A 72,089-nucleotide genomic window follows, 5' to 3' on the forward strand; every position below is an offset into this window, starting at 1 on the left:
TTCTATATTTGTCACGGATCGTATCTTTGCGAGGCGTGGTGCTATTGAAGGACCAGAGGCGCGGCAGAATAAGAAGCAAGATAGATGCGACAACTTGACCCGATGACGATGGCTAAAGATGGCATCAGCTAGGGTTGGAGCATACTGAAGACAGTAAAGGAAAAGACCATAATAGTTGGAAAATTAATTTCTAAATTTATTATTTTTATTTACTGTGATATTTATGTGCATGTGATGTATGCTAGCATTGGTTAAAATCCTCATTTTAAATAACTAAGTGGGAGAGGGATTTTAAATAAATCTCATGGTCTCCATTACTGGTTTGTAAGTGATGCAACAAGCTTGCGTGTTGGCTCTGAGTGTCTCCCTCCACAACGGATGGGTTTGTTGTGGATCACTAGATCAAATTTCCTTTTATGGATGGTTATAGGAAATTATTTAGGAGCGTGTGATCTTCTCCAACTGAAGGGGCACAATCCTATTTAATGGACTTAGTATCAAGTAATGGTATACACTTAGACGCATTCAATAGTATCCTCCCCAATGGAGTCACTGCTATTGTTTTGTGTGACCAAAGTGAAACCAACTATTAATTTTATTTGTCATAAAGTTAGGATGACAAGATAATAAAATTAATGGGTCACACCCTCCACTTACAAATGTTGAATTTGTATACGTCCACACTAACGTGGCATGCAATATTCACGGTGATTTAAGGTGTTGGTTAATTTAAAATAGTATTGTTTGAGGAATCAATATTATTCTAAATTTAGAGTCTTGACCAAAGTCTATTTTTATGATTCTTAGGATGACTTTCAACCCACTGGCCATTATACTGAAAGAGATCAAACTTACTGGTCCCAACTATATTGATTGGAAAAGAAACCTGGACATTGTTCTTACTGCTGAGAGCTATAAGTTTGTACTGACTGAGCCTTGCCCTGATGCACCTGACGGTGACTCTACCCTAGAGGAGATTGAGTATCATAATAAATGGGTAAAAGCTGATGAGATGGCGCGGTGTTACATTTTGGCATCAATGTCAAATGTATTGCAACATCAGCATCAAGATTTACCAACAGCTTATGATATAATAAGCAATCTCAAAGAACTCTTTGGGCACCAGAGTCGGACTGCTAGGCAAGAGGCAATGAGAAAGCTAATGACAGCCACCATGTCTGAGGGGACACCTGTAAGGGATCATATCCTCAAAATGATGACCTATCTAAACGAAATACAAGTTCTTGGAGGAGAAATTGATGGGGAAACCCAGGTCGATATAATTCTCCAAATGCTACCCAGAGTTTTGAGCAGTTCCGCCTGAACTATAACATGAACAAAAGAGAGTATACGTTGGCGGAACTTCTGACAGAACTACAGGCAGCAGAAGGTATATTTCGTCAAAGTTCTCAGATTCACTATGCTAAAAATGGTTCTACTTCTAAGCCGAAAGGAAAGAAGAAGAAGAAACAGGTCTTTTCAGCAAAAAGAGTGAATAAACCTCAGGGAAAAAAAGCTGGAATGAAGAAGCCGAAGGGCAAGTGCTTCATCTGCAAGCAGTCAGGACATTGGAAGACGGACTGTCCTCGTAGGAATCAAAACAATAAAGGTATATCTCATGCTCTAGTAGTTGAAACATGTTTAGCGGTGTTATCTACCAGCACCTGGTGTGTAGATATGGGAGCCACTGATCATGTCTGTAATTCTTTGCAGGGGTTTCAGGAAACCCAGCGACTATTTGATGGAGAGATAACTGTCTACATGGGCAATGCTACTAAGGTGGCGGTTGTTACAGTGGGAGACGTCTACTTATCTTTTGATAGGAATAGAAATTTGATTTTAAGAAATTGTCTTTATGTACCCAGTTTTAGAAAGAATTTAATTTCAGTTTCTAAACTGTATTTGGATGGATATTCAGTTTCCTTTAGTAACAATGTGGTTATAAAGAGAAATAAAGTGATTATCTGTTCGGGTGCATTGGTTGACAATTTATATACTTTAAATCTAATTTCTCCCCCAAAGCAAAATATGAAAATTAATAACACATCTTCTAACTCTAATAAGAGAAAAGAACCTTCGGAAATGAACCAAACGTATCTTTGGCATCTAAGGCTTGGTCATATTAACTTAAGTAGGATTCAAAGGCTTGTAGCCGATGGACTCTTGGGTTCATTAGAGTTGGAAAACTTTCCAACATGTGAATCCTGCTTGGAAGGTAAAATGACCAAGAGACCTTTTAAGGCCCAGGGGTATAGAGCCAAAGATGCGTTAGAACTGGTTTATTCTGATTTGTGTGGTCCTATGTCTATCCAGGCAAGAGGTGGTTATGAATACTTCGTCTCTTTTATAGACGATTATTCAAGATACGGATACATTCACCTAATGCGTCACAAGTCTGAATGCTTTGACAAGTTCAAAGAATATAGGGCTGATGTGGAGAAACGTCTTGGTAAAAGTATCAAGACACTACGGTCTGACCGTGGTGGTGAATACCTCTTTGGAGAGTTTAGGAATTACTTATCAGAAGTCGGGATTCAATCCCAATTGTCTGCACCTGGTATACCCCAGCAGAATGGTGTGGCAAAACGAAGGAATAGGACTCTTATGGAAATGGTTAGATCGATGATGAGTTATTCAGAATTACCAAATTCGTTTTGGGGATATGCTTTGGAAATAGCAGTGTATATTCTGAATATGGTACCTTCTAAAACAGTTCCTTCTACTCCCATAGAATTATGGAATGGGCGTAAGCCTAGTCTGAGTCATATCCGTATATGGGGTAGTCCAGCACATGTGCTGAAGGGAGATACTGACAAGTTGGAATCACGTACAGAAGTCTGTCTGTTTGTGGGATATCCTAAGGGAACGAAAGGTGGTTTGTTTTATAATCCTAAAAATTAGAAGATCATTGTTAGCACCAATGCTTGATTTTTAGAAGAAGATTATGTAATGAACCATAAGCCCATAAGTGAAATAGTTCTAGAAGAAATAAGAGAGGACACGTCTACTTTAATACCAACAGTAGAAGATGAAGTACCACAAGAGACTGCAACACTTGTCACACATGATACACAACCACAGACAGTGCCTCGTCGTAGTGGGAGGGTTGTAAGGCAGCCTGAGAGATTCATGTTTTTAAGAGAGACTTCGGACTTAATCCCGGGTAAACATGAACCTGATCCCCGGACATATGATGAAGCACTCCAAGATATAGATGCAGTATCTTGGCAAAAGGCAATGAATTATGAAATAGAGTCTATGTACTCTAATAAGGTCTGAGAGCTTGTAGAACCACCTGTTGGTGTAAAAGCCGTTGGATGCAAGTGGATCTACAAAAGGAAAAGAGGGATAGATGGGAAGGTAGAAACCTTTAAAGCAAGACTTGTTGCGAAAGGGTACACTCAGAAAGAGGGAATCGATTATGAGGAGATTTTTTCACCGGTAGCTATGCTTAAGTCTATCTGGATACTCTTATCCATTGCCACTCATATGAATTATGAGATTTGGCAAATGGATGTCAAGACAACTTTCCTTAACAGAAGTCTTGAAGAAAACATCCATATGAAGCAATCAGAGGGATTTATTGAAAAAGGCAAAGAGTATCTAGTATGCAAGCTGAATCGGTCCATTTATGGACTAAAGCAAGCTTCAAGATCTTGGAATATCCGGTTTAACGAAGTAATCTAGTCATATGGATTTATTTAGTGTCCGGATGAGTCTTGTGTATACAAGAAGTGTAACGGAAACGTGGTGGTATTTCTTGTACTATATGTAGATGATATTTTGTTAATTGGCAACAATGTCAAGGTATTATCGGACGTAAGGGTATGGTTGTCCAAACAATTTGATATGAAGGACTTAGGAGAATGTGCACACATTCTTGGGATCAAAGTTATAAGGGATCGTAAGAAAAGAATGTTGTGTCTATCTCAAGCTTCATATATAGATACGGTCCTTGCTCGTTTTAGCATGCAGAACTCCAAGAAAGGTTTCTTACCTTTTAGGCATGGAGTAGCCTTATCTAAAGAGATGTCTCCAAAGACATCAAAGGAGATGGAGGATATGAAGGCAGTCCCTTATGCTTCGGCTGTAGGAAGCCTTATGTATGCAATGCTGTGTACGAGGCCTGATATCTGTTTTATCGTGGGCATGATCAGCAGATATCAGAGTAACCCTGGACAAGGACATTGGACTGCTGTAAAGCATATATTGAAGTACCTGAGAAGCACAAGAGATTATATGCTAGTTTACCAAGCAGACGATTTGCTCCCTGTGGGTTACACGGATTCAGACTTCCAATCAGATAGATCATAGTATGTGTTGCTCACATCTAAGTCCATTAGAAAGTTCCTGAGCCATACAACTTCTTTGGATGCCTCAGAGGCTGTCACATACTCAGCTTCCATGGTTGAGTCCGAGACGTATTTCTGCTTAACACTTCTCCATGCAATAGCTCCACCTCCTAGAGTAAACACATAGCCTGACGTAGACTTACTATATGCCCGATAAGATGGGAAATAATATTACTTATAGTATGTGTTGTTCATTATAGAAGGAATCTGTGTCCTAGTTATCTATATTGAGAATGCCCCCAAGAGGAGCTCATAGAGATTGTCATGTTAAACCCTGTAGGTGGACTTAGTCCGACATGACAATGAAGTTGAGTGGTACTACTCTTGGAGCTAGATATTAATTAAGTGAGTTGTTAGTAACTTACTTAATTAATGGACGTTTGTTAACTTAAACACAGGGAGACTAACACACTCATGATAAGAAGGAGCCCATAATGTAATTTGGGATTGCTGTGATAGTGCGATAGTAACTCTCTAGTGGAATGAGTTATTATCGATGAACTTGAGTTGTGTGTTCGGGGCGAGCACGGGATACTCAAGCTCATCGGAAGGCCAAAACTAATTTCTCCTCTAGGTCCCTGTCGTAGCCTCATTATAGCCTCAAGTCCATTCAAATGTAAGGCTCTTCTTGGTGTCCAAGAAGTGGGCCGGTCCAATGCTTGGTGACCAAGCAAGGGCCGACCACATCCTCTTCTATAGGGGCCGGCCCTTTGCTTGGTGACCAAGCATGAAGGGGCCGGCCACAATATTTCAAAAAGGGAGGGTTGTTTTGAATTTTTTAAAATCTTCTCTTTGTAGAAAGCTATAAGTTTTAAAAGGGAGATTTTAATTTTCAAAACTTTCCTTATTTGAATTAGGCCACATGTTTTAATAGAGAGTTTTAAAAGTTTTAAAACTTTCCTTTTTTAACCATCCTCATGGTTTAAGAAAAAAAAGGAAGATAAGTTTTAAAATTAAAATTTTCTATCATCATGTTAAAAAAGGAAATTTTATAAGAGAAGTTTTAAATTTTAAAACATGGTTTTAATTTTAGAACTTTCTTTTTTAACTTCTACCTTAGGAAAGAGAGCTTGTAAATTTTATAAGAGGATTTCTTCTTGTAAAATTTGTAAAAATATATATATTTCCTTATTCTTGATGTGGTGGCCGTCCACCTTGCTTGGAGCCCAAGCAAGGGGCTAGCCAATTATAAAAATAAATCATCATCTAATTAATTTGGTGATTGATTCAATCAAGAGGAAAGAAAAGGAAAATTAAAAGGGAAAAGGAAAAGCTAGAGGAAGATTTTAATTTTTGTAAAAATTCTTTCCTTATTTGCCTTGGGAAACTAATATAAAAGAAGGGGTGAGGAGGCTTCATGAGACATAATTCTTATTCTCTTGCTTGGAGAACCTCAAGTGGCCAACCCTCTCCCTCTCCCTTCTCTTTTCCCTTTTGCTCTCTTCTCCTTGGTGGTGTTGGTGGCCGGATTTTAAAAGAAGAGGAAGAAGCTTTTGGGTGGTGTTCATCTTGGAGGATCGTCACCCACATGATGTCCAAGGCGAGGCGAGGAATACGGCAGAAGATCTTGAGGTCATTAGCTTACAAAAAGAAGGTATAACTAGTAGTTTTCTTCCGCATCATACTAGTTATTTTCTTTGTAAGAATTCTAAATACAAGAGGCAATTAGATCTAGTTTATCAAATTTATTTTTCGAGTTTGTGTTTTATTATTTTTCGAATTTGTGATTCGATTGTTCTTTTTAGTTAACCTAGAGTTATTTAAGAAAATTAAATATTAGCTTTCCTTAAAAGGCTTTGACTAGGCGGTGGTGGTTGCTCCCATATCCAAGAAGGCCATGTGCCTCGCCATGCAGTCCTGGAAGTCAATTTTGGAAATTAATATTTAATGAAATTAATAACATAGGTGGATTTGAATCAATAGTGTTAAGTTCTGCTTGCGATTCAAATCTAAACCATTAAGAACTGATAAGTTAAATTTGGAATCAATGATGTTAAGTTTCGTCTGCGATTCCTAATTTAACTTCTAAATAACAAAATAGGTTATTTAAGGAAAGGTTCGATACTTGTACAAAAAATTTTGTACAGTGGAACCGGTACGTTTTCCTAGGACTAACCAATAAGCAATTCATCGCCGCCGGCGTCTGAGTGTCACCCGAGCCTTTGCCCCTTCCTCGCAACCTCACCACGCCGCACGCTCTTGTGCGTCGGCCCCCTAGCTTGAAGCCGACCGCCACGACCTGACACCGGTCGCCAGCCACCTGACCTCCTATCGCCAGAAGTCGAGCCCCCAGGTCCATTATTTTGTGCCCTAGCCTTCCCGATCTCTCTCTCGGGCATGAAGTCGTTTCCCTTCTCCTCCTGCTTCGACGTGAGGACTTCCGGCTAGCCAACATCCCCTATCTTTGTTCACACTCATGAAGTTTCTGCCTCACGCTCCTTACGGCCAAATTTGAGGTAATCCCCAACCCTAGCTACTGATTTAGGTGAGTGAATGTGGGATGGTTGGTTTGGTATATTTGGTTTGGAAGGGAAATTGTTGATTTAGGGTCTCTGGTTTGGTGAACAACAGCTTCATCTAACTCCAACCCTAACTTGCGGTAGCAAACTTCTCCGGTCGTGAATCAATAGTTGCACCTCTGAGGATTTGGTAAGTGGTTAGGCAATTGATGTTAACAAGAGGGGTTAGCTAATCGAATTAGATTTATTTACACTACGATTAGCTATGAAGGAAATGTGGATAATCAAATGGAATTAAACTGTAGTTTCCTAATCAGAATAGGATTTTTTTTAGCTATTTTTTTTATAATGAAGCTTAGCTATACTGTGCATACTATATGCAGGACGTTAATTCAAGACGGGCATCTCGACGTAGGATTTCTGGATATGATCTTCTTTTTGAGGTGGGTACCTTGACTTATCTCTTTTGATAATGTCATTTCGATATGCATAGTAGGTTATAGCCACTAGTAATAATTATGTTTATCTTTGTTTTGGTATGTCACTACTTGATACCTATAACATGCATTTGTTTGTTATTATCTGTATGCATTTAGACTTATATTCTTTTGTTCTTGCATGTGTACTTATGAGCATATAAGTAGTGACATACATTGTCTTACTGTATATAGGACTAGTTACTAGACATATCTGACATGTGTACCTAGTTTCATGATACTTAGATCCTTGTTGAATTTCTTTACCTTTTGGTATATATTATGGAGGTGTCAGGATTTACATGCTTAGTGACATGCATCATTTTGCATGATTGCATGCTGAGTAATTGTCAGCTGCATTATTGTTGAGTACATCGCTTCAGTTACATGGATCTGCATACACAACTACTCATGGGTTAGTGGTATATCAGGCAGGGTGTGTTGCAGCAAGTTGCTCTGTCAAGGGCTCTGCTAGCCCGCTCAGGGTAGTGGTAACGCAGCGTAGTAGCAGGACATGGATCCCTTCTCTGGATTGTCTCAGGGAGATGAGAGTATTGAGCCCCCCTCCCACTTATGATTTGGGGTAGGAGGATAGGTGTACTCCGACAGCATCCTGTCCACTCGGTCACTCAGGAGTAGTGATGGAAGAGTGCACAGTTGTCATAGCCCTACCCACTCGGTCTCACCATCGCGTGTGAGATGGCTGACTGCGTCAGGGGTCACCAGGACATTTTGCATCATATGCATGGATTGCATTTATTGCTTGTGATTGCTGCATATTGGATGCTGCATTTTTGTGGTTGCATATGATTGACATGCATACAGGAGACATGATGAGTTGAGTCTGACGACCTTTATGTCAGGATAGGAGGCCCAGGTGAGTACAGTTTCTTCAGTCTTTTCAGTTTTGCATTTCAAGCTATTGTCTAGGAGACTATACGACATAATTATTATTATTGGATATATTATACTATGCATGTCAACTTGATACCCGCTGAGTATTGGACTCACACCGTTGATATATTTTTTATTTCAAGTTGAAGCTATTAGGAGGTTTCAATCGCTAGTCCCCCACTAGGTGTCGAGATGGCTTTCTGGTTTCGGACTTTTGTTGTTTTCTTGTTTTGTTATGCCTACATAATTATGATGTATAGTTCTTGTACTTATGGATTCTATGTCGTGCTTCGGGTATGATGCCCATGTTTTCCGCTGCGAAGGTTTTCCGTTGTGTTGTGTTTTTCCTTGTTGTAGTAGAGTATGTATTATTATAAACTGCGTAGTTGTGTAGTCAGTCAGAGGATGATTTATTATTAACTGCGTGAATTGTTTATTATTGTATTGTATATGTTCCAGCCGTATTGACTGATGATTGTGAGCCCTGAGGGCTTTGTAGATAAGATTCAGATTGTCACCCGTACAGGAGAGATGCTGTAGAAATTTTCTCTGGTAGGGACTCCCTCGGGACATGACAGAGGCTGAAATCCATCTGCCACTTTCCATCCGATTATCAACTTGCCATTCAATCCACTTTCTACCAAGAACATGAACCACCAACAGGTTTTCTATGTTTCCTTAAGGATTAGTTTTCCATCGGCCTTCGGTTCTCCATTCATCCCATCTTTTCCACCGTGTGTAAATATTTTCACATTTCCCTTAATCAATTAGTGCCGAGCTCTTTTAGATTGTCATGCGGGGTCGTAATTTTGTTCCACTTGCACAATATTCCCTTGACTCCTCGGGTCTTCCATTATTTCTATTACCCTAAACTGTCCGAGCCAGGGACCTTCTTGTTTCAAGCCCGAGTAGGTTTAGTCTTTTTTGATAAAATGTCATCCTACAATAAGCAATGGAGAGAACACTATTTCTTTATCCATTTACCTGAGCGGCCCAACTTCCTGACCTGTTGGCAGATGGAAGTGATGAATCCTTCATCACTCAGGAAGTATCGAAGTTGATCGGACTATCTCCAAGCAGCGTCCATCTTGGCCAATTAGAAGTATCACATCCACAGGCTGCTGTTGGAGGGCATCCTGTATGTGTTTGGTCTAAGCCTGATCCGAACACGCCTACCGCTCAGCCTAGGTATGCTCTTTCTTATCCTCATCCTTGAATCTAACTGATTTTTCTTCCTTTTTTGTAGCCTGAATAATGTTAAGGGCATGTCTGACCTGCAAGAGCAAGCTCACGGATGCAGAGATCAACGAAGTTGTCGTGGCCAAGTTGGAGAGCCATGGCCTACAGCCGGTCACCCATTCTGAAGACCCGATCAGTGAGGCAGGCGAGACTCTTGCACTGGCCAGCGAGGCAGGAGGTAGTCAGACATCAGCTAGTAGAGCCGCGGCTGCTTCAGGTGACCTCCTTCCTGAATGGCCATCGATGTTGTCGATCACGGTGACTTCAGAGTCGACCACTTCTAGCGAACCCCTGCAACGGTGCAAGAGGCACCATGCGAAAACTTCCTCCCGCTCTACCACCTCCGCCCTATAGACCCTGACCCGAGTCGGTTCGCGCCCTTCCTTCGAGCGGGGTGAAACATCCACACCTACTCCGCCCGAGCAAGTAGCCGGAGCCCTCCACCATTCACTATCATCTGATCGGATGCCTTCTCTATCCAGTCTACCATCTGGGACCATATGTGTGCCGCCGGTCACCTTCATTCCACCATCATCTTCACCGGTCGCTCAGGTGTCCATCATCCGACCTTCCCCTACATCCAAGTCTGCAGGGAGAGCAACCTCTGACCCCTCCGGTCCAAGCGGCCAGTGCCAAATAATAACAATCATCCATTTGCCAACTGATGAATGGCGCAGCTCAGACGACATCGTGTCATGAACCCCTGAGCACCAGATTCGGATCCAGGGGCCATTTGCATAAATATGGGCCAATGTCAGGGCCCGTGCGGCGGTCATCTCTTCAGGGGAGCTCACACACAACCACACCCATATGGCCACTGGCGTAAGTATATTGCATTCATATTTACATGTTTTTTTCCCCATTCGGCCCTTACGATCTCCTTGTCGTTGCAGTACTGGGTTAAGAGTTTGACCATGTGCCAGAGGTTAGCCTTCCTCGAGCATGAAGTCGAACAGATGTGCACCTCGAGTGGCCAGTCGGAGACTTCTCAGGCGGGCTTAGAGCAGTTGACTGCCAAGGGGACCCAACTGAGGGCAGATTTGCAAAGGATCTCCGAGCTATTGGAGGCAGAAAGGAGCAAGAGCGTTGAGCAGGCTTCGCAACTAGAGAGGCTCCATAAGCATGCCGGCTCCTTTGAGGCCAAGGTCAATACAGCTAACGCCAGGAAGCTCTGAGCCATCGAAGGCTTGGAGATCAAGAATAAAGAGGCTCGAATCCTGGCTTAAAGCCTGAAGGAGGCGGAGGCAACACTAAATGCCGAGCGAGAGAGACAGGCGGCTGAGTAAGCAGCAGTGCAAGAATAGCTGGCCGCTAAAGATGTTGAGCTGGCTTCCATTAAGGTCGAACTGGGGGCCTCCCGAACGGCTTTGGAAGTTTATCAAGGAGCCGAGTCAAGTCGGTTCAAGATTCTAAAGCGGGATTACCTCCGATAGGACCCCTTTAATGACCCGCTCACCGATAGGGCACTCCGCCTCTTTAACCTCTCCATTGATGGGACGCTTGACCAGCTGAAGGGCGGTGGCTATATCCCAACCTCATTGACCAATAAAGTCATCAGTTGGGACAAGCGGACCGAGTCGTTGCCCGATGATGTACTGGACTATCTTGAGTGACCTTGCATGTATGCTCCTCGGGCCTCCCTTTGTATTCTCGGATGTTTTGTTAAAATTTTCTAAGTATCAATACATGATCGCCCATTCGGCGCATATTTTTGGTTGAATTTGTACTCTTTTATTCATCGTTATTTGGTGTGTCTTTCCTTTGTTGTCTCTTGCACTTGTTAAGGTATGCATCACCTCTTGGCTTGAGTGGGACTATGAACCCCTTATCATTTTTCAAAAAATTTCTAAGTATGGTTCTTTGTCCTCTCGATCATCGATGTGACTGATTGCTTCGTTATCAAACCTATCAATTTGAATTAGATGAACGACCGTGTTTAGCAGGAAAAATGGTTGCTTCTAGGAGCAGCATGTTTCCAAGTCGGCCTTATTCTTGGCTTATATATTCGTCAATCGGCGTCATTTGTCGTATACTCAATTTTAGAGCTACTGCTCAGCCAGCATTCGTCATAGAATCGGGTTTATAGTGTTGTTCGGTTGTTGATGTAGATAAGGATTTAAAGTCACTGCTCGACTGTTGATGTAGAAAAAGGTTTATGGTTGTCACTCGACTATTGCTGTAGATAGGGGTTTAAAGTCGCTGCTCGACTGTTACCATAGATAGGGGTTTAAAGTCGTCGCTCGACTGTTTATGTAGATAAGGGTTTATAGTCACCGCTCGACTATTGCCGTAGACAAGGATTTAAAGTCACCACTTGACTGTTACTATAGACAAGGGTTTAAAGTCGTTGCTCGACTGTTACCGTAGACAGGGGTTTAAAGTCGCCACTCGATTGTTGTCGTAGACAGGGGTTTATAGTCTCCGCTCAACTTTTGATGAAGACATGGGTTTATAGTCACCGCTCGACTTTTGCTGAAGACATGGGTTTATAGTTGCGCTCGACTTTTACCGAAGACATGGGTTTATGGTCGCCACTCGACTTTTGCAGAAGACATGGATTTATAGTTACCGCTCGACTTTCGCCGCTTGACTTTTAACTTGGCCGAATGGTACAAGAGTCTGGAACACTTAGGATTTTTTATTCATTGTCTTCTTGCATCCATAAGGCATACATTTACACAAGTACATTTGAATTTAACCACACACCTCTCACCCGACCTGATATGGCTGAAGATGGTTTGCGCTCCAAGGTCACTCGAGCTTTCTCCCATCCTCATCCTGTAGGTAATAAGCTCCTGAGCGGAGCTTTTGAATGACTTTAAAAGGCCCTCCCCATGGAGCCTCTAATTTGGAGATGTCGTCGACTGGCTTCACTCTTTTCCACATTAGGTCGCCGACTTTGAATGACCTTGGAATCACCCTCCGATTGTAATTTTACTTCATGCGTTATCTGTATGCCATCAGCTGGACGAAGACCTTATCCCGTGCTCCATCCACCAAGTCGAGCTCCATGAGCCTCAACTCGGTATTTCCATTATCGTAGAGCTGCACCCAATTGGACTCTATTCCAACTTCCACAGGAACCATTGCCTTGCCACCGTACACCAGGTGGAAAGGTGTGACATCGGTCGCCTCTCTTGGTGTGGTGCGATGAGCCCACAATACGCTCGGGAGCTCATCGACCCAGCTTCCTCCAGTATGGTCGAGTCAAGCCAGTAAACCCCTAAGAATCTCCCGGTTGATGGCCTCCGCCTAGTCATTGCTCTAAGGATAAGCTATTGAGGTGAAGGCCTGCGTAATGTTGTAGCCCTCGCACCACTCTTTGAGTCTCCATCTGGCGAACTGCCTTCTATTATTCGAGATGAGCCGACGAGGGATGCCAAATCGATATAAGATATTTTATCATATGAACTTGATGACCATGTGTTCGATTATCTTGGCTAGAGGCTCGACCTCCACCCACTTTGAGAAATAATCTACTACAACAAGTAGAAATATGCGCTGACCAGTCACCATTGGAAATGCTCCAACGATATTCATGCCCCATTGGTCGAACGAACAAGATACCGTGGATGCCTTCATTTTCTTGGTCAGTCAATGTTGGATGTTGTGATATTTTTGACATGACAGGCAGGTGGTCATTGTCCGAGTGGTATCATCTTGTAGTGTAGGCCAAAAATATCCCGCCAACAGGATCTTTTTGGCCAACGATCTGTCATCCGGCTGACTTCCGCAAGAGCCCTGATACACTTCTTAAAGAATGTATTCGACATCCTCCGGTCTGACATACTTGAGCAGTAGTCTTGAGAATGCTCTTTTATATAGCTAGTCTTCGATCAGAGTGAACTGTCCGACCCTCTTTTTCAACAGGCGAGCTTCTTCCTGATCGACTGGAGTGCTACCCGATCAGATGAACTCTATCAATGGGGTCCTCTAGTCACTCAAGAAGTTTATTCCATCCATCCTATTGATGTGCGCCACCAGTGAGACTTGCTTGATCAGCTGCTCTATCACGATCGGTGATAGTGAACTGGCTAACTTAGCCAACTCATCCGCGATATGGCTGACCGATCAGGCGATCTTCCGGATAACAACTTCTTGGAAATTTGCCTTCAAGTTCTCGAAAGCTTCTACATATAGTCTGAGTTAGGAGCTGCTTATTTCGAACATCCCCAATAACTACTGAGCGGCCAGCTGCGAATCTAAGTGGATGATAACTTTTGCAGCCCCGGCGTATCGAGCCACCTGCAAGCCAGCTATTAAGGCCTCGTACTCGGCTTCATTGTTTGTAGCCCGATAGTCTAGCCGCACGGACAGTTGCATCCTATCCTCCCGCGGCGAAATCAAGAGAATGTTGATCCCGCTACTTTGTCGAGTGGACGATCTATCTACGTATATTTTCCAAGTAGCATCCGGGTCGATATTTTGGACCTCAGTGACAAAATCAGCTAAGGCTTGGGTCATGATTGCCGTTCAAGGTTGATATTTGATGTTGAATTCTCTCAGCTCGATTGTCTATTTGATCAGCAGTGCGGATGCCTCTGGGTTAAGAAGGACTCTTCCTAGGGCACTATTGGTTATCACTACGATCGGATGTGATAGGAAATACGGACGAAGTCTCCGAGTGGTGAGTACTAACACGTATGCCTATTTTTCAAGACAGGTGTAGCGGGGCTCTGCATCTTTCAATACATGACTCAGAAAATATACAGGATGTTGCTCTGAGCCATTCTGGCGCACCAACGCCAAGCCAACCGCATACTCAATGGATGACAAGTAAATCAAAAGCGGCTCACTAGCGATGGGTTTGGCCAACACAGGCAAGGAGTTAAGGTACTCTTTAAACTCTTCCAGCGCTTTGTCGCATTTCGCGTCCCACTGGTACTTAGTCACTCAATGCAGTATCTTGAAGAACGAATGACTCCGATCGGATGACTTGGAGATGAATCTTGATAGCACGGTGATTTGTCTGATCAGCCGTTGGGCCTCCTTCAAGTTGTGAGGGGGGGGGGGGGGGGGACATGTCTCATAGCTCCTTCACCTTGCTCGGATTCACCTTGATCCCTTGTTCAGTGACAATGTATCTGAGGAAGAGGCCGATCCTTGCTCTGAACAGATACTTGTTCAGGTTCAGCTTGATTCCATACGTCCTTAAAGTTTGACATGTTTCTTCGATATCTGCATAAAGATTAGAAGCTCAGAGGGACTTTATCAGTATGTCATCAACATATACCTCCATGTTGCGGCTGATCTGCTAACGGAACACCTTGTTTATCAACCTTTGATAGGTGGCGCCGACATTCTTCAGTCTGAATGACATGACATTGTAGCAATAAGTTTCATCAACAGTGATGAAGCTGACCTTTTCTTGATCCTCCCTGGCGAGTGGCACTTGGTGGTAACTTTGATATTCATCGAGCATGCAGATCAGCTCACAACTCACCGTGGAGTCCACCTAGGGGTGTAAATGAACCAAGCCGCTCGCGAACTATTCGAAGCTCAATTCGATAAAAGCTCGTTTGAGCTCGTTTAATGAGGCTCGTTAAGATAAACAAACCAAGCTCAAGCTTCGCATTATTCGGCTCATTAGCTTGTGAACACGTTCGTTAAGCTTATTAAGCAACTTTTAAATAAAAAATAATAATAATTTTGATATTAAATTTATTTATTAGAATAAAATTATAAATTTTAATAATAATATTATAATTTTCTCTAAATATATAATTTAGTTTTTAATGAATATTTAAATTTATGATTTATATTTATTAAGCTCGTTTAGGCTTGATAAAAGCTCGAATAAACTCGTGAGCCATGAATATATTCGTTAAATAAAGCTTGAGCTCGGCTCGATTATAAACGAGCCAAGCTCAAACATTCAAGAGTTTGACTCGGCTCGACTCGATTACACCCCTAAGTCCACTATCTGGTCTATCCTAGGCAGGGGATAGAAGTCCTTCCGCTGCTTCACTGGCCGAGCATCCGGTCGGACATGAAGCTCGTGCTGAGCCACACTTGGTGAGATGCCCAGGAGTTCGTGGGTCGACCAGGCAAACACATCGTGATTTCGCCTAAGGCAGGTGACCAGCTTTGCCTTCTTCTCCCCTGTCAGGTCGGCAGCGATGAAACTTGTGACTCCCGCTCGGCTGGAATGAATATGGACTTCCTCCTTTTTCTTGTAGACCAGTGGGGGAGGTTCCTCCCTGATGGTGTTCACTTCTAGGCACAAGGTCTTACACGCAGCTCTTGCTTCGAACTTGACCATCTCGACGTAGCATCGCCGAGTGACCAACTAGTCACCTTTGACTTCATCCACCTCGTTGTCCACCGAAAATTTGATTTCCTGGTAGAAAGTGGAGACCACTGCTCAGAACTCGTTAAGGGTCGGTGGGCCCAATATAACATTATAGGCGAACGACGCGTCCACCACAATGAAGTTGGTGGTCCTCATCCTATTGAGCGACTCCTCTCCGAGCGATATCACTAGTCGAGCCTAGTCGATTGGCAATACTTCATTTCCTATGAACCTATAGAGTGGGGTCATCATGGGCTGCAGTTCACTTCGGTCGATTTGCAGTTGATTGAATGCCTTCTTGAATATTATATTCACCAAGCTGCATGTGTCAACAAAAGTTTGGTGAATAGTGTAATTAGAAATTGTCGCTCGGATTATCAGGGCGTCATCATGAGCGCTCTCCACTCCCTCTAAGTCTCAGGGCCAAACCTAATCTCAGGTCCTCCAACCTTCTCCTTGCTACACCCAACAACATGTATCTCTAGTCGCCGAGCATGTGACTTCCTCGCTCGGTTGGAATCACCGTTGGTCGGCCCACTAGCGATCATTCCGATCTCTCCTCGAGTGGCATTGTTTCTTTTCTCTTCTTCTCAAGCTGAGGGCTGGTTCCGTCAGTAGAAGCTCGGGCAAGACTCGTGTTGTTTCTTCTTTAGGACTGACGATGGCGTGGTTCGGCCATTGTTCTTTCTTCATCACTTCTCCTAGCTGATCAGTGCCTATGGTGTCGATTGAGTGATAGTGATCGATGGTGATATCCTCGTGGAGCTGGCCTACTCATGATTGGCTTTAGGTCATAGTAGTCGCACTTGTTGCGTGTCACCGACTGGTGGAAAGAGCAGAACATTGGCATCCATGACTTTCCTTTCACAGCGTTTGGGCGACCGGCTACCGCATGTTGCATGGCATGTGTACTAGGTTCTTGGTGTTGCTGTGCTCCTCCTGCTCAGGGCCCCTTGGGTGGTTGATGGTTGCTCGGTGGTCGCCACTCAAACGCTACTGCGGACTCGGCAGGAGCCTCCTTTCTTCTCATCGCTTGGGCTCCTTCCACGTTTATGTAGTCTGTGTCCCTCTTGAGAAGGTGGTCAAAGTCCTTTGGCGGCTTCCAGATGAGTTATCGGAAGAACTCCCCTTCGGTGAGCCCCTGAGCGAACGTGTTCACCAACATTTCAGAGGAGATCGATGGAATATCCATGGCCACCTGGTGGAAGTGCATGATGTGGGCCCTCAAAGCTTCCTTGGGCCCCTGCTTTAGAGTGAATAAATTGATGCTCGTCTTCTGGTAGCGGCGACTATTAACAAAGAGATGTAAGAATGCCGCTAGGAAGTCTTTGTAGGTATGAATTGACTTGCTCAGCAGTCTCTTGAATAAGCATTGTGCCGATCTGGAGAGGGTCATGAGGAAGACCCGACATTTCACCTAGTCAGTATACTGATGAAGTGTGGCCGTGTTATTAAACTTGGCCAAATGGTCGTCCGGATTGGTCGTTCCATTGTACTCATCAATCGTCAGTGGGGTGTAGTGCTTTGGCAAAGGGTCGTCCAAGATCCCTCAAGAGAACTGTTGATTGATTCGCTCCAGCAAATCACCATTCCTTAGCACTTTCCCTTTCCATGCATCCCGAATGGGAGTGTCGCTCTATTGGAGTAATCCCAATGATTCGTGCGACCATGTGTTTTGATGTTTGGGTAAAGGGTTTAAGTTAGATTAACTCTTGTATTTAATATATGTATTTGAGTTATGCAGGTTTATAGGATACACATATGACTCAGCTTGATGGCTTCAGGTCTGGTGAAGGATGTGTTGGAGTGTATACTAAAAGCCTAGCTTTTGTAAACATTTATTTTGAAATAAAAGAATCATATTTGGTCAATATCTACATTTATTTGTTAAATATAATTGTTCAATTAATTTATATAGTAGATAACATGGAGTGTTGTGTCACACTCGGAAGATCATGTTATCGGTTCTTTATAAATTATAAACAGTTGCTCACGACTAAGATGGAAAGGAACAAACCATCGGAATAGTCGTAGTGTAATTAAGTATTAGTTTATCTTGATTAATAAATTACACTAGTAAACTCTAAGTGTATTGAGTAGGACCATTTAGGTAAGTTCTTTTTGTACTGACTTAATAAAAGAACTAGACCTTAGTTATTATGGAAGTGTGTGTTCTTAATCCTAATATAATAACAAGCACATATATTTAATATTTATTTCTTTGACTTATCAAAGGGTGAGGTTTAGCTCGATAAATCAATATGCCCGATAAGTTCGGAAATGATGTTACTTATAGTGTGTGTTGTTGATTATAGAAGGAATCTGTGTCCTAGTTTTCTAGGTTGAGAATGTCCCCAAGAGGAGCTCATAAGGATTGTCATGTTAAACCTTGCAGGTGGACTTAGTCCGACATGACAATGAAGTTGAGTGGTACTACTCTTGGAGCTAGATATTAATTAAGTAAGTTGTCAGTAACTTACTTAATTAGTGGGCATTCGTAATCTTAAACACAGGGAGACTAACACGCTCATAATAAGAAAGAGCCCATAATGTAATTTGGGATTGGTGCGGTAGTGCGGTAATAACTCTCTAGTGGAATGAGTTATTATCGATGAACTTGAGTTGTATGTTCGGGGCGAGCACGGGATACTCAAGCTCATCGGAAGGCCAAAACCAATTTCTCCTCTAGGTCCCTGTCGTAGCCTCATTATAGCCTCAAGTCCATCCAAATGTAAGGCTCTTCTTGGTGTCCAAGAAGGGGGCCGGACCATTGCTTGGTGACCAAGCAATGGCCGGCCACATCCTCTTATAGGGGTCGTCCCTATTGCTTGGTGACCAAGCTTGTAGGGGCCGGCCAAGATTAATTCAAATAGGAGGGTTGTTTTGAATTTTTAAAATCTTCTCTTTGTAGAAAACTATATGTTTAAAAGAGAAATTTTAATTTTCAAAACTTTCCTTATTTGAATTAGGCCACATGTTTTAATAGAGAATTTTAAAAGTTTTAAAACTTTCCTTTTTTAACCATCCTCATGGTTTAGAGAAAAAAGGAAGATAAGTTTTAAAATTAAAATTTTCTATCATCATGTTAAAAAAAGAAATTTTATAAGAGAAATTTTAAATTTTAAAACATGGTTTAGAACTTTCCTTTTTTAACTCTTACTTTAGGAAAAAAAGCTTGTAAAATTTTATAAGAGTTTTCTTGTAAAATTTTATAAAAAAATATATTTCCTTTTTCCCCTTGATGAGGTGGCCGACCATCATAAATTATTTAAAATCATCACAAAATTAAAATTGGTGATTGATTCAATCAAGAGGAAAGAAAAGGAAAAATAAAAAGGAAAAAGGAAAAACTCTTGGATGATTTTATTTTTTGTAAAAAGTTTTTCCTTATTTGCCTTGGGCAAGTAATATAAAAGAAGGGGTGAGGGGGCTTCATGAGACACAACTCTTATTCTTTGGCTTGGAGACTCTCTTGGTGGTCGGCCCCTCTCTCCCTCTCTTCTCCCTTTTCTCTCTTTTCTATTGTGGTGGTGGTGGCCGAATATTACAAGGAGGAGAAGCTCTTTTGGGTGGTGTTCATCTTGGAGGATCGTCACCCACACGACGTCCAAGGCGAGGCGAGGAATACGGCAGAAGATCTCGAGGTCATTATCTTACAAAGAAAAGGTATAATTAGTCATTTTCTTCCGCATCATACTAGTTATTTTCTTTGTAAGAATTCTAAATACAAGAGGCAATTAGATCTAGTTTATCGAATTTAGTTTTCGAGTTTCTGTTTTCTTCTTTTTCGAATTTGTGATTTGATTGTTCCTTTTGGTTAACCTAGAGTTATTTAAGGAAATTAAATATTAGCTTTCCTTAAAAGGCTTTGACTAGGCGGTGGTGGTTGCTCCCATATCCAAGAAGGTCATGTGCCTCACCATGCAGTCCTGGAAGCCAATTTTAGAATTTAATATTTAATGAAATTAATAACATAGGTAGATTTGAATCAATAGTGTTAAGTTCCGCTTGCGATTCAAATCTAAACCATTAAGAATAGATAAGTTAAATTTGAAATCAATGATGTTAAGTTTCGTATGCGATTCCTAATTTAACTTCTAAAGAACACAATAGGTTATTTAAGGAAAGGTTCGACACTTGTACAAAAAAAATTTGTACAATGAAACCGGTACATTTTCCTAGGACTAACCAACAGGATGGAGCATCTGAGGGATCATAGATAAGGCAGCAAGGACAAGGGCTGAAGGAAGCGACTTCGAGGAATACGCGAAGGATGACATTGGGACGAGCTGCAGGCTTAGATGCATCTGAGGGACGAGAGACAAAGGAAGTATGCTTGAAGGCAATAAATCAAGGTTGCAAGAAAGTGTCAAGTAAGTCATAAGGGTGAGGGTCCGAGTGCTGAGAGAATGTACTCGGGGTACTAGTCGACTAGCACTTTCATCAGTCGACTGGGAGCGAATAAAATGCTTATATTCGCTCGACCAGTGTAGAACAATTGACTGATATTTTTACCAGTCGACTGGTATCGAACCGTTGGGCTGTAACGATCGAATTTTCACAGAGGACAGACGACTGATGGAAGTGGCAGTCGACTGGTAGGCGGGGTTTTCCAACCTGTGGCCTATATAACCAAAATTTTGGAGCTTGGTTAAGGTTGACGAAATTAGTGGTGGGTAGCCCTAATTAGTAGTCAACAAGTTCTCTAGTGCTCATTGTAATCCAAGAGTGAGATGAAGTGGTCCAAAGAGGAGGAGAAGGACCAATCGGATGTGGAGACCAATTCAACATCAAAAGAGGAAGAGGAAGTGAATTCGGTCACATTCGAGGAGAAGAAAGATGAGGAAGTATCATCAACATCCTCAAGGATTGAAAAAGAATCCAAGACAAGTGAAGAAGAAGAAGAAGTCTTGGAAGTCAACCTAGTGAGCATCTCCATCGAAGTGAAGTCAAAGGATCACATCACTTACTTCGGGTGCAATGAGAAGGGACACTACAAGAGTAGGTGCCCGTTGGGTAAGAAGAAGTTAACTCCTAAACCCATTCAAATTAATTTAAATACTAACAAGGGTTGTAGGAATGAAGAAACCCTAAGAAGGAGATTGCGCATCATATGCTTCACGTGTGGGGAGAAGGGTCACTACCACTCCAAATGCCCCAAGAAACGAGAGATCAAGAAGCTTGCGCAATTGAAGAAATGGGAGAAGAAGAAGAAAAATTCAAGTAAAGGGGGAGCTTCAAGGGTAAGGGAGGTATACCCTAACTTGAATTATCATTCAAATTCTTATGTTCCCATGCATGCTAGGAAAAATAATGATTATCATTATGTAGCATGAAAAAATTTGGCTTTAAATATCATGATAGAAATAGGGTCAATGTAAATCATAACCCTAGGAGATCTATGCATGATAAACCTAGAAACGATATACCTAAGGAAAACAAAGGCATTAATCCCAAGAAAGAGAGACACATGCCTAGAATGGGTAGGTCTAGGAATGTCCAAGGTGGACATGTTGATTCTAGGTTTAAGAACCTAGAAAGGGAAAATCAAGCTTTGAAGGAAAAGCTTGATCATTTGGAGAAAACCCTAGAGATATTCAATGTTAGATCTAAGGGGTTAGATATAGTGTTGAGTAGTCAAAGACCCAACAATAATAGATCGGGTTTTGGATACTGATCTAAGGTCTCCAAGACTAAGGGAAAGTCTCATGCTAGGGTAGCATATGACTATAACAAGGAGAAGTCAAGAAATGGTAAGGGGAAGCCATTTAAAGGTAAGGATAATTTAACCAAGGACAAAGTGTCTAAGGTTAAAAAGGTTAAGTCTGTAGGCCAAGTGTCATCGGAGGTGCACCGATGTGGCCTAGTAATTATGATTGAGTCACCTACAGAGGTGGCTAAGGTTAAGAGCTCTAGGGGAGCTTAAAGAGTCAATTTGAGACCCATGGCAAATGGATCTCAAGTAGGTATTACTTGGGGTTCTAGATGGGTCATAGAATGTGCCAAGAGATTTTGGAGACGGACTTGAGTCTCAAACTTATGGATTTGGCACAATTGGGTTGTGTTTCATGCTTAAAAATATGACATTAGGGTCATATTGCATGATAATTAGTTTTAGATGTATAGATGTCATATAAACCAAAGCTAGGGATGCATTGTAGTTTAGTATGGGCAAATATATCAAGAGGAAGACAAAACTAGGACTTTAGTCAAGGTTCAATTGAATCATTTAGATAGTTTTGGGTTTTGTGTCAATCTTGGGATCTGTGATAGATATATTTTTTAATATATTTTTTCCAAGTAGAAATGGGTAAAACATACCTCTCCATAAAATTTGGAAATTTTTGGATGTCCGTAAAATATTTGACGTATTTCTAAAGTTGGATCAAAAATGTTATTTGAGCTAAAAATAGTGTACTAGTCGACTGATGCAGTTACCAGTCGATTGGTAACAGTGTTTATCTAACACAAAATGGTTCTATGTGGTTATTTCAATAAGGGCAGTCAATTGGTGTTTTCGGCAGTCGACTGATATAAGTCTGTCCTCCGTGTGCCACTAACCCTAGCCACCGCCAACGGGACATGTCATCGTGTCTATCTTGCTTTCTTTTCCACTGCACCTCTGGTCCTCAAACAGCACCACGCCTTGCAAGGATACGATCCATGACAAAATAAAATTTTACATTTATTGAACCTATATTCTACAAGGGAATGTACATGTAATCTAGATCGAACAGAATGTAAAATCCAAAAAACTAATACAACTCCTGCTGTATTTAATAATTACAATCATGCACACACATAAAATGCCCTCGACATGACCGAGGGTCCAATCACACACAAACACAATAGTGCCATAATAGTTGGAACTAGGATGCCTACAACCACTGAGTTAATCTATTTGCACATCCTACTATTATCCTGCCTAAATTTATGTATGAAAAGTCCATAATTTAACTGAAAACCAAACACACAGAGGCAGAAAACTAGCTCTAATACTAATTGTTGGGTGCTACTCGGAATTCCATTCTGTTTCCCCTGTACAAAAAATTGTACAAGCACAGAACTTTTCCTAGCAGCCCATGTGCTCTACAGAAGTTAAACTTGAATTGCAAACGAAACTTAACATTTTTAATCCAAGTTGTTCTTCAGAAGTTAAACTTGGATTGGAAACGGAACTTAAGATTTTTACTCCAAGTTCAACCCATGTGTTCTTCAGAAGTCAAACCATATTACAGAAGTTGATTAAATATTTATTTCAAAGATTGGCTTCCACGTTAAACATGGCGAGGCACTCGGCCTTCTTAGGTATGGGATCATCCACCACTTCCTAGACAAAGCCTTTCAAAGAAATTGAATATTTAAACTTCTTACAGTAACCTTAGGTTTAACTATAGAGACCACAATAGAAACACACAATCGAAACATAAAATCGATAGCCTCTTGTGTTGGTATTTTAGGATCCATACAAAGAACACAAACTAATTATGCAGCGGAAACAAATAATTAGTTATACCTTTCTTTGTAGCTAAAGACTTCTTGATCTTTTGTTGTATTCGTCTCCTCCTCTTGGATGTCATGTGGGCGACGATCTATCAAGATAAAATCCACCCGAACCTTCTTCTTTGCCTACAAGTTTCGGCCACCCAAGGAATGCCAAAATAGGAAACTTCCTTCTCTTCTTCTTCCCCTCCAAGCAAACTGGCCATAAGAAGATGGAGCTTGATGTGCCGCCGGCCTTAAGAGAAGAAAACAAAGAGAGAAGAGAAAGAGAGAAGGGACGACCACCAAGGAAAAGAGAAGAGGGAATGCTTAGGTTTCGGCCCTAAGGGAACAAGAGAAATATGGAGATGTGTTATGTGTTATTCGTTATTTCCATACGACACCCTCTACCTCTCTTTTATAATCCTTGGTCATCGCAAAAAAAGAAATTCTAATAATAATTAAAATATCTCTCTTTTAAATTTCCTATTGTGATGCCTACAAAAGGAAAGTTTAAAATTAAACTTATCTTCTAAATCATGGTTACAAAAAAAGGAAGTTTTATCAAAATTAAAATCTCTCTTTTTAAACCAATATAGATGGCAACAAAAATGAAAGATTTTAAAATTTAAAACTCTCTTTTAAAAACATGTGGATGACTTCAAAAAAAAGAAAGATTTTAAAATTAAAATCACTCTTTTAATCCTTTGTAGATTGCTATAAAAGGAAAGATTTTAACAAAAATTAAAATCTCTCTTTTTATTTCTTTAGTGATCGGCCCCTTGCTTGGTCACCAAGCAAGGCTTGGTCGGCCACATCTTGGACACCAAGATGGGCTTAGCCGGCCCCTTGCTTGGGCACCTAGCAAGGATGTGGCCGGCCCCTAGCTTGGGTAAGAAGCTGGGCTTTGGGTGGATAAAAAGGCTTTTAATAAGAGGCTACAACAGGGACCTAGAGGAGGAATTGGTTTTGACCTTCTAATGAACTTGAGCTTCCTGTGTTTGACCCGAACACCCAACTCAAGTTCATCAATAATAACTCATACCATTAAAGAGTCATTATTGAACTACCACACCAATCTCATATTAGATTATGGGCTCCTTCTTATCATGAGTGCATTAATCTCCCTGTGTTTAAGATATCGAATGTCCATTAATTAAATGAGTTACTGACAACTCACTTAATTAATATCTAGCTCCATGAGAAGTACCACTAAACTTCATTGTCATGTCAGACTAAGTTCACCTGCAGAGTTTAAATGACAATCCTTATGAGCTCCTCAAGGGGACATCATCAACCTAGATAACTAGGACACAGTTTCCTTCTATAATCAACAACACACCATATAAATAATATTATTTCCCAACTTATCGGGCCTATTGATTTAATGAATAAATCTCACCCATTGATAAATTAAAGAAATAAATACTAAATATATGTGCTTGTTATTATATCGGGATTAAGAGTAGGCACATCCATAATAACAGAGGTTATGTTCTTTTATGCAGTCAGTATAAAAAGAACAACCTCAAATGGTCCTGCTCAATACAAACATAGTATACTAGTGTAATTTTATAGTCAAGATAAACTAGTACCAAATTACACTACAACCATTCCAATGGTTTGTCCCAATCCATCTTGGTTGTGAGCTACTATTTATAATTTATAAGGAATTGATAACATGATCTTCTATATGACACCACACACCATGTTATCTACAATATAAATTAAATGGACAACTGCATTTTACTAAATGTAGACATTTGACCAATGTGATTCTCATTTTAAAATAAATATTCATTCAAAAAACTTAGGCTTTTAGTATACATCCTAACAATCTCCCACTTATACTAAAAGACTATGCTATCATATATACTGTCATACATCTGATTCCCATCCCCTTAATATGGCCATCAAAAGCTCTCTCTTGAAGGGCCTTAGTGAAAGGATCTGCTAGGTTATCTTCTGATGCAATCTTGGTGACAATAAATCTCTTCGCTTTACGATGTCTCATATCAGGTGGTACTTACGCTCAATGTGTTTACTTGCCTTATGGGCTCATGGTTCCTTTGAGTTTGCTACTGCACCACTATTATCACAATAAATTGTGATAATTTTGGGTAAACCAGGAATCACATCTAAGTCCATCAAGAAGTTTTTGAGTCATACAACTTCTTTAGCTGCCTCAGAGGTTGCCACATACTCATCTTCCATGGTGGAGTCCGAAACGTATTTCTGCTACTGGACCACTATTATTAAAAGACTATGTTGTCATATATACTGCCATACATCTTATTCTCATCCCCTCAACATGCCCATCAAAAGCTCTCGCCGGAAGGGCCTTAGTGAAAGGATCTACCAGGTTATCTTCTGATGCAATCTTGGTGACAACAACTTCTCTTTGCTTTACGATGTCTCATATCAGGTGGTACTTATGCTCAATGTGTTTACTTGCCTTATGGGCTCATGGTTCCTTTGAGTTTGCTACTGCACCACTATTATCACAATAAATTGTGATAATTTTGTGCAAACCAGGAATCACATCTAAGTCCATCAAGAAGTTTCTGTGCCATACAGCTTCTTTGGTTGCCTCAGAGGTTGCCACATACTCAGCTTCCATGGTGGAGTCTGAAACACATTTCTGCTTAACACTCCTCCATGTTATGGCTCCACCTCCCAAAGTAAACACATACCTTGAGGTTGACGTACTATTATCCCTATCTGATTGGAAGTCCGAATCTGTGTAACCCACAGGGAGCAAATCATCTGCCTGATAAACCAACATATAATCTCTAGTCCTTCTCAGGTACTTTAATATATGCTTTACGGTAGTCCAATATCCCTGTCCTGGATTACTTTGATATCTGCTAACCATGTCCATGGTAAAACAGATATCCGGTCTCGTACATAGCATTGCATACATTAGGCTTCCTATAGCCGAAGCATAAGGAACTGCCTTCATGTCCTCTATCTCCTTTGATGTTTTAGGACACATCTCTTTAGATAAAGGTACTCCATGCCGAAAAGGTAGAAAACCTTTCTTGGAGTTTTGCATGCTAAAATAAGCTAGGATAGTATCGATGTACGAAGCTTGGGATAAGCACAACATCATTTTCTTGCGATCCCTTATTACTTTGATCCCAAGAATATGTCCACATTCTCCCAAGTCCTTCATATCAAACTGCTTGGAAAACTATACACTTACATCTGACAACACTTTGGCATTATTGCCAATGAGCAAAATATCATTTATGTATAGTACAAGAAATACCACCACATTTTCGTCACTCTTATTGTATACACAAGACTCATCTGGACATTGAATGAATCCATAAGACTAGATCACTTCATTAAATCGGATGTTCCAATATCTCGAAGCTTGCTTCAGTCCATAAATAGACCGATTGAGCTTATATACAAGATGCTCTTTGCCCTTTGCAATGAATCTCTTTGTTTGCTTCATATGGATGTTTTCTTCAAGACTTCCATTAAGGAAAGCTATCTTGAAATCCATTTGTCAAATCTCATAATCTATATAAGCGGTAATGGATAAAAGAATCCGGATAGACTTAAGCATGGCTATCGACGAAAAGTTTTCCTCATAATCGATTCCCTCTTTCTGAGTATGCCCTTTTGCAACAAGCCTTATTTTGAAGGTTTCCACCTTCCCATCTGCCCCTCTTTCTCTTTTATAGACCCATTTACACCCAATGGCTTTTACACCATTTGGCGGTTCTACAAGCTCCCAGACATGATTAGAATACATAGATTCTATTTCAGAGTTCAGTGCACTTTGCTAAGATGCTGCATCTTTATCTTAGAGTGCTTTATCATATGTGCAGGGATCAGGTTCATGTTCACCAGGGATCAAGTTCAAAGAATCTCCCAAAAACATGAATCTATCAGGTTGCCAAACAACCCTCCCAATACGACGTAGCACAGCTTGTAATTGTGCATCATTTGTGACACGTGTTACAGTTTCTTATGGTATCTCATCTTGTACCGTTGGTACGAAAGTAGACGTGTCTTCTCTTATTTCTTCAAGAATAATTTTACTCATGGGCTTGTGGTTCATTATATAGTCCTCTTCTAAAAATCGGACATTGGTGCTAACAATGACCTTATGATCTTTAGGACTATAAAATAAATCATCTTTCATTCCTTAAGGATAACCCCCTTATCAGTGTCTCCCTTCAGTACATGTGTTGGACTACCCCAAATCTGAATATGCTTCAGACTAGGCTTATGCCCATTCCACAATTCTGTGGGAGTAGAGGGTACTGACTTAGAAGGTACTAAGTTCAGAATGTACACTGTCGTTTCCAAAGCATATCCCCAACATGAATTTGGTAATTTTGAATAACTCATCATTGATCTAACCATTTCCATAAAAGTCATATTCCTTCGTTCTGCCACACCATTCTGTTGGGGTATACCAAGTGTAGACGGTTGGGATTGAATCCCGACCTCTGACAAGTAACTCCTAAACTCTCCTAAGAGGTACTCACCACCACGATCAGACCGTAGTGTCTTGATACTTTTACCATGACGTTTCTCCACATCAGCCTTGTATTCTTTGAACTTATCAAAGCACTCAGACTTGCGGTGTATCAAGTAAATGTACCCATATCTTGAATAGTCATCTATAAAAGAGACAAAATATTTGAAACCACCTCTTGCCTGGATAGTCATAGCCCCACACAAATCAGAATGAACCAATTCCAATACATCTTTGGCTCTATACCCCTTAGCCTTAAAAGGTCTTTTGATCATTTTTCCTTCCAAGCAAGACTCGCAGGTCGGAAAGTTTTCCACCACCAATGAACCCAAAAGTCTATTGGCTATTAACTTTTGAATCCTACTCAAGTTAATATGACCTAGCCTTAGATGCCAAAGATATGTTTTGTTCATTTCCGAAGGCTGCTTTCTCTTATTTGAATTAGAAGATGTATTATTAATTTCCATTTGTTGCATCGTGGGAGTTAGTGGATTTAGAGTATACAAATTGCTAAGCAATGTACCAGAATAGATAGCTATCCTATTTTTCTTGACAACTACTTTGTCATCAAAAGAAACAGAATATCCATCCATAAATAGTTTGGAAATAGAAATCAAGTTCTTTCTAAAACTTGGTACATAAAGATAATTTCTCAAAATCAATGTTTTATTCTATCAAAGGATAAATAAACATCTCCCACTGCAACTATTGGTTAGTCCTAGGAAAACGTACCGGTTCCACTGTACAAAAATTTTTGCATAAGTGTCGAACCTTTCCTTAAATAACCTATTGTGTTCTTTAGAAGTTAAATTAGGAATTGCAGATGAAACTTAACATCATTGATTCCAAATTTAACTTATCTGTTCTTAATGGTTTAGATTTGAATCGCAAGCATAACTTAACACTATTGATTCAAATCCACCTATGTTATTAATTCTATTAAATATTAATTTCCAAAATTAGTTTCCAGGACTCCATGGCGAGGCACATGACCTTCTTGGATATGGGAGCAACCACCACCGCCTAAACAAAGTCTTTTAAGGAAAGCTAATATTTAATTTCCTTAAATAACTCTAGGTTAACCAAAAAGAACAATCGAATCACAAATTCGAAAAAGAAGAAAACACAAACTCGAAAAACTAATTCAAAAAACTAGATCTAATGCCTCTTGTGTTTGGAATTCATAAAAAGAAAAATAAACTAGCATGATACGGAAAATAAATACTAGTAATATCTTTCTTTGTGAACTTTAATGACCTCTTGATCTTCTACCATATTCCTCTTCTAACCTTGGACGTTGTGTGGGCAACGATCTTCCGAGATGAGAACCACCAAGCACCTTCTTCTTCCTTCTAGGTTTCAGCCACCAAGAGTCCTTCTTGATGGATAGGTTCGGCCACCACCAATGCTCCAAGGGATGCTAGAGACTAGGCTTCCTTTCTCTCCTTCTTCTCCTTGCTTGATCCGACCACCAAAACAACTCCACCAATGAAGAGGTTTCGGCCACAAGAAAGGGAAGAGAGAAAGAGGAGGGGCCGGCCACACCCAAGGAGGAAAAGAGAGGAGAAAAATAGAATAGAGGTTATCACCCATGAAGGCACTTCTACCCCCTCTTTTATATTCCTTGGTCTTGGCAAATAAGGAAATTTTAATAAAAACTTCCTTAATTCCTTTGTCATGAAAAAGAAAATTTAATTGATTTAAAATCAATTTCCTTTTTTCAAACCATATGGTCGGCCACTATTCTAATCCCAATCAAGGAAAATTTAATTCACACAAGAATTAAAACTTCCTAATTTGTTTCCAGAAATTTATAAAAATTTCTCCAATAATTTTTTCCTTCATAGTGATTTGTAAAAAGGAAATTTTATAAATTAAAATCTTTCTTTTAAACATGTGGATGATTTCTAAAAAGGAAAGTTATCTCTAAAAATTAAAATCCCCTTTTAATCTACAAATAATGAAAGATATCAAATCTTTTCTTAATCTTTTGTAGAAACTAATAAAGAGAATATTTAATTTTTAAACTCTCTTTTAAATCATGAACATGGTTAAAAAAGAAATTTTTTCTCAAAATTAAAATCTACCTTTCAATCTACAAATAAGGAAAGATTTCAAATCTTTTGTAGAAAGCTATAAAAGGAAATATTTAAATTTTAAACTCTCTTTTAAAACCATGGAATCCACATAAAAAAAATTTTAAAAATAAAATTATCTTTTATTTTAATAGGGCCGGCCACCTAAGCTTGGGTTCAAGCTAGGGCCGGCCACCTCATGAACCCATGAACCATGCCTTTGGCCGGCCCTAGCTTGGATTCCAAGCTAGCTTGGCCGGCCCCTATAGGATGGGTAAGAAGGTGGGTATAAGTAGGTATAGTACTCTATAATTAAGAGGCTACGATAGGGACCGAGAGGAGGAATTGATTTTGGTCTCCCGATGAAATTAAGCATCCTGTGTTCACCCCGAACACATTACTTAATTTCATCAATAATAATTCATTCCACTAAAGAACTATTATTGAACTACCGCACCAATCCCAAATTACATTTTGGGTTCGTTCTTATTATGAGTGTGTTAGTCTCCCTGTGTTTAAGATATCGAATGTCCATTAATTTAAATGAGTTACTGATAATTCACTTAATTAATATCTAGTTCCAAGAGTAGTACCACTCAACTTTATCGTCATGTTAGACTAAGTCCACCTGCAAGGTTTAACATGACAATCCTTATGAGCTCCTCTTGGGGACATTATCAACCTAACTCTCTAGGACACAATTTCCTTCTATAATCAACAACACACACTATAAGTAATATTATTTCCCAACTTATCAGGCATATTGATTTATCGAACTAAATCTCACCCATTGATAAATTAAAGAAATAAATATTAAATATATGTGCTTGTTATTATATTATGATTAAGAGCACACACTTCCATAATAACAGAGGTCTTGTTCTTTTATAAAGTTAGTACAAAAAGAAACAACCTCAAATGGTCCTACTCAATACACTCAGAGTGTACTAGTATAATTTATTAGTCAAGATAAACTAATACCTAATTACACTACGACTATTCCAATGATTTGTTCCTTTCCATCTTAGTCGTGAGCAACTGTTTATAATTTATAAAGAACTGATAGCATGATCTTCTGTGTGTAACACCACACACCATGTTATCTACAATATAAATTAATTGAACAACTACACTTAACAAATAAATGTAGGTATTTGACCATTGTGATTCTTTATTTCTAAATAAATGTTTATACGAAAAACTAGGATTTTAGTATACACTCTAACAGCAATAGCCGCCACTTTTGTAGCATTTCCCATGTAGACGGTGATTTCCCCTTCATATAGTTGTCAGGTTTCCTGGAACCACTCACTACAACAAAAACTGCAAACGACAACACCCCTACGACAACGGTTTTAAGAGAAAGCGTTGCGTATTTGCTCAAAGACAACGGTTTTTGCCAAAACCGTTATCTTTGAACTCCCCATTAAATATAAAAGACAACAATTTTAGCAAAACTGTTGTCATTGAGTGACTTTTTTTTTTAAAACGACAACACTTTTTACAACGGTTTTATAAACAGTTGTCTTTATCCGCGTTTTTAGCGGCTACGACAACAGTTTTGAAAAAACCGTTGTAATTGAATTTGGTCATTTCCCCCCTTCGCTGTTTTCCTTTCCCTCGCTGTTTTCTTTTCGGCGCCGCGTTTTCGCGTTCCCAAACCTAAGCCGCCATTTATCTTTCCCTCTCCTCATATGACGTTGTGCTCCTTCTCGTTTCCTGGTGAGCGGCGACGTTCTCCAATGGGCTGCCGAAGATCCAAACGCACGGGAGGGAGAAATCGGAGAACGGGATCTGCCACGACGACAGCGCGCCGGTGGTGAAGGTGAAGACTATCGACGAACTGCACTCCCTGCAGAAGAAGAGGTCGGCGCCGACCACCCCCATCAAGGATGGCGCACAGCAAGGCAACGCTGCCTTGCCACCATCTCAAAGGAGGAGCGCCAGAAGCTCCAGCTCCAATCCATCAGGTCAATATTTAATCTCCATCTTCTTGACAACAAGAAGGTGGAATCCAATCTTTCTCCCGCGTTTCTTGTAATGAAATCGTGCTGTGCACAGTGATTCATTGGCGTCGCTAACGAGGGAGACAGGGCCGAAGGTGCTGAGGGGCGATCCGGCCAGGAAGGCGGAGGCGACCAAGGTTGCCACCGAGCACCACCACTACTTGACGCCGACCATCAGCGTCAGCGACAGCGCCCTCAAGTTTACCCATGTCCTCTACAACCTCTCCCCACCCGGTATCTGCTCTCATCTCCTCTTCATCACTCAAATCATCACATTTCATTCTTATTGAAAGAATCACGAATTCCTTGTAGAACTCTACGAGCAAGCCATAAAACATGAACATGGATCATTCATAACATCGACTGGAGCCTTGGCTACCTTGTCCGGCACGAAGACTGGCCGTTCGCCGAGGGACAAGCACGTCGTCAAGGATGAAACCACTGCCAATGAGCTTTGGTGGGGAAAGTAAGTCCACACAACTAATTCATGATCCTTCCATTGATGGTTCCTTCTCAAAATGTATGTGCACTATTCACGCAAAGGCTCACCGAACATAGAGATGGATGAGCACACCTTCCTGGTGAACAGGGAGAGGGTTGTCAATTACCTCAACTCTTTGGATAAGGTACACATGCACATCAAGTGTTTGATGTAATTCCTCATAGATCCTAATATGCCATCTGAATGATACAAGGTATTTGTGAATGACCAATTCCTCAACTGGGATCCCGAGCATCGAATCAAAGTTCAAATTGTCTTTGCAAGGGCCTATCATTCCCTGTTCATGCACTCCGGACTTCACAATTTACGCCTGAAGAACTGGAGGATTTCAGTACTCCGGACTTCACAATTTACAATGCTGGTCAGTTTCCATGTAATCGATACACGCACTACATGACTACCTCCACCAGCATTGATCTTAATCTTGATAGGAAAGAAATGGTCATCCTTGGCACACAGTATGCCGGGGAGATGAATAAGGGTTTGTTCGGTGTGATGCACTATCTAATGCCTAAAAGAAACATTCTCTCCCTGCACTCTAGCAACAATATGGGCAAAGATGGTGATGTTGCCCTCTTCTTTGGACTATCAGGTAAGTGTTGGTTGGACGAGATTCTGGCGCATCACCTGCCCATTGATGGATTGCTGAAGTCACAGATTTAGGTGAATCTTTCATTTGACTGAATACGTCATGGGCAATTGCATTTTCTGCCGATTTGTGACAACTCTCCTAGAATTGTTCTGACTGTAGGAACATATAAAAAAGTTTCGTAGATGCTTCATGGTTTCTCATGCAGCTGTGAGGGCCCTTCATTTTGGTTAGAAGTTGAGCCATTCAGATTTGACTCTTGCATTACGGCACATTTGTTTTTTTTTTCTCATATGATATCTTGCAAGGAAAAGAAAAGGAAAATATGAGTGAGGTTAGATAGGAGGATATTGAAAGGCATGGTACACTCCTAGTCCTACAATTGGGCAACCTACTTATCCAAGCAAACAAAGAAACAAGTTTGGGATGAGAGGAAAAAAAGGTAGATAGGAAAGGTAAGATGCTCCCGACTCGTTCAGTGAGTTCAAGCTGCGGTTTTCGGGTTGTTGAATTGGTTGGTTGGTCCGGTTCACAACAACTTTGGTATGCACAATCTTGGGAACAAAAGAATCCGCCTTTAAGCTTGTGACTTGCTAAACATGTTTTTGCGTTCTCTTTATTTATTTATTTTCCTTGAGTTATTGTGATGCTGCTTTGAAACAGTTCAAATTTGCCTTCCTGGAGAATGTCTTTAATGACTTGCTCTTTGGATCTCCAAGATGATTAACTTGTTTGCATCCACTGATCAACCTCGATTTTTTTTAACTTTCAAAATGATCTCAATTGTAAAAACAGGATTTTTCTTTAATTTGTCTTTTCCTCAGATGGAGTTAAATGAGTACAATGGCATGAGAAAGGTTCCGCCTCTTCAGAGCATCTAAACTGACACAAAGTGTGCGCGGTGGAGTCCAAGTTGTATTGGGAGGCATGCCCGCCCTTTGAGCCAAGTGTTCTCTCACCACCTCCATGAGCTCTAACTCAAGCCACTTGGCTCCATCTGACAGCAGCACTCTTTAACCATGGTTAAGAGTTGAACAAATCCATCCATTTATGAGTTGTCACTGTAAATCCATGGTCAAGCTGAAACCACCCCCCTTCCTCTCCTATATATGCACTCACAAACATCCTCCTTCAATTATTTCACTTATGCTTTTGTGATGGGTCTATTTATTGTAGATCAATTTGCAGCTCCTGGAAACTTATTACTTGCAAAATGGAAAAGCATATTGTGCCTACCAGGTCTCAAAGGTAATGCAGTCTGGAAAATGGCACAGAAAATTGCATGAATATTTTGTTTCAAGATGTTAATGGATGTAATGCGCTTTGCATGGATTCTATTGATCTTGGATGATAGTTCACTTAAATAATGTTAGCTGCATGCAGTGCTAATTATTTAATAAACTATGCTAAGCTAGGTATCACTACTCCTAGTAGATTCCATGTACTGTTATTCTCTAAAAAAACACCTCTTTTTGTTTCCTTCATTTGGTTTGTTTTTGCCTTCTATGCACTACAGATTGGTTAATTACATTCTCCTTTTGGAATTCTGGAATTTGATAAGTTTTGTTAAATTTTCTCTTGCAGGTCGGGCAATTCGTGAGGCTTGAGTTTTTTTGATGCAAGAAGTGAGCTTTGTTAGGATATAGCTTGCCTTGCTAATTTGTAAATTAAAAGTCATATGGAGAACAGCAAATGGAAAACATGTGATTTAATGTATATGGAGAGTAATGGAAAGCATGTGTATTTTGATGAGTAACAACTCATTTTGTATATTTTTGTATATGTGGCTACAAGATGAATTATATATGGATGTTTATTTTAGATTTAATGTAGTAAATATTTAGTTTTGTATTGGTGGTTTGATTAGTAAAATAAGATTGGTTGTTTGGTATTAATGAACATTAAAGACAACAGTTAAAAATGTTGTAAAAAGTAGGTAAACCACAACGAAATTTTTTTTTGTAAAAAGTGATAAAAGACAACGGTTTTATCTGTTGTAAAATATATTAAAACTGCGATAAAAAAAATAAAATGTGTCAAATATTATCTACCACAACAGTTTATATCTGTTGTAAAAAATGTCTACAACAACGGTTTATTTCTGTTGTTGAAATTATCTACCACAACGATTTTAAACGTTGTCGTATCCTTCGTAGCCAAATTTTGGGCATATAAACAAAAACGGATAAAAACCGTTGTCAAATGTCTACAAAGACAATGGATTCAAAACAGTTGTCGTAGGGCAATACATTCTACAACACCCTCAGTTACAACGGTTTTTTAACCTGACAACAAAGGATAATATCCGTTGTCGTTTGCAGTTTTTGTTGTAGTGCCTGCAATGAATTGCAGACATGATCAGTGGCTCCCGTATCTACACACCAGGTACCGGTAGATAACACCGCTAAACATGTTTCAACAACTAATGAATAAGATACACCTTTATTGTTCTCACTTTTACGAGGGCAGTCCAAGTTTTGTTTCCAATCAATGTAATTGGGACTAGTAAGTTTCTTCTCTTTCAATATATCAGTAAGAGGATTGAAAGTCATTTGAAATCCTAAGAATCACAAAATATTTGGTCAAAACTTTAGAATTTAAAATAATATTGATTCCTCAAACAATATCATTTAAATTTACCAACACCTCAAAACACCGTGAATTTTGTATGCCACAATAGTGTGGACGTATACAAATTCAAATATTCGTAAGAGAGGGTTTTACCCATTAATTTTATTATCTTGTCAACCTAACTTTATGACAAATAAAATTAATAGTTGATTTTTCTTCGGTCACACAAATAATAGCAGTGACTCCGATGGGGAGGATACTATTAAATGTGCCTAAGTGTATACCATTACTTGATACTTAGACCATTAAATTAGATTGTGCCCCTTCAGATGGAGAAAATCACACAAACCTAAATAATTTCCTATAATCATCCATAAAGAAAGTTTGATCTAGTGATCCGCAAACAAACTCATCCGATGTGGAGGAAGGCACTCAAAGCCAACGCGCAAGTTTGAATGCATCACTTACAAACCAGTAATGGAGACCATGGAATTTAAATAATTTCTCTCCCACTTAGTAATTTAAAGCGAGGAATTTTAACATGCACACACACACAGCACAACATAAAAGGAAATAAATATGAAAAATAATTTTTCAACTATTATGGCCTCATCCATAGTTGTCCTCCGTGTGCCACTAACCCTCGCCGCTGCCAACGGGTCATGTCATCGCTTCTATCTTGCTTCCTTTTCTGTTGTGCCTCTGGACCTCAAATAGCAACACACCTCGTAAGGATACGATCCACGATAAAATAAAATTTTACATTTATCGATCCTATATTTCACAAGGGAATGTACATGTAATCTAGATCGAACAGAATATAAAATCCTAAAAACTAATACAGCTCCTGCTGTATTTAATAATTATAATCATGCACACACATAAAATGCCCTCGACATGCCCGAGGGTCCAATCACACACAAACATAATAGGGTCATAATAGTTGGAACTAGGATGCCTGCAATCACAGAGTTAATCTATTTGCACATCCTACTATTATCCTGCCTAAATTTATGTATAAAAAGTCCATAATTTAACTGAAAACCAAACACAGAGGTAGAAAACTAGCTCTGATACCAATTATTGGGTGCTACTCGGAATTCCGTTCTGTTTCCCCTGTACAAAAATTTGTACAAGCACAGAACTTTTCCTAGCAGCCCATGTGCTCTACAGAAGTTAAACATCGATTGCAATTGAAATTTAACATTTTTAATCCAAGTTGTTCTTCAGAAGTTAAACTTGGATTGGAAATGGAACTTAAGATTTTTACTCCAAGTTCAACCCATGTGTTCTTCAGAAGTTAAACTATATTACAGAAGTTGATTAAATATCTATTTCAAAGATTAGCTTCCAGGTTAAACATGGCGAGGCACTCGGCCTTCTTGGGTATGAGATCATCCACCACTTCCTACACAAAGCCTTTCAAAGAAATTGAATTTAAACTTCCTACAGTAACCTTAGGTTTAACTATAGATGTAATGACCCAATTTTCCCTATTTCAAGTTCTAAAAGTCCATAAAAATATTTGGAAATACTTTTAAAATATTCTAGAGATTTTTAGGAATTTTTAGAGTATTTTTACGTAATTTTTGGAGGTCGTTTAGTAGGGTTACAAAAAGAAAGAAGTTTTAAAAAAAATGTTGAAGGTGAGATTCGAACCCACGATCTCGGGTCGGACTGACCCAAGCAAAATTGGCCCAACCAGCTGAGCTACACGGTTTTTGATAATTATATATGGAGCGATATATATTTAACTAGTAGTTACGAACAGTAAATAAATTGGAAATAAAAGGGCGCGGCTGAGAATCGAAGCCCAGACCTGTGGCTTCGAGCAAAACTCAACGGACCAACTGCGCCAGCGGTCTTTGCTGATCAGATATGCAGCGACAAGTATATAAGGTAAAGTTAGAAATGAAAATAACCTAAGGTATAAGATTTAAATCTTATTTCGAAAACCTAAAATTTTCTCTCAAAAATCCCCTTCTCTTCTCACGCGGCGACACCGTTCTTCTCTCGGGCGGAAACACGAAGAAGCTAGGGTTTCGTCTCGGTGGCCGGTCAAGGGTTTGATCCAAGAGGTTCTTCCCGTCTTCACGAACCCTCGTCGAAGGGAGCACGGAGGATGCAAGGAGCCGTTGGAATTTGAGTTACCCGAACCCTAGATCCCTCCTTCTCCGGTTGTAAGTCCAAGAACAGCGATGTGAGTTTCTTCTCACCTGCAGTAGGAGTTGTTCCGCGATTTTGCTTTTCTTCTTTGTTTTCTCGCTGAGCAGGAACAGCCTTAGATTCAGTGGTTCCGAGCTTCGATTTGTTTTCATGGTTTTCGGATTTTTGGTTGTAGAGAAACATGATGTTAGGGATCTTGGAATAGATTTAAGATTTTGCTTGCTCTGTTGCTAATCTGTTGAAGCATGTTTAGAGTTTAGAACAACTTTTTCTTTAACATCATATTTGCAAGCAAGAGCAATTTTGTATAGGGCTGATAACAGTCATAGCCAATTACCTCAAGCCAAAGTGTGCAGTTCCAGTACCTTTTAGTTACTGCCGTGCATGAATAGCCCTCATCCTAAGCCTACTGTTTAGATCTTGGACAGCAACTTAGTTTTGATTTCTTCTTGTTGTTTTAATGAACATGAACAGCCCTTATATTTAGCATTTCAGTTTGCTTGGATTTCCTTACTAGCTTGTCAAGCAGAGAACAGAATTGTTTCCAGGTTTTAATCATAACCATGGGCTTAGTTGAAAATTAGTATTCCAGGAAATACCCTAGATTATTCAGATGATATGCTCATAGTATGCAAATTTTAGTGCTTTATTATTAGATATACATGAGCAGATTTTCTAGATTCCATTGCATGCTTGGTAGATGAATTTGTTTTACTTTCACAGCATGTTTAAGTCCTCATTACTACTTGCTTAGTTGGGATATTTCACAGTTTGATCTTCTATAGCATTTCTAACCATTTCTTAAATTGCATGCTTAGCTTTACTTTCACAGCAGGTTTAAGATGATTTATTTCCCTTTGCCATTAGATGTGCACGTTGATACTTTTTAGTCTCTTTTGCTATTAGAATATCTTGAGCATGCAATTATTAGTTTCTTTGCTATTACATGAGCATGAGCTTCTGTCTTTAAGAACTATAAGCAAGAAAGACTAAGGTCTAGACTTGATTTCAATTCCAGAAGATTGAATATCAAAAGCGCACACAAGGTGTTTGCTTAAATGCCAAGTAAGGGCAAGTATAAAGAAGTTATAGTTAAAAAGAAAGTATTTTACTTTTAAAGGGCATGTACCGGACACAAGGTCCAAGGGATGGGCTCCAAGATGCCCCTAGGCACAAGGCCTAGAAGTATCTTAGTAGTTTCAGGATTAGCTACCTCGATTCTTATTAAGAATGCGCGCAAAGTGGTACAATGCCGGGCCCAAAAGAAGTTTATTATTATTTTGAAGTATTAAAGTATAAGTTTTGAAACAAATGAAACAAGCTTCAAATATGTTTTGAATTAGAAAGTTTAGTTTCTTGTTGTTTGAAGCATTCAGTAGTAGTTTTATTTGTTTCTTGCTATTAGATTATTCAGCATGTTTAGCTTTATTTGCTCTCAGCATGCAGTTATAGTTTTATTGGTTTATGAGCATGATCAGCTATACATGTTTAGTATTTCAGTTAGTATGATTCCTTTATTGGATTTTGAGCATGAATAGCTATACATGCTTAGTATTTCGGTTAGTATGATTCCTTTATTGGATTATGAGCATGATTAGCTATACATGTTAGTATTTCAGTTAGTATGATTCCTTCATTGGATTATGAGCATGATTAGCTATACATGTTTAGTATTTCAGATAGTATGATTCCTTTGCTATTTATGAGCATGAGTAGCTTTACATGTTAGCATTCAGTTTTAGCATGTTTTTATTTATATACATGCATATCGAGTTTTGAGTAGATAGCGCTCACTAAGCTTTATGCTTATAGACTGCACTTCCTCCTACTGCAGATAAAGAAAAGGAAAAGATTTAGCAAGGAAGGCGACAAGGTGGTGGTGATGAAGGTGTGTGATGGCTGGACTATGGGGAGATCAAGAGTTTGCTAAGGAATTGTTAAGACTTTTCTATTTAGAGTTCTTTAGTTTTCTTTAAATGCTATTAAGAGTCAAGATTGTAATTAAGTTTATTCCGCATTTGTAGTTGGGTTCTATTGATGGAGTGATATTGTTGTTTGCTATTATTAGGGTAGTTTCCTGCTTTTATTTGTGATATTATACTGCGTGGTTGTGAAGATATATGTTCCAGCCGCCTGTGGCTGAGTATAGTTTGTTTGTATTGATGATTTAGTCATCGGTACAGGGGAGACTCTGCCGAAATTTTTCGGTAGAGATTCCTCGTGGTTTTTAATTATACCGGTTAAGTAGAGTTAGTAGTTAAGTAACGGTCACTCTTAGAGAGTAGTAGTAGTAGTAAGAAGGGTGGTCGTTACAATAGAGACCACAATAGAAACACAAAATCGATAGCTTCTTGTGTTGGTATTTCAGGATCCATACAAAGAACACAAACTAATTATGCAGCGGAAATAAATAATTAGTTATATCTTTCTTTGCAGCTAAAGACTTCTTGATCTTTTGTTGTATTCCTCTCCTCCTCTTGGACGTCGTGTGGGCGACGATCTACCAAGATAAAATTCACCCGAACCTTCTTCTTTGTCTACAAGTTTCGGCCACCCAAGGAATGCCAAAATAGGAAACTTCCTTCTCTTCTTCTTCCCCTCCAAGCAAACCGTCTACAAGAAGATGGAGCTTGATGTGCCACCGACCATAATAGAAGAAAACAAAGGGAGAAGAGAAAGAGAGAAGGGCCGGCCACCAAGGAAAAGAGAAGAGGGAAAGCTTAGGTTTTGACCCTAAGGGAACAAGAGAAATATGGAGATGTGTTATGTGTTATTCGTTATTCCCATACAACACCCTCTACCTCTCTTTTATAATCCTTGGTCATCGCAAAAAAGGAAATTTTAATAATAATTAAATTCTCTCTCTCTTTTAAATTACCTATTGTGATGGCTACAAAAGGAAAGTTTAAAATTAAATTTCTCTTCTAAATCATGGTTACACAAAAGGGAAGTTTTATCAAAATTAAAATCTCTCTTTTTAAACCAATATAGATGGCAACAAAAAAGGGAAAGATTTTAAAATTTAAAACTCTCTTTTAAAACCATGTAGATGGCTTCAAAAAAAAGAAAGATTTTAAAATTAAAATCACTCTTTTAATCCTTTGTAGATTGCTATAAAAGGAAAGATTTTAACAAAAATTAAAATACCTCTATTTATTTCTTTATTGGTTGACCCCTTGCTTGGTCACCAAGCAAGGCTTGGCCGACCACATCTTGGACAACAAGATGGGCTTAGCCGGCCCCTTGCTTGGGAACCAAGAAAGGATGTGGCCGGCCCCTAGCTTGGGTAAAAAGCTGGGCTTTGGGTAGATAAAAAGGCTTTTAATAAGAGGCTACAACAGGGACTTAGATGAGGAATTGGTTTTGGCTTCCTAATGGACTTGAGCTTCCTATGTTCGACCCAAACACCCAACTCAAGTTCATCAATAATAACTCATACCATTAAAGAGTTATTATTGAACTACCGCACCAATCACATATTACATTATGGGCTCCTTTTTATCAAGAGTGCATTAATCTCCCTATGTTTAAGATATCGAATGTCCATTAATTAAATAAGTTACTGATAACTCACTTAATTAATATCTAGCTCCATGAGTAGTACCACTCAACTTCATTGTCATGTCAGACTACGTCCACCTACAGAGTTTAAATGACAATCCTTATGAGCTCCTCAAGGGGACATCATCAACCTAGATAACTAGGACACAGTTTCCTTCTATAATCAACAACACACCATATAAATAATATTATTTCCCAACTTATCGGGCCTATTGATTTAACAAATAAATATCACCCATTGATAAATTAAAGAAATAAATACTAACTATATGTGCTTGTTATTATATTGGGATTAAGAGTAAGCACATCCATAATAACAGAGGTTATGTTCTTTTATGCAATCAGTATAAAAAGAACAACCTCAAATGGTCCTACTCAATACACACATAGTGTACTAGTGTAATTTTATAGTCAAGATAAACTAGTACCAAATTACACTACAACCATTCCAATGGTTTGTCCCAATGCATCTTGGTTGTGAGCTACTATTTATAATTTATAAGGAATTGATAACATGATCTTCTATGTGATACCGCACACCATGTTATCTACAATATAAATTAAATGGACAACGGCATTTTACTAAATGCAGACATTTGACCAATGTGATTCTCATTTCAAAATAAATATTCAAACAAAAAGCTTAGGCTTTTAGTATATATCCTAACAATCTCCCACTTATACTAAAAGACTATGCTGTCATATATACTACCATACATCTGATTCTCATCCCCTCAACATGCCCATCAAAAGCTCTCACCGGAAGGGCCTTAGTGAAAGGATCTGCCAGTTTATCTTTTGATGTAATCTTGATGACAACAACTTCTCTTCACTTTACGATATCTCATATCAGGTGGTACTTACGCTCAATGTGTTTACTTGTCTTATGGGCTCATGGTTCCTTTGAGTTTGCTACTGCACCACTATTATCACAATAAATTATGATAATTTTGGGCAAAGCAGGAATCACATCTAAGTCCTTCAAGAAGTTTCTAAGCCATACAACTTCTTTGGCTGCCTCAGAGGTTACCACATACTCAGCTTCCATGGTGGAGTCCGAAATGCATTTCTGCTTAACACTCCTCCATGTTATGGCTCCACCTCCAAAAGTAAACACATACTTTAATATATTGCCCCTATCTGATTGGAAATCTGAATCCGTGTAACCCACAGGAAGCAAATTATCTGCCTGATAAACCAGCATATAATCTCTAGTCCTTCTCAGGTACTTTAATATATGCTTTACGGCAGTCCAATGCCCCTGTCCTGGATTACTTTGATATCTACTAACCATGTCCATGGTAAAACAGATATCCGGTCTCGTATATAGCATTGCATACATTAGGCTTCCTACAGCCGAAGCATAAGGAACTGCCTTCATGTCCTCTATCTCCTTTGATGTTTTAGGACACATCTCTTTTGATAAAGGTACTCCATGCCGAAAAGGTAGAAAACCTTTCTTGGAGTTTTGCATGCTAAAACAAGTTAGGATAGTATCGATGTACGAAGCTTGGAATAAGCACAACATCCTTTTCTTGCAATCCCTTTATTTGCTTCATATGGATGTTTTCTTCAAGACTTCCATTAAGGAAAGCTATCTTGACATCCATTTGCCAAATCTCATAATCCATATAAGCAGCAATAAAAAAAAAGAATCCGGATAGACTTAAGTATGGCTACCGGCGAAAAGGTTTCCTCATAATCGATTCCCTCTTTCTGAGTATGCCCTTTTGCAACAAGCCTTGCTTTGAAGGTTTCCACCTTCCCATCTGCCCCTCTTTTTCTATTGTAGACTCATTTACACCCAATGGTTTTTACACCATTTGGTGGTTCTACATGCTCCCAGACCTGATTAGAATACATAGATTCTATTTCAGAGTTCAGTGCACTTTGCCAAGATGCTGCATCTTTATCTTAGAGTGCTTTATCATATGTGCAGGGATCAAGTTCATGTTCACCAGGGATCAAGTCTGAAGACTCTCCCAAAAATATGAATCTATCAGGTTGCCGAATAACCCTCCCACTACGACGTGGCACTGCTTATAATTATGCATCATTAGTGACATGTGTTGCAGTTTCTTATGGTATCTCATCTTGTACCGTTGGTACTAAAGTAGACGTGTGTTCTCTTTTTTCTTCAAGAATAATTTTACTCATGGGCTTGTGGTTCATTATATAGTCTTCTTCTAAAAATCGGGCATTGGTGCTAACAATGACCTTATAATCTTTAGGACTATAAAATAAACCACCTTTCGTTCCTTTAGGATAACCCACTTATCAGTGTCTCCCTTCAGCACATGTGTTGGACAACCCCAAATCTGAATATGCTTCAGACTAGGCTTACGCCCATTTCACAATTCTGTGGGAGTAGAGGGTACTGACTTAGAAGGTACCAAGTTTAGAATGTACACTGTCGTTTCCAGAGCATATCCCTAAAATAAATTTGGTAATTCTGAATAACTTATCATTGATCTAACCATTTCCATAAAAGTCCTATTCCTTCATTCTGCCACACCATTCTGTTAGGGTGTACCAAGTGCAGACAGTGGGGATTGAATCCCGGCCTCTGACAAGTTACTCCTAAACTCTCCTAAGAGGTACTCGCCACCACGATCAGACCGTAGTGTCTTGATACTTTTACCATGATGTTTCTCCACATCAGCCTTATATTCTTTGAACATATCAAAGCACTCAGACTTGCGGCGCATCAAGTAAATGTACCCGTATCTCGAATAGTCATCTATAAAAGAGACAAAATATTTAAAACCACCTCTTGCCTGGATAGTCATAGGTCCACACAAATCAGAATGAACTAATTCCAACACTTCTTTGGCTCTATACCCCTTAGCCTTAAAAGGTCTTTTGATCATTTTTTCTTCTAAGCAAGACTCGCAGGTTGGAAAGTTTTCCACCACCAATGAACCCAAAAGTCCATCGGCTATTAACCTTTGAATCCTACTTAAGTTAATATGACCTAGCCTTAGATGTCAAAGATTTGTTTGGTTCATTTTCGAAGGCTGCTTTCTCTTATTTGAATTAGAAGATGTGTTATTAATTTCCATTTGTTGCATCATGGGAGTTAGTGGATTTAGAGTATACAAATTGCTAACCAGCGTACCAGAATAGATAGCTATCCTATTTTTCTTGACAACTACTTTGTCATCAAAAGAAATAGAATATCCATCCATAAATAGTTTGGAAATAGAAATCAAGTTCTTTCTAAAACTTGGTACATAAAGACAATTTCTCAAAATCAATGTTTTATTCCTATCAAAGGATAAATAAACATCTCCCACTGCAACAGTCGCCACTTTTGTAGCATTGCCCATGTAGACGGTGATTTCCCCTTCATATAGTTGTCAGGTTCTTGGAACCCCTGCAATGAATTGCAGACATGATCAGTGGCTCCCGTATCTGCACACCAGGTACCGGTAGATAACACCGCTAAACATGTTTCAACAACTAAAGAATAAGATACACCTTTATTGTTCTCACTTTTGTGAGGACAATCCAAGTTTTGTTTCCAATTAATGTAATTGGGACTAGTAAGTTTGTTCTCTTTCAATATATCAGCAAGAGGATTGAAAGTCATTTGAAATCCTAAGAATCACAAAATATTTGGTCAAAACTTTAGAATTTAAAATTATATTGATTCCTCAAACAATATCATTTAAATTCACCAACACCTCAAAACACTGTGAATTTTGTATGCCACGATAGTGTGGACGTTTACAAATTTAAACATTTGTAAGAGGGGGTTTTACCCATTAATTTTATTATCTTGTCAACCTAACTTTATGACAAATAAAATTAATAGTTGATTTTTCTTCGGTCATACAAATAATAGCAGTGACTCTGATGGGGAGGATATTATTAAATGTGCCTAAGTGTATACCATTACTTGATACTTAGTCCATTAAATAGGATTGTACCCCTTCAGATGGAGAAAATCACACAAACCTAAATAGTTATAATCATCCATAAAGGAAGTTTGATCTAGTGATCCGCAAACAAACTCATCCGATGTGGAGGAAAGTACTCAAAGCCAACGCGCAAGTTTGAATACATCACTTACAAACCAATAATGGAGGCCATGGAATTAAATAATTTCTCTCCCACTTAGTTATTTAAAGAGAGGAATTTTAACATGCACACACACACAGCACAGCATAAAAGGCAATAAATATGAAAAATAATTTTCCAACTATTATGACCTCATCCATAGTTGTCCTCCGTGTGCCACTAACCCTCGCCGCTGCCAACGGGTCATGTCATCGCTTCTATCTTGCTTCCTTTTCCGTTGTGCCTCTGGACCTCAAATAACAACACACCTCGTAAGGATACGATCCGCGACAAAATAAAATTTTACATTTATCCATCCTATATTCCACAAGGGAATGTACATGTAATCTAGATCGAACAGAATATAAAATCCTAAAAACTAATACAGCTCCTACTGTATTTAATAATTATAATCATGCACACACATAAAATGCCCTCGACATGCCCGAGGGTCCAATCACACACAAACATAATAGGGCCATAATAGTTGGAACTAGGATGCCTGCAATCACAGAGTTAATCTATTTGCACATCCTACTATTATCCTGCCTAAATTTATGTATGAAAAGTCCATAATTTAATTGAAAACCAAACACACAGAGGTAGAAAACTAGCTCTGATACCAATTGTTGGGTGCTACTCGAAATTCTGTTCTGTTTACCCTGTACAAAAATTTGTACAAGTATAGAACTTTTCCTAACAGCCCATGTACTCTACAGAAGTTAAACTTGGATTGTAAACGAAACTTAACATTTTTAATCCAAGTTGTTCTTCAGAAGTTAAACTTGGATTGGAAATGGAACTTAAGATTTTTACTCCAAGTTCAACCCATGTGTTCTTCAGAAGTTAAACCATATTACAGAAGTTGATTAAATATCTATTTCAAAGATTGGCTTCCAGGTTAAACATGGCGAGGTACTCGACCTTTTTGGGTATGGGATCATCCACCACTTCCTACACAAAGCCTTTCAAAGAAATTGAATATAAACTTCTTACAGTAACCTTAGGTTTAACTATAGAGACCACAATAGAAACACAAAATCGAAATACAAAATTGATAGCCTCTTATGTTGGTATTTTATGATCCATACAAAGAACACAAACTAATTATGCAGTGGAAACAAGTAATTAGTTATACCTTTCTTTGCAACTAAAGACCTCTTGATCTTTTGTTGTATTCCTCTCCTCGTCTTGGACATCGTGTGGGGGATGATCTACCAAGATAAAATCCACCCGAACCTTCTTCTTTGCCTACAAGTTTTGGCCACCCAAGGAATGCCAAAATAGGAAACTTCCTTCTCTTCTTCTTCCCCTCCAAGTAAATTGGCCACAAGAAGATGGAGCTTGATGTGCCGTCGGCCTGTCCCCAGGGCGTAGCATAGCTGGAGGCGCATGGTTTCATGGCTGAGAGGTCCAGGGTTCGATCCTCGGGGTGTCATTGCCTGGGGTTAGCGTCTCGGTTATGCACTTTCAACTGTGTACCTACATTTACCTCCCTCCATATCCACGGGAGCGGCTCTAGGGGGGCGGCTGATATGGCGGTTCCATTTTTTTTTTTTTTGATGTGTCACCGGCCTTAAGAGAAGAAAACAAAGGGAGAAGAGAAATAGAGAAGGGCCGACCACCAAGGAAAAGAGAAGAGGGAAAGTTTAGGTTTTGACCCTAAGGGAACAAGTGAAATATGGAGATGTGTTATATGTTATTCGTTATTCCCATAAGGCATCCTCTACCTCCCTTTTATAATCCTTGGTCACGGCAAAAAAAGAAAATTTTAATAATAATTAAAATCTCTCTCTTTTCAATTTCCTATTTTGATGGCTACAAAAGGACAATTTAAAATTAAACTTCTCTTCTAAATCATGGTTACAAAAAAGGGAAGTTTTATCAAAATTAAAATCTCTCTTTTTAAACCAATATAGATGGCAACAAAAAAGGAAAGATTTTAAAATTTAAAACTCTCTTTTAAAACCATGTGGATGCCTTCAAAAAAGGAAAGATTTTAAAATTAAAATCTCTCTTTTAATCCTTTGTAGATTGCTATAAAAGGAAAGATTTTAACAAAAAATAAAATCTCTCTTTTTATTTCTTTAGTGGCCGACCCCTTGATTGGTCACCAAGCAAGGCTTGGCCGGCCACATCTTGGACACCAAGATGGGCTTGGCCGGCCCCTTGCTTGGGCACCAAGCAAGGATGTGTTCGGCCCCTAGCTTGGGTAAGAAGCTAGGCCTTGGATGGATAAAAAGGCTTTTATTAAGAGGCTACAACAGAGACCTAGAGGAAAATTGGTTTTAACCTCCTGATGGACTTGAGCTTCCTGTGTTCGACCCGAACACCCAACTCAAGTTCATCAATAATAATGCATACCACTAAAGAGTCATTATTGAACTACCGCACCAATCCCATATTACATTATGGGCTCCTTTTTATCATGAGTGCATTAATCTCCCTGTGTTTAAGATATCGAATGTCCATTAATTAAATGAATTATTGATAACTCACTTAAATTAATATTTAGCTCCAAGAGTAGTACCACTCAACTTCATTGTCATGTTGGACTAAGTCCACCTGCAGAGTTTACATGACAATCCTTATGAGCTCCTCAAGGGGACATCATCAACCTAGATAACTAGGACACAATTTCCTTCTATAATCAACAACACACCATATAAATAATATTATTTTCTAACTTATTAGGCATATTGATTTAACGAATAAATCTCACCCATTGATAAATTAAAGAAATAAATACTAAGTATATGTGCTTGTTATTATATCAGGATTAAGAGTACGCACATCCATAATAATAGAGGTTATGTTCTTTTATGCAGTCAGTATAAAAAAAATAACCTCAAATGGTCCTGCTCAATATACACATAGTGTACTAGTGTAATTTTATAGTCAAGATAAACTAGTACCAAATTACACTACAATCATTCCAATGGTTTGTCCCAATCCATCTTGGTTGTGAGCTACTATTTATAATTTATAAGGAACTGATAACATGATCTTCTGTGTCATACCACACACCATGTTATCTACAATATAAATTAAATGGGCAACTGTATTTTACTAAATCCAGACATTTGACCAATGTGATTCTCATTTCAAAATAAATGTTCATACAAAAAGCTTAGGCTTTTAGAATATATCCTAACAATTGGAACCCCAAGGTTGTTTTGATGTGATTAACAAGTTAAGTTAGGTCCTGTGGTATTTTAACCCTGTGTCTAAGTGTGTAGGAACTTAGGAGCACAGGAAGTCGAGCGGAAGACATGGCTAGCAAGAATGACGGCACGGGGAGAGAGTCGACGGGCTCGGTGCGTCCGAGGGACGAGGTGCCGCGGAAGAGTACCTCGGTGGACGAGAAGGAAGCGTGCGCTGGTTCCGAGGGACAAGAAGCCGAAGCAAAAGATTGCTCGGGGAGCCAGAGACGCAGCTAGAGAGAAGGTTGGGATGGGAGAGAGCTGACGGGTGCGTTCGAGGGATGAAGAGCTACGGATGAGTACGCTGGTGGACGAGAAGGAAGCACGCGATGATTCTAAGGGATGAGAAGCTGGAGCGGAAGCCTGCTCGAGAAGGCCGGAAGTTGGGTTCGAGTGAGCCCTATTCTGGATGGTCGAGATCACCCAAGTGAGCGGAAGACCCGGACCGAGGCGAATGGAGCCGGAGTAGAAGACCTGGGTTGAAAAAGTCAACGAGGTTGACTTTCCCCACCCGGGGAGCCCTGAACCATTCCGGGCGCCCAGAATGCTAATTCTATCCAGAATGATGTGGACGCTAACCGTTGCGTCGGGGATAAAGTTTTATCCCCTCCCAGGTGCTTGGAACCCTTCCAGGCACCCCGACCAAAGCTATAAATACAGCCTTGGTCCAGAAGCTAAAAAACAGACAAGCAATTATCATTTCCAACAGTTATGTGCTTCATTTGTAGTTTAGCTTCTTTATTTTCTGTGCTTAAATATTGTAAGAGGCTTCTCCACCTGAAGGAGATAGTTAGTGTGCTTCAACTTCCTTGGATTAACAACCTACCCAGTTGTAACCAAGTAAAACCCCTTTGCCTCTTCTTTCCTGTTTTATTTGTTTACTTTATTTATGCAAGTGTTATTCTGAAAGATCGAGAAGGGTTGCTTTTAATTTTTGCAAGGCTTTTCAACCCCCCTTCTAGCCGGCCTCCGCGATCCAACAAGTGGTATCAGAGCAAGGATGTCTCAGAAGGACTAACCGCCGACTGAAGCAACGAGATGGTCGGAGTTAACATCTACCCATCAACTTTCGAGGGGGAGTTCGATTTTTGGAAGCGACAAATGCAGGTTTATTTTAAAACTGACTTTAATATGTGTCTAACAATGAAATATGGTTTTGAAATGTCCAAAAGCAAAGAAGGAGAAGAACTTGAGGAGCATCAGTGGACTGACGAGCAACGTAACGAGGTTATGGAAAATGGTAAGGCCGAGTCCAGTCTTTTGAGCGTACTACCTGCCAAGGATCTCGACAGAGCCAGAAAATACAAAAGCGCAAAAGAAGTTCTTGAAACTCTATGAAAAACCAGTTGAGGTCAAATCCAACTCCTTGATGGACACCAAGTCACTGTCAGAAGAGTCTGAGATCGAGGAAACTACCGGGACAACCTTAACAGCCGAATTCCATCCCGAGGACACAGAAAGCTCATCCCAGATGAGCATCGATGAAAGGGGAGAGTCTTCGAAAGAAAACAACTCGACAGGGGGAGAATCAAAAGCCGACAAGGTAAGTCAGGTATGGTCTTCACCTCCTGACCAATTAATTAAGTCAATACAAATGTTGCCGGAAGATTTTTGCGAATTAGAAACGTTGTCGAAAGATTTTTGTAAATTAGAAATTATCTTGTCAAAAGAATTTTGCGAATTAAAATCTAAAAAATTATTTACTAAGAATAGTGAGTTAAAAGAAACTCAAGCAACAACTTGTTGATTAAATAATCTCGACAAACTAACAATAGAAAATAACATGATAAAGGACATAATACAATTTTCTACATGCTCAATATTTTCTGCTTCAAATTTGAGAAATTATGATAGACTAAAATGGAAATTTAGATATCATAATGATTAAAAAATGACAATAACTTAAGAACGAATTTTGTTTAAATAATAATAATAATAATAATAATAATAATAAGCCAGTATTATTCTTTTTGCAAATCGTTAAACCATGAAAATCTCGTTTGAGTTATCCCTGCGAAGGATTTTTTTTTTTTTTTGCTTATCTAAAATGCAATTTGTGACAAATCTTGAAAATGCATGCTCTATTTTTTTGTCTCAAAAATTGAATTAAAAAGAGCTATCAGAAAATTCTTTTGGTTTCTATCTTTCAAAGTATTTCATATAAATATACTTTGCTTATTTCAAAGGATTAACCCTTAGCTTTTTTTCTTAGAACTCTATTTTTTATGTGATCAATGGGGGAGAAGGTAATATTAAGTCTAGGGGGAAGTAGCATCAAAATTAAAATTTTTATCTTTTTGCACTTTCATTGCAAAATTTAATTACTTTTAATTTATGCTAGTTACCCTAGCTTAACTTGGATTGCTCACATCAAAAAGGGAGAGATTGTTGGAACCCCAAGGTCATTTTGATGTGATCAACAAGTTAAATTAGGTACTGTGGTATTTTAACCCTGTGTCTAAGTGTGAAGGAACTTAGGAGGATAGGAAGTCGAGCGGAAGACGTGGCTAGCGAGAAGGACGACACGGGGAGAGAGCCGATGGGCTCAATGCGCCCGAGGGACGAGGTGCCACGAAAGAGTACTCCCGGCGAACGAGAAGGAAGTGTGCGCTGGTTCCGAGGGATGAGAAGCCGAAGCGGAAGATTGCTCGAGTAGCAAGAGACGCAGCTAGCGAGAAGGTTGGCACGGGAGAGAGCTGACAGGCTCTGTGCGTCCGAGGGATGAAGAGCTACGGATGAGTACGCTGGTGGACGAGAAGGAAGCATGCAACGATTCTGAGGGACAAGAAGCCAGAGTGAAAGCCTGCTCGAGAAGGCCGGAAGTTGGGTTCGGGTGAGCCCTATTCCGGATGGCCGAGATCACCCAAGCCAGCGGAAGACCCGGACCAAGACGAACGGAGCCGGAGCAGAAGACCCGGGCTGAAAAAGTCAACGAGATTGACTTTCCCCACCCGGGGCGCTCGGAACAGTCCGAGGCGCCCGGAACCATTCTAGGCGCCCGGAATGCTGATTCTATCCAGAACGATGTGGACGTTGATCGTTACATCGGGGATAAAGTTTTATCCCCTCCCAGGCGCCTAGAACCCTTCCAGGCGCCCCGACGAAGGCTATAAATACAGCCTTGGTCCAGAAGCTAAAAAGCAGACAAGCAATTAGCATTTTCAATACTTTTGTGCTTCATTTGTAGTTTAGCTTCTTTATTTTTTTTGCTTAAATGTTGTAAGAGGCTTCTCCACCTGAAGGAGATAGTTAGTGTCCTTTAACTTCCTTGGATTAACAACCTCTCCGGTTATAACCAAGTAAAACCCCTTTGCCTATTCTTTCCTGTTTTATTTATTTACTTTATTTATGCAAGTGTTTTTTGAAAGTTCGAGAAGGGTTGCTTTTAATTTTTGCAGGGCTATTCAACCCCCTTCTAGCCGGCCACCGTGATCCAACAAGGGTGAGGGTCTGAGTGCTGAGAGATTATACTCGGGGTACCATTCGACTAGTACTTTCATCAGTTGACTGGTATAGTCGACTGGACAGGCGACTGGGAGCAAACAGAATGTTTCTGTTCGCTCGACCAGTGTGGAGCAGTCGACTGGTACTTTTACCAACCGATTGGTATCTAGCCATTGGACTGTAACGGTCGAATTTTCACATAGGGCATGTAGCGCCCGCCCCTCCATTACTACTCTAAAGAAGGGACGGGGTTACTTACTTAAACATTACATACATGTATATGCATATGAACTCATGGCAGCGGAAGTGGGTTGTCTAAAATTTAATTTGCTCATATGCATATGGACTAAACATGACATGTGAACCATATAATCATATAACATAGTAAACATGTTTAACATACTAATCCTTCAACATAACATGTAACTTGATTTATCATCAACTACTTAACATAATTCATGATCTCATAAGCATACCAACATGAACAATAAAACATAAGAACATAATCTATCCATGCTAGTCCAAGTAGTTATCAAACATATAGTTAAACATGGTTCACATAAGGTCAAAACATATATATAATTTCTGAAACACAAGGATCTATTCCACCATGCCACACCCACACACATTCTTGCCCTTCCTGCTACTCCTCTTAGCTTAGCAACTCTTTTCCTTTTTTTGCAGTACAAGGAAACATAAAACTATAAGCACATAGGCTTAGTAAGTCCCTTTCCTACTCACAAAAACCACAACTCATGCGTAAACATAAAATCTTATCATAACATGTGAGAGCATAAACATAAAAACTATATCATATCATGTGAGCACATAAACATGAAATCATATCCTATCATGTGAGAGCATAAACATAAAATCATATCATATCATGTGAACACATAAACATGAAATCATATCCTATCATATGAGAGCATAAACTTAAAATCATATCATATCATGTGAGAGCATAAACATAAAAACCATATCATATCATGTGAGCACATAAACATGAAATCGTAACATGATCATATAATCATCATAGACATATTTTCAGAGCATCTTACATAATCATAAGAAAATCATATAACATGAACTTGTAGATGCAAGATGTTCTTTTAAAAACATGTATCATGAAATGAATATATATATGCAAGATGTCCTTTTGAAAACATATATCATATACATACTTAAACATAATCTCAATATGAGGGCCCGGCTTATACTACATACATACATAAATGCACGCATCCTAAACAGATCCAAGGTAGCTAATCTTGAACCTACTAGGAACTAGGCTCGTTTCATAGACCATCGACCTAGGGGCAACTTAGGAGCTCATCCCTTTTACTAGGCTCGTTTCATAGACCATCGACCTAGGGGCGCTTATGGAGCCCACCCTTGGTACAAGTCATACAAAAGTAAAATAGTATATCATGTTTCTTATCATATCATACATATCATGTTCTTGTCATATCTTGGCTTATCATGTTCTTGTCTTATCATGAAGAGTGCTCTTGATCCCAACTTAAGGGAAGCATCTCTTAGGCTTTTCATCTTACATAAGCCTTTCATAAACATATCATGTCCTTGTCATATCATGTAACTTAGCATGTTCTTGTCATATCATAAAACATAGCATGTTCTTAGCATATCATGAAACATAGCATGTTCTTTGCATATCATGAAGCATAGCATGCTCTTGTCATATCATAGCATAGCATACATAACATAAAGCATAACCTAAGGAATCATAACATGATGGCATGTGTGTACATAACATAAAGCATATCATAACATAAAAGTTCATACCATATCATGTAGAATCATTATCATGCATGGTTAGGGTTTTAAACTTCCTACAAACCCTAGAACCTAACTTGGCCGAACCATCAAAAGCATGAATCCTAGGTTTTTTATGCAACATAAAACATGGAAATCAAATACCTAAGTTCTCATAACATTTAATATAACAAGTGAGTCCCTTAGGAACCCTAGGTAGCTTCCTAACCTAATTCTCTTGTCTTGGCCGAAACTTGTGAGCATGCTTCTTGGGTTTTCAAGTAACATAAAACATGAAAATCAAATACTTAAGTTCTCATAATACTTAACATAGCATGTAAGAGCTTTAGAGACCCTAGTTAGCCTTTAACCTAATCCTTTCTTCTTTTTTTTCTTCTTGGCCGAACCCTAGTAGCATGGTTCTCAATCTTTTTCTTCAACATGAAGCATGAAAATCTTAAACTAACATCATATAGTGGGTGACATATAATGAGGATTCATGAACAAGCATAATTAGATTCTAAAACTTCCTCTAATTCCTTTATTCCTTCTTGGCCGAAACCTTATGAGCATGGTTTTAAATCTTTAATCAACATGAAGCATGGAACTTTAATCTAACATCATGTAGTGAGTTACAAATCATAAGGGATCATAACAAGCATAGTTTTCATTTAAAATTTTTCTAAACATCTTTATCTTTTCATGGCCGAATCCCTAAAGAGCAAGGTTCCAAGATCTAAGCAACATCAAACATGAAAAACCTTAACCTAACATTATGTAATGAGTTACAAACCATAAGGGATCATAAACAAGCATAGTTTTCATTTAAAACTTTCTCTAACCATCCTTATCTTTTCATGGCCGAAACTTCAAAGAGCAAAGTTCCAAGATCTAAGCAACATCAAACATTAAAAACCTTAACCTAACATCATGTAATGAGTTACAAACCATAAGGGATCATAAACAAGCATAGTTTTCATTTAAAACTTTCTCTAACCATCCTTATCTTTTCATGGCCGAAACTTCAAAGAGCAAAGTTCCAAGATCTAAGCAACATCAAACATTAAAACCTTATCTTAACATCATGTAGTGAGTTACAAACCATAAGGGATCATAAACAAGCATAGTTTTCATTTAAAACTTTCTCTAACCATCCTTATCTTTTCATGGCCGAAACTTCAAAGAGCAAAGTTCCAAGATCTAAGCAACATCAAACATAAAAACCTTATCCTAACATCATGTAGTGAGTTACAAACCATAAAGGATCATGTACAAGCATGGTTTACATCTTAACTTTCCCTAACCTCTCTCTTTTTTTTATAGCCGAAACTTAAGAAGCAAAGTTCCATCCTAAGTTTCTCGAAACATTTTTTTTAAATAGAAAACGTAGGAGGCTACTTGTACTGTAGGTGAGGGGGATACTTACATCCTCTCGCTTGATTTACTAGGTGAAGTAACCTTGCTTGGGAAGCTTTCCTAGAGAGAAAATCCTTTGGTTTGGGTGTCGGCAATGGTGAAGAGAAGAAGCTTGATTTCGGTGGAGAGAAGGAGGAGGAGGAAGAGAGAGCAAATGAAGTTTTCCTACTCATTTTCTTATTTATTTTCAATGAAGGAAGAAGGCAAAACCAACTTCTCATTGAAAGAATAAGAAGAAAACTTTAACTTTTCCTTCTTAGTGAAGGGGGTCTTCTCTTTCCCTACCTTTAACTACAATTTCCCTCTCTTTTATAACAGCACACCCCTGCTGGAGCTACTGGTTATGACGTAGAACCACTTACTAAGAGGTCCAAGGTTCAAACCTTGGTTATGCCCTCTTTTTGGTTCCATTTTTCTTTCATTTTTGGAAATATTCATATAAGGCTTATTCTAATCATGCAACAATTCTTATAAAAGACTTAGGGATTCCTATGGGTGTTACAGAGCAGTCGACTAATGGAAGTGGCAGTTGACTAGTATGTGGGGGTTTCCAACCCGTGGCCTATATAATCAAAGCTTTGGATCTTGGTTAAGGTTGACGAAATTAGTGGTGTGTAACCCTAATTAGTAGTTAATAAGTTCTCTAATGCTCATTGTAATCCAAGAGTCTTGGTTGGTGTTATGGTGAGGTTTCTCCACCCACAAGGAGTGACTTGAGGTAGCCGGAGTATGTCGGGGGCTAGTCCACTGATGGATCAAGATCGTCCACCTTACGGACAGTCGTGGAGTAGGAGCCCTAATCTCCGAACCAAGTTAAAGAAAATGTGTTAGCGGTTTGCTCTTTTCTTTATTGCTTATCTTGTTTGTATTATTCTGCTACGCAACTAACAAGTATAGGAAGAACCGTAAATTGGGGGTGCCATCTATTCAACACCTCTTCTAGTTGGCCATACAATCCCCAACACGCTCGAGTAGGATCCTCGGTCCTTGTCCACTCAGCACTGTTCCTCGAATGGATTGTGGAATAGTGCCCTATGGAGGGGAATCAGAGCATTGGGCACTTCTTTGTACGTGTCGGTCGGCTTCTTACTCTATCCCCAAACAAGTATATGATCCGCTCAGTCTCCATATCCGGCTTGGTGACCCGCCACTGAGGTCGCGAGTTCTTATACCTAGTGCTTGGTCATCGCTGTTGTTGTTGTTGCTCTAACATTTTGGTCACTCGAACTTGTATCAGCATATCTAACTCCTCCTTTGTTAAAGTCATCGTAGTGAGTCGTCCAGCATCCTCCATCTTCGCGTTTCAGATTCAAATTACGTTCCCACAGACGATACTAATATGATCCTGTCCGAAAATCATGGATATGGAAAGCTGGTGATGTGGCTATTGCATTGACTGGAAGTAGACTGTGCACCAATCTACAATCACAAGAAACGTCAGTGCCGAGCCAGGAAATGGGTCCCCACCGTTAGCCCTCTAACGCTCAAGTCAGTCGCCGACAAGAGGAAGAAGAAGACAAAAATAGTAGTACGCGTGTAAATAGTAAAATCATGCATCCCTGCGTTGATGTATGGACCCCCTTTATATAATGTCATGGTCGGTGACGTGCTCACTTTTCGAGGCATGGGCACATTCTCCTATTGGTCGTGGATACGTTCTCCAATTGGGTCTGGACATGTGGTCACGGACACATTCTTCAATTGGTCGTAGACACGTTCTCCGATTTGTTTGTCGTATGATCCTCCTGTAGACTATGCCATGTGCCTACGGTGCCATCTCCCAAAGTATATCCAAATACACGTCACCGTTCCCCCTGATCGACGGAGCAAGGAAGCCACTCAGTTAGTATTCTTCTGCTCAGTCGGCCCGACTGCTCTTCATTGTGATGACCGGGTATAGTAGTTTTTCTCCTGCCGCTCGGATAAGTTCTTCGGTGACCTTAGCGTTCTGCTGATTTGCAACATTGTTCTGAGCTAGACGGGGGCCAGCTTGGACAAAGCTCTTGCCGATCGGACACTTTACGCACCACTCGGCTATTGTAACTGCCCTCCGCTCGGCCACCATAGGTGGGCCCTCTGACATCCTATCATTGACCACCTTGACTTTGACCTCCACATTGACTACTCTCTCCATCTTTTGACCTGTACTTAATAGACCCTTATTTATCATTGTATCAATCATCATTGAGTCAATCCTTAATATTATAATAAATCATGATGAGATAATCCATACTATATAAAAAGATATAATATACATATTAAGATACAATTTTAATTAATTATGCAGACGATCTCTTAATTAAAATAAAATATTATACATAAATAAAATCTTAGTAAATATGTATCAAACAATTTATAATCAACATCAAATATTTCCAACACCGGTTACTTACAAAATCCGTCCCATTTCTTTGCACCGGGGCAATAAAAGAGCTGCTGGCTTCAAGGAGCGTGCATGATGCTACTTAATTATTTATTTCTTAAAAGTATTTAATTGTTATTTTATTAAGATAATTCTTATCGTACATTTGCTCAGTAAGTAAATTAGGTGAAAATAAAATTCGAAATCTATATTTTTTTAAAAAAAATCACACTTTAAAACAAAAAATCACCCCTATGCAGTGATAAAAGGGATCCACTAAATATTAGTCAAAGAAAAGAAAGAAGATAGCAATCGACGTGGAAGTTAAAGTTAAGAAGGTCAACGTCAGAAGACCAACGGGTCCACTAAAAGGTAGCCGAGCGGAGCCCTACATTAAGGGACGACCGGGCATGTGTCACCCGATCGGCAATGGGAAGAGTCAAGCGAAGGCACGTGTACATGACCAGAGCGTTGTTCCGATCGGATAAGAACATACTATCGAGACTTGTCGTCACAGAGAAGAGTAGCCGAGCAGAGGAATACTCGACCGAGCAGAGGAGTACTCGGCCGAGTGGCTATCCCGCTCGGCTGATCAGCGGGAATGCTGACGTGTATTTGGATATATTTTTGGGAGATGGCGCTATCGACACGTGGCATGGTCTACAGACGGATCATACGACAGACAAATCGGCGAATGTGTCCATGACCAATTAGAGAATGTGTCCGTGACTAATTGGAGAACATATTCACGACCAATAGGAGAGTGTGTCCATACCTCGAAAAGCACACACGTCACCCACTAGGGCATTATATAAAGGAGGGTGCGTACATTGGCGTGGTATGCATTATTTACTGTTTACCCTTGTACTACTGTTTTGTCGTCTTCTTCTTCTTGTCGGTGACTAACTTGAGCGGCGAAGTGCCGAAGACTCTTTCCCTGGCTCGGCACTGACATTTCTTGTGATTGTAGATCGGCGTACAGTCTACTTCTAGTCAACGCAACAGCCACATCCCCAACTTTTCGTCTCCACGATTTTCAGACAGGATCATATTGGTGTCGTTTGTGGGAACATAACCTGAATCTGAAAGGCAAAGATAGAGGACGCTGGACGACTCACTACGGTGACTTTGACAAAGGAGGAGTTGAATATGTTGATACAAGCCCGAGCGATAAAAATGTTAGAGCAACAACAGTGACAGACGCTGGCCGAGCGCCAGGCACAAGAACCTGCGACCTCAGTGGCGGGTCACCAAGCTAGATATGGAGACCGAGCAGATCATGTACCCATTCAGGGACTAAATAAGAAGCTGACCAGCACGTACGGAGACCCGGTCAATCCATCGATCCCCTTTCATTGAGCACTATTCCACACTCCATCAAAGGAACAGTGTCGAGCAGACAAGGACTGAGGATCCTCCTCGGATGACCCGCCCATTCGGGATGCACGAAAAAGGAAAGAACCAAAGAATGATGATTCTCCCGAGCGGATCAATCAGTAGTTCTCTTGAGGGATCTTAGATGATCCCTTACCAAAGCACTACACTCCACTGACGATTAAGAAGTAAAATGGGACGACCGATCCAGATGATTATTTGGCCAAGTTTGATAACACAACCACACTTCATCAGTATACCGACAGGGTGAAGTGTTTGGTCTTCCTCACAACCTTCTCCAGATTAGCACAATGTTGGTTCAAAGGATTGCCGAGCAGATCAATTCATAGCTTTAAAGACTTCCAAGAGGCATTCTTACATCACTTCGCCAGCAGCCGCTGTTACAAGAAGACGAGTGTCAATTTGTTCACTTTGAAGCAGGGGCTCAAGGAAGCATTGAGAGCCTACATCAAGCGTTTCAACTAGGCGGTCATGGATATTCCATCGATCTCCTCTGGGATATTGGTGAATGTATTCGCCCAAGGGCTCACCGAAGGAGAGTTGTCCGTTCACTCATCCGGAAGCCGCTGAAGGACTTCGACCACCTGCTCAAGAGGGCCACGAGCGGGAGGAGCATAGCGAAGCTAGGAGCCCAGCACGCATGTCGTGCAGCATATGGCAGCCGGACGCCCAAATGTTGCGAAAGGCAAGTCATGGGCGTTATTGTTCTGCTCTTTCCACCAGTCGCGACACACAACACGCTCGGCTGCTACGACCTGAAGCCAATCGCGAGTAGGCTGAATCCACGAGGATATCACCGTCAATCACCATCGCCCGATCGACACCATAGGCGTTGATCAACCGGGCGAAGAGATGAAGAAAGAACGATGGATGAACCACACCATCATCAACCTCAAAAAAAACAACACAAGTCCCGCCCGAGCTTCTGCTGAACAGAGTCGACCCTCAACTCGAGAAGAAGAGAACCGAAACAACGCAGCTCGATGAGAGATCAGAATGATCGCTAATTGGCTGACCGACGGTGATTCCAACTGAGCGAAGAAGTAGCACACTCGACAATTAGAGATACATGTTGTTGGGTGCAGCAAAGAGAAGGCTGAAGGACCCGAGATCAGCTTTGGCCCCTGAGACTTAGAGGGAGTGGAGATCCCTTATGACGACGCCCTGATAATCCGAGTGGTAATTGCTAACTATACCATTCACTTAACTTTTGTTGACACAGACAGCTCGATGAATATAATATTCAAGAAGGCATTCGATTAACTGTAAATTGACCGAAGCAAGTTGTAGCCAATGACGACGGCGCTCTACGGGTTCACGGGCAATGAAGTATTGTCGATCGGCTAGGTTCGACTGAACATATCGCTCGGAGAGGATCCGCTTAAGAGGACAAGGACTACAAACTTCATTGTGGTGGATGTGTCGTTCACCTATAATGTTATATTGAGCCGACCAACCCTTAACGAGTTCCGAGCAGTGGTGTCCACTTTTTACCAAAAAATTAAGTTTCCGGTGGACAACGAGGTAGGCGAAGTTAAAAGCGGCCAGTTGGCCACTCGGCGATGCTATGTCAAGATGGTTAAGGCTGAAACAAGAGTCGCGCGAAAGACCCTGCGTTTGGAAGTGAACGCCATCAAGGAGGAACCTCCTGTGCTGGTCTATGAGGAAAAGGAGGAAGTCCATATTCATTAGCCGATTATAGGCCTGCACTTTCATCATTGTCGACCTGACAGAGGAGAAAAAAAGTAGAGTTAATCACCTATCTTAGGCGAAATCACGATGTGTTCGCCTGGTCGACCCACAAGCTGCTAGGTATCCCGCCAAGTGTGGCTCAGCACGAGCTTCACGTCCGGCCATACGCTCGCCCGGTGAAACAGCAGAAGAAGGACTTCAGTGTAAAGCAGAACTAGATCATCCGGACGGAGATTGAAAAACTGCTAGAGGCTGGCCACATACGCGAGGTCCAGTTTCCGAGTTAGCTTGCCAACGTCGTGCTGATCTCCAAGCCGGGCAACAAATGGAGAGTTTGCATCGACTTTCATGATCTGAACAAGGCTTGCCCAAAGGATTTCTATCCCCTCCCGAAGATAGACTAGATGGTGGATTCCATGGCGGGTTGCGAGCTGATCTACATGCTCAACGTATATCAAGGTTACCACCAAGTACCATTCGCCCGATAGGATCAAGAGAACATCAACTTCATCACGGCCGATGGAACTTATTGCTATAATGTCATGTCGTTCGGACTAAAGAATGCCAATGCCACTTACTAGAGGCTGATGAACAAGGTTTTTCGATGGCAGATAGGCCGCAACATGGAGGCATACATCGATGACATATTAATAAAATCCCTCCGAGCCGTTGACCTTTGTGAAGACATCAAAAAATCTTGCCAAACTTTGAGGGCATATGGGATAAAGCTGAATCTGAATAAGTGCTTGTTCGGAGCAAAGAGTGGACGCTTCCTCAAATACATCGTCACCGAACTGGGGATCGAGGTGAATCCGAGCAAGGTGAAAGCACTATAGGACATGCCCCCGCCACGTAATTTAAAGGAGACCCAACGTCTGACCGGACGGATCATCGTGCTGTCAAGGTTCATTATCTCCAAGTCATCTGACCAGAGTCACCCATTCTTCAAGATACTATGCTGAGCGACCAAGTTTCAGTGGGACGCGGAATGCGACAAGGCACTGGAAGAGCTCAAGGAGTACCTTAGATCCTTGCATGTATTTGCCAAGCCCATTGTCGGTGACCCGCTAATGATTTACTTGTCATCCACTAAGTATGTGATTAGCTCGGCGTTGGTGTGCCAGAACGGCTCTGAGCAATATCCTGTATATTTTCTGAATCATATATTAAAAGATACAAAGTCTCATTACGCCTCCCTCAAAAAATTAGCTTACGCGCTTGTACTCGTCACTCGGAGACTCCGTCTGTACTTCTTATCGCATCTGATCATTGTGATGACCAACAATTCCTTGGAAAGAGTCCTTCTTAACCCAAAGGCATCCAGACGGCTGATCAAGTGGACAATTGAGCTGAGCAAATTCGACATCAAATATCAACCCTGAACGACGATCAAGGTCCAAGCCTTAGCTGATTTTGTCACTGAGGTTCAGAACGTCGAGTCGAATGTGACTTGGAAAATATACGTAAAAGGATCATCCACTCAGCAAGGTAAAGGGATCGACATTCCGTGCGACTAGACTATCAGTCTACAAATAATGAAGTCGAGTACGAGGCCTTAATAAACAGCTTGCAGGCAGCTCGACGCGTCGGGGCTGCAAAAGTCATCATCCACTCAGATTCTTAGCTGACCGCTCAACAACTATTGGGAACATTTGAAATAAGCAGCTTCCGACTCAGGCTATATGTAAAAGTTTTCGAGAAGTTGAAGGTGTTGGTACCTTGACGTTCGCTAGAGGGGGGTGAATAGCGTCTCACCAAAATCGTCGCTTCCTACGCTTGTTAGTGCACAGCGGAAACAAAAATACTAACAAACAAAAACAAAGCTAACTCTAGAAAACAATAAACAAGAAGTAAACCCAATGACACGTTGTTTAACGTGGTTCGGAGATGAAGCTCCTACTCCACGGCTGTCCGTAAGGTGGACGATCCCGATCCGTCGGTGGATGACTCCTCGGAAAACCTCCGGCTAGCTCGTGTAGCTCCTTGTGGGTGGAGAAACCTCTCCACAAACTGTCACCAAGGACTCTTGAGAAGCTAGGGCACTGGTAGACTACTAATAGGGGTTAACCACCTCTATTTCGTCAACTTCAACCAAGCTTCCAATGCTTGGTTATATAGGCCTCGGGTTAGAAAACCCCGCCTACCAGTCGACTGCCAAAACATGCAGTCGACTGCCCTTTGTGGAAATTCGACCGTTGCAGCCCAACGGCTCGATACCAACCCTCTGTTCGCTACCAGTCGACTGCACCAGTCCACCAGTCAACTGATGAAACCACCAGTCGACTGCTACAGTAACGCTACAGTACTGCTACAGAAAACCCTAATTTTGGAATTTTACCTCGAGTACATTCACTCAGCACTCGTTCTCGCCCGACCAACCTAGACCTATCCTTCTAGCCTCCTCCATCAGCCTTGCGTCCCTCGGATGCCTCCCAATCCTTCACGTCTTGCCTTCTGGAGCTTCCATCGGCCTTGTCATTGTTGTCGGGTCTTCCTTTGCCAAGAGGTCGCGCCTCCAGGACTTCATCCATTGCCAAGTCACACTTGGACTTACGTTGCCAAGACTACATGCTTGGAATTACACCGCCAAGACTCATCCTTGGACTTTCCTCCTTTGCCAAGATCACACTTGGACTTACGTTGTCAAGACTACATGCTTGGACTTACACTGCCAAGACTCACCCTTGGACTTTCTTTGTTGTACCTGTATCCTGCACACTCACAATGCATATCATATACAACAATAAACCTAACTTAAACCTTTGCCCAAACATCAAAACCTAGGGTACCCAGATTGCTCCAACAAAAGGCAAACTTCCAAGAAGTTGTTATCCAGAAGATTGCCCGATCAGACAACCAGATCGCGGATGAGTTGGCTAAGTTAGCCAGTTCATTATTGCCGATCGTGATAGAGCAGCCGATCGAGCAAGTCACACTGGTGGCATACATTGATAGGACGGAGGGAATAACCTTCCTGAGCGACTGGAGGATCCCATTGATAGAGTTCCTCCGATCAGGTAACACTCCGATCAATCAAGAAGAAGCTAGCCTATTGAAAAAGAGGGTTGGGTGGTTCACTCTGATCAGAGACCAACTGTATAAAAGAGCTTTCTCGAGACCGTTGCTCAGGTGTGTCAGATTGGAGGGTGTCGAATACATTCTTTAAGAAGTGCATCAGGGATTCTACAGAAGTCATCCGGGCGGCAAATCGCTAGCCTAAAAGATCCTGTTGGCAGGATATTTTTGTCCAACGCTGTAAGATGATGTCGCTCAGACAATGGTCACCTGCCTGTCCTATCAAAAATATCACAACATCCAACACCGACCGACCGAAGAGATGAAGGCATCCACGGTGTCTTGTCCGTTCGACAATGGGGCATGGATATCATTGGACAATTTCCTATGACGATCGATCAATGCAGGTTTCTACTTATCACTGTAGGTTATTTCTCAAAGTAGATGAAAATTTAGCCACTAGCCAAGATAATCGAACATATGGTCATCAAGTTCATATAGTGCCATTCGACCAAGTTAAAAGTTGAGCGGCAACTATAAACCTATGTTTTTGTCAAAAGTTGAGCGGCGACTATAAATTCATGTCTTCGTCAAAAGTCGAGCGGCGACTATAAACCCATATCTTCGTCAACAGTCGAGCGACGACTATAAACTCATGTCTTCATCAATAGTCGAGCGGCAACTATAAACACATGTCTTTGTCAGCAATCGAGCGACAGCAATAAACCCAAGTCTATGCATCAACAGTTGAGTGGTGGCTATAAACTCAAGTCTACGACGAATAGCAACCGAGCGGCGACTCTAAAACTGAGCGGGCGATGAATAAGGCCTAGTGGATTCCTAAAGTCATAAAGTAAAGTTAACAGATCGAGCAGTGATCAAAGTAGGGACGCCTTGCCATGATATTGTCGTTCGACCTATGCTAGAATGAGCATATGGAAGTCTCTGAAATTAGCTACACTGACGATCGGGAAATCAAGGAGTTATACTTAGACAAATTTCATAAAACTCTAAGCGGTGCATAGTCCCAATTGAGTGGAACGACAATGCATTCCTTATGCTCTTTCAAAATTCAACAAAGTGAAAAGACATCTAACGACGAGTCGTCAATAGGCACTTGCAAAGTCTGATAGAAAAATGAAGCACCGAATGGCGATGCATTCATTTACACTTAGAAAATCTGTTACATATGGAGAAATACAGAAAGCGACCCGAGGAGGCAAAGAGGAAGGCTACTCGAGATAGTCGAGCACATCATCGAAGAGTGACTCGGTCAGCTTCTCCCTGTTGATAACCTTGTTTGTCAGTGTGGAAGGGAGATAGTCGTCGTCCTTCAGCTGGTCGATAGTCCCGTCAACTCCAAAGTTGAAGAGGCGGAGCGCTTGGTCAGTAAATCGATCATTAAAGGCATCCGAGCGGAGATAATCTCACTTGAGTACTTCAAATCGACCAAGCTCTACCTCATGATAAATTTAGAGGGTTGATCGAGAGGCCTCCAATTCTTCTTTTAGAGATCCAACTCAGCATCCTTGGAGGTGAGCTGGACCTTCGTCGCAGCTTGCTCTGCCAATCGACTCTCCCTCTTGGCGCTCAGTGCGGATTCTGGCACATGGCTAGGCTATCGACCCAATACTCCAGTGACAAGGAGATCGAAAGGGTTAAGCGGGCAAAAATAAGTAAATATAAAGGTAGTATACATACCCTCGTGGCCATCTGGGTATGGCTGTTTGCTAGTTCCCCTGGAGAGATAACCACCGCATGAGCCCTGGAATCAACCCATATTTGTGCTAGCAACCCTTGGATCTGAATATGGTGCTCGGGGGTACAGGATGCGATGTCGTCCAGGCTACACCATTCATCAGTTGACAAATGGATGATTGTCATTATTTAGCACTGGCCGCTTGGACCGGATGGGTCAGAGGTCGCTCTCCCCATGGACTTGGACGTAGGGGAAGGCCGGATGATGGATACTTGTGTGGCCGATGAGGATGGTGGTGGCATGAAGGTGATCGGTGGTGCACAGATCATCCCCGATGATAGATCGGGCAGCGAGGGCATCCAGTTGGAGGATAGGGAAGTATGTAGCGCTGGGGCTCCTTCCTTTGGAAGAATGGGAGTCGATGTTTCACCCTGCTCAGAGGAAGGGTGTGAACCTGATCAGGTTGGGGTTTGCAAGGCGGATGTGGCGGAGCGGGAGGAGGCCTCCCCGCTGCACCTCTTGCGGCATTGTAGAGGTTTGCCAGAAGTGACTGACTCCGAAGCCACAGCGATCGGCAACATCGAGGGGCGTTCAGGAGGGAGGTCGATTGAAGCAGCTGCGGCTCTGCTAGTCGCTATCTAACTGCCTCCTGCCTCGCTGGTCGGTGTAGGAGTCTCGCCAGCCTCGTCGAGCGGCTCTTCAGAATGGGTGACCGACTGCAGGACACGACTCTCCAACTCGGCCATGGTCGCTGTGTTGATCTCCATATCCACGAGTCTTCTCTTGCCGGCTAGGCGTGCCCTCAACATGATGCGGGTTGCAAAAAAGGAGGAAAAATTAGTTAGATTCAAAGACGAGGAGAAGAAAGATCATACATAAGCTGGACGACAATCGTGTTCGGATCGGGCTCAGGCCGAACACATATAGGACGCCCTCCAACAGTAGCTTGTGGATGTGATACTTCTGACCGGCCAAACTGGACACTGCTTGGAGATAGTTCGATCGACTTCTGTATCTCCCAAGCGAAGGAGCCGTCATCACTTCCATCTGCCATCCGGTCGGGAAGTCGAGCCGCCCGGGAAAACGAACAAAGAAATAATGTTCCCTCCAATGCTTATTGGAGGATGACATTTTGTCAAAGAAGACCGAGCCCACTCAGGCTTGGAACAAGATGGTCCCTAGCTCGAACAATTTAGGGTAGTAATGAAAGAGCTGAAGAGTCAAGGGAAGGTCGTGTAAGCGGAAGAGAATTACCACTCCACATAACAGCCTAAAGGAGTTCATCACTTTGGTGTAGGAAAATATGAAAATATTTACAGACGGCGGAAAAAATGGATGAACGAGAAATCAAAGGCCTGCACTAAATTGGTTCTTAAAGAAAGTCAAAAAGTCGGATGACAGTTCATGTGGCCAGTCGTAAGAGGAGGGAATAACAACTTGATAAGCAGAGAGAAATTGGTATGTAGATTTCAGCTTTTCTATGTTGTCCCCATCAAATCTGGACTCAGTGGAAGTATACCAGAGTGCAGCGAGGGCACCGGAGGCTGCGATGAACTAGCCATCGAAATCGAGGAAATCGGGAAGGAACAACGAATGGATTTGATGAAGGAAAAGAATAAGGAGCTTACTAAGAATGGTCGCTAGAGAAGAAGAGGAGAAGAAACGTCGTAGACGCTACTCGAAGGCGAAAATGCAAGGAATGAAGATGACGACAAAGCAAAGTAATGTTTATAAACCTCGCGGTCGATCGTCCTGAGTCGTCTGATCAAGGGTTGCAAAAAACTAGGAGAAGATCTGCCTATAGAATTTGAAAAGGTACCTATCACATCACTAGTAGATATCTGCCTGTCACGTTGAGTATGCGGTGGCAGAAAGTGGGACACATGTCAACAGGTTATGGCGGAGCATTAATGAGGCTTAATTAAAAGGCATAGGCGGCGTGCTCGACCATAATGAGTCGAGATGTACACGGTCTTCTAGAAATTGAGATGACAACATCCCTTATCGTTGGGTACCCAGCCGAGAAGGTCTAGAGAAATGGAAAAATTCACTAAGTGTTGGCGTCAACCATCCCGATCGGCGCAAATATTCAATTATGGTACAACCGAGCGGCCGATCCAACGCCAAACTTATGAGGTATGATCCGAGTAGTAGCCACACACCCATGCCAACAAAGGAATGACCAGTCATCCCCTCTGACTAGCTCCAAGCCATGGATAGTGTCCGATCTAAGGAGGTCACCTGATACGCTACTTGTCCAGTCAGTCGGATTTGCTACCTCCTTCGACTAGACTTGAGGGGAAGGCTTGTGATACTGTGGTAAAAGGGATCCACCAAGTGCAGGTCAAAGGAAGGAGATAGTAGCTGACGTGGAAGTCAAAGTCAAGGAGATCAATGCCAGAGGACCAACGGGGCCACTAAAAAGTAGTCAAGCGGAGCCCTACATTAAGGGTCGACCGGGCATATGTCGCCTAATCGGCAATGGGATGAGCCAAGCGAAAGCGCATATAGATGACCGGAGTGCTACTCCGGTCGGGCAAGAACATACTATTGATACTCATTGTCGCAGGGAACAGCGGTCGAGCAGAGGAATACTCGGCCGAGCAGAGGAATACTCGGCCGAGCAAAGGAGTACTCAGCTGCACAGAGGAGTACTCGAGCGAGCGGTTATCACGCTTGGCCGATCAGCGAGAACGCTGATGTGTATTTGGATATACTTTTGGGAGATGGCGGCACCGACGGGTGACAAGGTCTATAGGCGGATTATACGACGGATAAATCGGAGAATGTGACCACGGCCAATTAGAGAACGTGTCCATGACCAATTAGAGAATGTATCCACGACCAATAGGAGAACGCGTCATGCCTCAAAAAGCGTGCACATCTCCCACTAGGGAATTATATAAAGGGGTCCGTACATCGGCGCGGTACGTATTATTTACTATTTACACTTGCATTACTATTTTGTCTTCTTCTTCTTCTTGCCCTTGACTGACTTGAGTGTTGAAGGGCCAATGTCGGGGACCCCTTCCTTGACTCGACACTAACGTTTCTTGTGGAAGTAGATCGGTGTACGTTCTACTTTCGGTCAACGCATCAGTCACATCCCTAGCTTTCCGTCTACATGAATTTCAGATATGATCAATACCGTTTAAGGATAACATTTTGATTTTTGAGGTAAATACTCTTTTTAAATGAAAATAAATGGCTAATAAAAAGTAAACTACCTAGAGTTTTAGATGTTGAATTCCTCAACTTGGATCTAGACTTTTATACTTCTTTAAGCACTTTGAGAGTTTGAGAGTATTTTTCTATGAGCTTTTAGGGCACTAAAAACTCTTTAACAACTTGCATATACATACTATTGATCAACTAGCCCTCAATAATTGAGTTGGTGGATCAAACAAACTTCATTATATTCTACTGACCAAATACGTTTTGGCTTAGTCGATCAAGCAAACAAACTTGTTTGATGGATTAAAATATACTTCAACCAAGTTGAAGGGTAGATTGAAATTCTAACTTAATTCTTATAACCCTTTAATATTTGATGGTCAAGCCAAAACCTCATAACAAACTAGCAAACTTCCTTCAAATTTCTAGTCCTCTAAATTCAAAACCCTAAATCTGCCATCAATCATTCGTGCCTTTTAACATTATTGATGAGTGATGAGTGATGAGTGATGAGCTTGACTGACTCAGTCTTCCAGCAACCTCACTTTATATATTTTTTTTTAATAATTTATTTATTTGTATATGTTATCCCTATCACGTCCAATTTCCATGCAATAAACGTGTTCCTGCCTGCCGTAAGGCATCCACAACTATTTCAACAATATGTATCCTACAAAATTAATATTTATTTTTTCATTAAAAATAATAAATAAATAAAAGAGGATCAAGTTCTCGTTTAATTTTGACTGGACATTTTGACGAACAAATAGTCGAATTTAATATTTAGTTTTAATACAAATAGTTTTTATTTATTTACGACACGATGGTAGCAAATATCAGCAAAACAGCTTATTTATTTATGACACGACGGTAGCAAAACAGCAAAACAGCAAACAGCAAACACGGCACACGGCACACGGCACACGGCACACGGCAAACAGCAAACAGCAAACAGCAAACAGCAAACGGCAAACAGCAAACAGCAAACGGCAGCAATATCAAATGGACACACTGTTCGGGATGCCTTTCCCGGTGAGCCCCAATCCGCTGGTGGGGTACAGCAGCGTGTAAGGGACCTTGACCGGGCCGTTCCGGTTCTTGAACCTCCCCTCGCCGTTTCTCGCCACGATCTCCGCCTCGATCCCCCTCAGCGCCGCCCCGAACCTCTCGAAAGCCTCCAGCGCCTTCTGATCTGCCGTCCACTCCGCCGTGTCCCGCTGTCCCAGGTACACCTCGTCGGCCGAATGCATCGACAGGATCTCGATCAGCGACACGCCGAGGATGGTCTGCAGCTGGCTGGTGATCGTCTTCAGGAACACCTTGTCCGGATCCCTCTCCAGCTCTGCGAACTCCTCCGTGCCGCGCTCCGGCATGAACCGACGGCTGATGGTCGGCCGGTTGGGGAGGTAGCCGGCGTAGGGGTATTGTCCGAAGTTGACGGCCGCGTGGAGGGCAGAGGCCACCCAGATAATGGTGGTGCAGGTCTCCGTCAGCTCCGCGACGGTCTCCATCTTGGGCCACCACGGCTCGTGCTTCTTGTCGCCGTGCCCCTCTTCGCGCACCTCCTTCCACCACGCTTGCAGCTCGTCGTCGGCACGCACCGCCGCGTCGTTGGGGTAGTAGATGGCGCAGTAGTCTCTCACCCACGTCTCGATCGCCGACCATATCGCGAGGCCGTCCACGGCGTAAGGGTAATCCTTGATCAACAGTTCTATCTCGTCATTTGAATCCCTAACCGCGATTCCCCTGAATCCAGAAATTTTAACTTTTAATCTCTACACAAACAAAAAGGTATCCAACAAATGAGGAACAAATTTACCTCTTGATGAGATCGGCAGGAAGACCCTGCTCGGCGAAATTCCAGCTCTGATAAACCGCCGACGACATCTCCATCGCGTACTTCGCCGGGAAGACCGTCAGCTCGAGGATGCCTCCGGCGTTGATGAGTGTCTGCCGGGCGAAGGCGTTTATGTTCATGGTGTCGCGGTAATGGGGCTCGAGCAACTTGTTGATGGGGTGGAGCACGCTCAGGTGGCGATTGGTGGCGATCACGAATGGCTCCATCGTCGCGTGTGTGTTCAACCTTGAAAACACGAAATAAATAAATAAAAATGGAGATCAGCACCTACACATACGTTTGCTTCTGATTTGAGAGTGAATTGGCATAAGCATGCACCAGTGGCTTATGAGTTGGTGGACACCGGAGTCGTTGACGGTGACATAAGCTTTGGCGAGCTGCCAAATGGATTCTTCGACGCCGGACTCCGCCGGCGTGTACACTTCGCTCACAGCGCCGTGTTTCTCTCCGTCGGGGTGCGGCAGGCTCAGCTCGATCGCCAACGGCTTCAGCGTGGAGTCGTCTCTCAGGAACAGCAGAGTTCTCGTGGCGTAGACCTTGTTGGCGGTGGAGTTGATCCTGTTCAGATACGGCATCAACGAGTCATGGTGGTCCAAGATGAACAGCCGGTTGCGGCCCAGCGCTTCTTCAATCTTCAATCCTTCGAGGTTGTGCTCGATTTGAGCTGCCGTAATGGTGCTCCTGTGGTCGCCGTACTCTCTCTCGTCCAGCTTGCTCGCAGGTGGGAACTTCTCGAGCCGTCTAATGCTTACTGGATTCACTCCGGCCAACATTTCCCGAGTAAACTCTTCGTCTGTTCTCCAAGCACACTTGTTCTCTGCACAGCACCAGATGGTCACGATCAAAAACCAAAAATCTCAGCGGTAGATTACATGATACTGACCTTGGATGACTTGTGGCAGGGGAAGCTTAAGCAACCTCTGGTTGCCTTCCGTGCGGAACAACTCTTTGATCATCTCAAAGGGAATGCGTTCCCTTAGTTCGTCGATGAGCGTATTGTTCACCACCGGCAAACCTCCCTCGTACAGCTTCAAAATGTCTTCAAAGGAGTCGAACTCGTTGGGCGTCTCGTCGCAGATGGCCATGAGGACGGGGAGCACCGCTTGGGCCAAGCCTTTGATGGCGTAGGTGAGGAAGTCTGCCATTTTCAAGTGCCCGAACCGCTCGTCCCTGGGCACGTAGATGTCCAAGCTCATCGTCGGCGGCAGTCTACTCTCTGTCTCCGGATCTGTCTTGGAGGGCTTCCGGCCCGTCTTCCCACGGCGAGGGTAAGGGTAGAGGGCGGAGCCGCCCAAGACGGGCCGATCGAGAGATGCATTTTTGTCGGGATCGCCGAGGTCGTTGTAGTAAGCGTAGTTGTAAACTCGATCCCATTCTTGAAGTTGGCCGGTCACATCTTCTCCTCTCAGGTTCTTAAGCTCATCTTCTCTGTACGGTTTCAGCGGCAATGGCGTCTTCGCCGCAAAGTAACTCTGCAATAATAACAGTCGTCAAACTTCTTAAACGGCAAAAGACTTCTGATCAAATTAAATCTAAGTGATTAATGATTACATGGGAAGACAAACGCACAATTAAACTGCTAATCAATTGATTAATGATTAATTTCTCACCTTATTAGCGAAGAAGATGCGCTTGTAGTTGTACTTGTCTTGAGGGTAAACCCACGAGTTGCAGACGAAGTAAATCGGGCCCTCGCCGGGGAACTCCTTCAGGGTTATGCTCTTCAGGTAGAACTGTGAAGAGTGCCGGTTGACGACGATCACCGCACCGGGGATGCCCTGCTTCGCCTCCCATTTGAACGTCACGTGGAAGGTGGACTCGCCGGTGGCTA

At 41.2% G+C, this 72,089-nt stretch overlaps 1 protein-coding gene and 1 pseudogene across 1 annotated transcript in view; one reads left to right on the plus strand and one right to left on the minus strand.

Annotated features, from left to right (window-relative positions):
• The first annotated feature begins 16,676 nt into the window (after window positions 1-16,676).
• On the plus strand, window positions 16,677-32,938 carry LOC122004614 (annotated as a pseudogene).
• A 36,296-nt stretch (window positions 32,939-69,234) lies between these two features.
• The window catches only part of LOC122006509 (probable linoleate 9S-lipoxygenase 5), a 3,186-nt gene continuing 331 nt past the window's right edge, over window positions 69,235-72,089 (minus strand). The window contains exons 2-6 of the mRNA XM_042562038.1: window positions 71,869-72,089; window positions 71,142-71,730; window positions 70,577-71,075; window positions 70,220-70,483; window positions 69,235-70,146 (exon numbers count right to left, since the gene is read on the minus strand). The exon at window positions 71,869-72,089 is cut by the window's right edge and continues 69 nt beyond it. Coding sequence (XP_042417972.1) covers window positions 69,399-70,146; window positions 70,220-70,483; window positions 70,577-71,075; window positions 71,142-71,730; window positions 71,869-72,089 — 2,321 coding nt within the window. The 3' untranslated portion in view covers window positions 69,235-69,398. The remainder of the gene's footprint in view (window positions 70,147-70,219; window positions 70,484-70,576; window positions 71,076-71,141; window positions 71,731-71,868) is intronic.

The sequence above is a fragment of the Zingiber officinale genome, chromosome 7B, assembly GCF_018446385.1.
Source record: "Zingiber officinale cultivar Zhangliang chromosome 7B, Zo_v1.1, whole genome shotgun sequence".
Classification (NCBI taxonomy): domain Eukaryota; kingdom Viridiplantae; phylum Streptophyta; class Magnoliopsida; order Zingiberales; family Zingiberaceae; genus Zingiber; species Zingiber officinale.